Source organism: Vitis riparia, chromosome 2, assembly GCF_004353265.1.
Source record: "Vitis riparia cultivar Riparia Gloire de Montpellier isolate 1030 chromosome 2, EGFV_Vit.rip_1.0, whole genome shotgun sequence".
Lineage (NCBI taxonomy): Eukaryota > Viridiplantae > Streptophyta > Magnoliopsida > Vitales > Vitaceae > Vitis > Vitis riparia.
This window is the reverse complement of record NC_048432.1, coordinates 9,805,695-9,877,783: the sequence shown is the minus strand read 5'-3', so window position 1 is coordinate 9,877,783 and position 72,089 is coordinate 9,805,695. Positions and strand designations below refer to the sequence as shown.

The 72,089-nt window shown below is 39.3% G+C and overlaps 1 non-coding gene and 2 pseudogenes across 1 annotated transcript; 1 reads left to right on the top strand and 2 right to left on the bottom strand.

Moving 5' to 3' along the window:
• Nucleotides 1–26,981: 26,981 nt before the first annotated feature.
• On the bottom strand, nt 26,982–31,783 carry LOC117930283 (annotated as a pseudogene).
• A 3,173-nt stretch (nt 31,784–34,956) lies between these two features.
• Nucleotides 34,957–51,274, top strand: LOC117930277 (annotated as a pseudogene).
• LOC117908201 lies at nt 43,631–43,737 on the bottom strand. Its single transcript, XR_004650171.1, has one exon. It is a non-coding gene; the product is annotated as a small nucleolar RNA R71 (small nucleolar RNA).
• Nucleotides 51,275–72,089: the final 20,815 nt, after the last annotated feature.

Here is a 72,089-nt window from a genome sequence, read left to right as displayed (position 1 = left end):
GTTTATTGCTTAATATCAATGAAAATAAATATTAGATAAAATTATAATAACAAACATTAATTATAACTAATAAGAATAAATATGTTAATTTGATAACTTAAAATAAATTTTAAATTAATTTTATTAAACAACATTAATACAAAAAAAAAAAGTAACAAGGTTTAAGTTAACAACTAAAAAATAATTTAACTTAAAATTAATTTAAGCTATTCAATAATAAGTAATAAGTTTTATTAAAAAGAGATTATGCTTTAAGAGTTGATGAGATTGGTAAGAAGGAAATGTAATAGTAAGGGACAAAAATAACACTTTAAAGTGGAGTCGGAGATTCAAGAGAAATTTGGATAGAGAGAGTGACTAGTTCAATATTAAATAGTGACATGTGTATTTATTTTTGAAATTAATTTATACATAAACAATTGTAATTCTAATTATTCACACATGCGTTTTTCTTCATTTTTTTTTATCACGATTGTTCTTTTTCATTAGAAAAAAATAAAAATAAATAAATAAATAAATTTAGGTTAATTATAATTTTTAATATATCTTTTATTTATTTATTTTATTGTTGAATAAAATTTTTATTTTTTTTCTTAACTAAAAAAACTAAAATAAATAAAATAAATAAATGTGAGGTAATTTCTATTTTCTAACTTATTTTATATTTATTTTTTTTATGATTAAATAATTTTTTTATTCTTTTTTCTTCAAAATAGAAAATAAAATGGAATAAATGAATGAATTTGGACTAAAATTTATTTCTAGCATATCTTTTGTTTATATTTTTTATAATTCCATTTCAATCTTTAGTGTGGGGGCCTTCCACGTGTCAGTCCACTTGTTAGCCCACATGTCACTCCCCTTAGCATTGTCCGGATAATTGCAATAGAGCTCAGAGCCTTGTATCCGGACCACACAAGCATGCGACAAATGACACTAGACTCCCTAAGCGGGCAACGTCTTCCAACCAACCTTCAAGTCCCCCCGCTGCATATAATCATTCCTTTGTGACATAGATGTGGCTGATGGGACCTTCCCTAGTCTTTACGTCCATATTAGTGGATTATCACACACTGCCCCATATCTCTAGTAGATTGAAACGACGGGCAGCTGCATCATGATGCACTATCTAATGACATTTGCCAGCTGCCCTAAACTGTGATGATTGCCCTGCCACCTACAGGAAAGCCATCATTACAGTAAAGGTCAACGTGCCTACTCAAGACTATAGTAACTTCCTCCTGAGCACTATAAAAAGCCCTCTTGAGCACTATAAAAAACCCTCCTGAAGCATAACTCAGGTATGTGCGCTTAAGCTAACCTGTTCATTTTCTTCTTTAAAGGTTTTAACCTATCCGTGTCTAACTTAACCTTCAGAGGGGCGTGCCCGGATCATCTGTCTGGACATCCTTCGTGCAGGAAAGAAGCTTACTCAGTCTCCCATTACTTGGTAGAAACTCTCAATGGCACAACTTGAGGAGGATCAGACTTCAGTTGACCTCATGTCAACATTGGCATCGTCTGTGGGAAAGTTTAAAGACGTCAATGTCCTTAAGGAGCCGATCGTCAGCCATGGGTAGTGAAGGCTACTTTGACTGGCGTGAAAACATGGAAAGACACCAGCAAGAGAGTGAACGACAAGTACAGGCCTTGCTTCGCGAGACAAGGAGACTTAGAGAAGAGAATGACATGTTGTGTATCCAGGTATCCTCATTAGGCCCCTTTCACAGCCGTTAGCCAAAAAGCCAGCAAACAAACTTTAAACAAAATGAAGAGGTGTCATTTCCTAAGAGCACAAAGTTCTCCTCTAGTAGCCAGGAAGTGCAGCATGATGAGAAGTTTTCACCAGCCCACCAAACTTTGCTAGACAAGAACTCTAACTCCACTTGCATCTCAATAAAAAAGTGATGCGACAGAGGGTCGCAGCTATCTGAAGCAATGTGGGCCCGGTTAGGGCCTTAGACACCTGGCATGGAGGGAAGACCATGTGTAGCAACGACCCAGGAGGCCTGCCCTGGTCTCTCGGCTGCAATGGTCATGCTAGAATGACCTCCCCATCCATCAGCACAACAACAAGTAGGGACTCTGATAGATCGAGGTTCGGCCGGCTCTGTCAGCAAGTGGCTGGATGACATGCTCTCCACGCCCTTTTACCCTTACATCATCAACTACGAGCCCCCAAGAGGGTTCATGGTATCGAAATTCACCACATATGATAGAATAAGTGATATGTTTGATCACATCATGCATTACAGGCAGCTCATGACCTTTGACATAGGGAATAACATGCTGTTATGCAAAGTCTTTCCAGCCAGCCTGCACAGCCAGACTCTTTCGTGGTTCCACAACCTCCTAAGGAATTCCGTGAATAATTTTCGAGATTTGTCAAAAGCCTCTGTGAGACATTACCTATGTTCAACATGACACAAGTAGAACATAAGTACCAAACTTTAAAATGCAGGAAAATGAATCATTAAAAGAGTTTGTGAAACGGTTCGGATAGATCGTGCTCCAAGTAGAGTTTTGTAGCATGGACGCTATCTTAAAAATATTCAAAAGAAGCATCTGTCCGGGAACACCGTTCTTCGAGTCTCTCGCTAAGAAGCCGTCAGTACTAATGGATGACCTGTTCAAATGGGCAAACAAGTACTCCATGCTCGAAGACGACGTCTGCGCGACTACAGAGTAGGTCCTGATCACCAGTCGACTTTCCAGAAACGACCATGCTGGAAGTTTTAAACCCTCAGTTCAATTGAGGCAAGCAGACAAGGGGTGGAATGGCCAACAACAACCAAGCCAAGTCGACCTAACCCCCCTCAACATCTCGTACGACAAATTCCTCCCCATGATCCTTGATCTGTTTGATTTCAGGTGGCCGGAGCCGATTAAGACAAATCCAATGAAACGGGACCGAAGCTGGAAGTGTGCCTATCACAAAGATCATGGCCACACCACGGAACAGTGCAAAAGTCTCCACTACTTAGTGGAAAGACTAATCAAGATTGGGCACTTAAAATAGTACGTCCGCACACCCGGAGGTCAATGGGAAACGACCCGAGATTTGGTCACCCAAGCCCTCATAACTTCCGCAGCTCCCAAAGTTGTCATCAACTACATTCACGGAAGCCCCATTGATGAGAAATACAGTTCCAAACGAAAGAGACAAAGACTACTACGAGCAACCTCTATGAGGGAGTAGGTCAACGCCATCCAACACAACTTGCTGAGTAGGGGTGCATGCCCAGTGGACAGGATTATCACCTTCCCTCCAATAGACCCTAACCGGGTCTTACAACCACACGAAGATGCCCTGATCCTAACACTAAGGATAAATAGTTTCGATATAAGAAGAGTTTTGATCGATCCGGGCAACTTAGCTAATCTTTTGCAAATGTCGGCATACAATCAAATGAGACTCCTACCATTCTCCTTGGAGAACCCCAGGTGGATACTATTTGGATTCAATGGAGTCTTGACAACTTCCTTGGGAGACGTCGTATTACCCGTATAGGCTGGTCCGATCACCCAGAATGTGTAATTCTCGGTAGTAGAGGATTTGTCCATTTTCAACGGTATCATGGGACGCACATGGCTTCACAGTATGAAGGCCATTCCCTTTACATATCATCAAGTGGTTAACTACTTCACCGAGGATGGGCATATCGACCTTTTTGGAAGTCAACTGGTTGCGCGTAGTGTTATCAAGTGGTGTTGGAGTCCGGACTCCCAAGCAGCGGTGAGCCACGCTCGGAACCATAGAATACAAAGAGACAATAACAATTACAAAGCCCGACGAAAAAAAATCCGTCGGTAGCTGACCCACTCCAATCCTTGCATCTTTCAGATAGTAGTGATCGTGTTACCTCTGCCAGTTCCCTCCTAGCACCAAAAGAGTTAAAAGTACTTGAAGGCGTGCTTCAGCAGAACAAAGACATCTTCGCATGGACTCACTTTGGTATGCCCGAAATCCATCCATCTATAGCCTCATATCGGCTCAACATCATACCTTCGTCACAACCCGTCCGCCAGAAGGTTCGACGCTTCCACCCAGACAGACAAAGGATCATCCAGTTCGAGGTGGATACATTTCTAACAGCATAGTTTATCAGGGAAGTGGAATATCTGGATTGGTTGGTGTACGTAGTGGTTGTTCCAAAGAAAGGAGGAAAGTGACGAGTTTGTGTTGATTACACCAATTTGAACGATGTTTATCTGAAGGATAGCTTCTCGCTGGCCCGAATAGATTAGATAGTTGACTCCACTACTGGGCATGGAATGCTCTCTTTCATAAACTTGTTATCCGGGTATCACCAAATTCCCATGTTCTAACCAGACGAAGAGAAGACAACCTTCGTGATGCCACATGGACTGTATTGCTACGAGGTCATGCTGTTTGGGCTCAAGAATACTGGCGCTACTTACCAAAAGTTGATGACAAAGATCTTCAAACCCTTGATGGGCAAGACCGTGGAGGTCTACATTGACGATATTGTGGTAAAAAGCAAAACTTGGGGCGAACACTCCCAACACTTAGAAGAAGCATTTCGCTTGTCGAGGGCGTACAACATGAAGCTTAACTCAACCAAATGCGCCTTTGGTGTCAGCGCATGCAAATTTATGGGGTTTATAGTAACACAAAGGGGAATTGAAGTCAACCTAGACCAAATAAGAGCCGTCCTGGAGATGCTTGCCCCGAGTAGCAATAAAGAATTGTAGCGCCTCATGGGCTTCCTAGCTGCACTGGAACGCTTCATAGCCCGTTGCACAGACAAACCAAGGCCATTTTTTCTCACATTAAGGGGGACAAATGTGAATGATTGGACGGATGAATGCGGATGGGCACTCGACGAGGTCAAACATTACCTTACCCAGCCACCCATTCTGAGTAACCTGCAAACTGGCAAACAACTCTACATGTATTTAGTCGTGTCGGACTGTGTGATTAGTGTTGTTCTGTTTCACCACAAAAAAGATAAAGAACAGAGGTATGTTTACCATGTAAGCAAAACGATGGTTGATGCAAAAACTTGGTACTCCAAGATGGAACAAACCACCTTAGCCTTGAAAAACGTTTCCCAAAAGTTTCGCCCATACTTTCAAGCCTATCAGGTGACTATACTTACGAATCAACCACTCAAAAAAATCTTGCATAAACCAAACCTATCTGGAAGAATGTTAAAGTGGGCCATAGAGTTGAGTGAGTACGAAATCAATTATCAGCCAAGATTGGACTTGAAGGGGCAAGTCATGGCTGATTTCATAGCTAAGCTCCCCCAAAATTCATCCCACCTAACAAACTCCCTTGAAGAACGGTGGTGAACGCTTCATGTGGATGGAGCATCTAGGGCCTTCGATTTCGGGGTAGGCCTAGTTTTACAATCATTAATCGGGAGCTGCTAGAACAGGCTATTTGGCTCGGGTTTCCTACTTTTAACAACGAAACTGAATATAAGGCAATTTTGGTCAAATTGGACCTTGCCATTGCCTTAGCAGCGGATAAATTGAGAATATACAATGATTCACAATTAGTCATCGGGCATATCTAGAAAGAATATGAAGCTAAGGATGAATGCATGGCTCGTTATCTCACACTAGTACAAACTGGCTTAGCAAAACTAAGTGAATGGGCCGTCGAGAGAGTGCCCCGAACAGAAAACTTAATGGCTAACGCACTAGTCAGAATTGCTGCTATTCTCTTTATAAAGGAAGCCATGCTACTACCTATCTACTTCTAGATCGCATCCTCTATTGCGACTATGTCAGTATGCAGTATTGTTGAGTCCTACGTTGACTGGATGCACGACATCGTGAGATATCTCCAGACGGGAGAACTACCCAAAGAAGAAAACCAGGTGCACAAGGTCTAGGTGTAGGCTGCTCGCTTCACTCTGATCGAAGATTGCCTTTACAGATGATCTTTTGGGGGACTGTACCTCAAGTGTTTGGGCGATTCGAAAGCATAATACGTCCTAGTCGAGCTCCATGACGGCGTATGCGATAATTATGCAGGTAGACGTACCTTAGAGCACCGCGCTCACACGTAGGGGTACTATTGGCCACCATGAAGAGGGACGTTGAAAACTATGTAAGAAAGTGTGATAGGTGCTAGAGGTACGCTCCCATTCCTTGTATGCCATCTGAAGTTCTCAATTTGATTACAAGTCCTTGGTTGTTTGCATTGTGGGGAATGGATATAGTTGGCCCCTTATCTATTGCAACCACGTAGAAATTTTTTTTGCTTGCAACCATTGATTACTTTAGCAAATGGGTAGAATGGGAGGCCTATGCATCAAAGACAAGGACATCTCCAAATTCGTTTGGAAAAACATCGTCTGCTGGTTCGAGATCCCACAGGCGATTATAACAGATAATGTGACACAATTTTACAGCATTACCGTTAGAACCTTTTGTTCAGAGTTGAAAATCAAGAATCTATACTCCATGCCCTGCTTTCCTTAGAGTAATGGACAAACAGAAGCAACAAACAAAACCTTACTTACTGCACTAAAGAAAAGGATGGAAGATGCCAAAGAAAAATGGGTGGATGAGCTGCCCGGGGTCCTGTGGGCTTACTAGAAAATCCCTGGACGACCTATTGGAACCTCTCCTTTCGCCCTTGCCTATGGGATGAAAGCAATCATTCCAATGGAAGTAGGCATGCCCACAGCTAGATCAGCCGTCCAAAGTCAAATGAATGGAAATCAAGAGCTTGAAAGACACTTATACTAGGCAGACGAAGTGAGAGGGAATGTAGCCATCCAGATGACATCCTATCAACAAAGGGCTATTGCCCATTGCAATAAAAAAGCCCGACCACGTGTGTTCAAAATTGGAACCTTAGTTCTTAGAATAATCTTTGAGAACACGGATGAAAAAGGGGTTGGGAAACTCCAAGCAAACCGAGAAGGACCCTATATCGTGACTAAGGTTGGGGACTCAGGGGCATATCATCTGCAAACATTAGACGGAGTGCCCTTGCTCCGCCCCTAGAATGTATCCAACTTAAAACAATACTATTAGTAGGTTTGGCTGAGTGCGAAAGAAAGAAATGAAAGAAACAAGTATATATTAGAATTAAAGTTGTTCATTACAAGGCATATTCGTCCAAGACAAATTAAATAAAAAATACAAAGTATCATGATTGCCCATCAGAGAGGTCAACTGTAGCAAGGTCTCCGTTTCCCTAGGTAGGGCTATCGACTGCTATATCCTCACCATCTGAAGGATAGAGGGGGATATCCTGAGTGATGCCATTCTTTTTCATGCAACACTGATAACTGAAGAAGAACACGTCGTTTACCTGCCTCTGATACTTCCCCTTCAGCTCCTCCTTTTGAGCAGCAAACCCCGCCTGGAGCTCCTCAATTTTCTTCTTTAGCTATTTGTTCTCCTACTTGACTTTCTTACATTTAGCCTCAACTGCATCACTCTCATCTCTCAGACAGCGTGCCTCAGCATTGGCCACCTCTCTTTCCTCCTTTGCCTTCCTTAGCGACTCGGCCTCGAAGACAGCAGCTTCCCGAGGGGCAACAACCTTTCAAGTGGCAGCAAGCTCATTCTCTGCCCGTTCTAACTTGGAATTGAGTTCTTCGCTTCCGTCCATTTACTGGGCGAGGAATGCCCTCATAGCCTTGGCAATTTCCAGCCGCTTGAAGAGTAGAGCACGTTGCCACATTAGATTGTGGACGCCGACCACCACTTAAAACGGCAGAAGGAAAGTGTTAAACGATAGAAGCTAGGACATCATAAACTAAAGGGAGACAAAACTTACCACTTTCATCATCTCAATAGCTGTGTAATCCTGCACACAAGAGATGAGGGGATTGTCGTCTAGATCCACCGTGACTTGCTTAGTGAGCGGGAAAAAGTCTCCCATATTGGTTACAGGAGGCTCGACCTTGGTGAAGTAGGGAACTTTCTTCAGCAATTTAACCATCTCCTCCCAACTAGGAGCGCGAGGTGCTTGAGGGTGTGGAGAAGTAGAGACGTCTTTTCCATCAAGATCATTGCTAACTGGGGCTAAACCAATGGAAGCCCTGTCTCGCTCAGGGTGGGCATATTTCCTAATAAGAGACCTCACAGTTGGCACATGATCGGGCCTTGCAGCATCAGCATAGGGCCTTGGTGGTGGAGGAATGTTCGAAACAGGCGCTGCGTGAGGTACCTCCACACAAGACTTCTTGGCAGGGGAAGAAGCAACTGTAGTGGATTTAGAGGCTCTTGCGCTGCTTCTCTTTGAAGCCGACTCGTAGGTTCATCGCCATGTCTTCCTCTTCCTCTACCTCACAGATGATACGAGGCACCATAGGTTCAACCTCTGTCTCTGGTGTAGATCCTCTATTTTGTCATCTTAGCAGATGTGACACTAGGTGTCTTCCCATACTTCTTTCTTAACTTGTTGTCATCCCTTGATGGCCCATTGACACTTATATTAGTTTCAATTTCTAAGCCACCTTCAAGGACTCTCTGTTGAGGGACTCATTTGAACCCACATTGTGACCTTGACCACCTTTCCGTCCTTATGTTAGATCCCACTTAAGTTCACCTAGACCCACTCTGGTTCACATAGGCCTTTTTAGGCTCACTTAGACACACCTAGCCCATTAGGCACACTTGGCCCATTTAGGCATGCCTGACCCATTTAAATACGCCTAGTCCTTTAAGGTTTGCTCCAACACCCCTAAGTCATTTTCATGGCTTGCATGACTTACGTGGCTTGCATGAATATGCATCACGTACTTATATCTATTTATCTTTTTATTTATTTATTGATTTATTTCTTATTCACCTTTTATATACGGTCATTGTATATTTTTGTTATCATTATTTTTATTATTATCTTTATTATTCTTATCATTATATTATATTTTTGATTATTTTATCATTATTATTATCATTTATTTTATGTTTTTATTATTTTTATTTTTATTTTATTTTATTTTTATTGTTTTAAATGTTTATTTTATTTTATTTACTTAAAAAAAAAAACCTATGGCCTGTATGGGAAAAAAAGGTTTTTTGAAAAAAAGGAGTGGTGAAGAAAATAATGCTTAAGAAAAGAAGAAATGCCAAGTTTCTAAGGGGTTTCAACATAAAGGGAATTTTCGAGAAAAACAGAGAAGAGGTTCTTTAAAAAGAAGAAGAAGATGCAAGGTATTTAGCCGAGAGATTGGGAGAAAATGTGAGAAAAGGAAACAAAGAAGGAGGACGGAAAAAAGAAAAAAGAAAAAAGAAAATAGAGAGCTAAGAGGAGAATTCCAGGAAGATAATACAATTTACTTAAAGCCAAGCCGACACTACTTGAGAGGAGTTATTTCAGGTATGGTTGTCGCAAGTTTTCGATTCATTTCAACTATCATGCTTTACTTCTATTTTTTCTACTGGTTTTTGGACGTTGTTTGTTGTTTGTTGTGGACATCAAGGGCCACATGATGGTTTTGTTGAATTTGATTATATACATGCATGCTTTGTTTTGGTTTCATTTTGGTATTTTTGATTCTTCTTGCAAATATTTGATGCTTTGCCCCATCATTGAATTTGATTATCAAAGATCATGCTCTTACTCTCTTTTGATTCCACCTATATCACCCATTGATCTTTATGCAATGGAGCTAGGTTTCACAATATTATTTTCGTCTGTGCATGCTCTGTTTTTCTTCACTTTCTCCTTTGTTTCTAGTGTATTTGGAGTGTTGAGTGTCCTATTTGGGCGCTTTTGAGAAAGTTTCATATGAGCCACTGAGCTAGTAAACAGAAGCATAGAAAGAAAAATAGGAGAGATGTGGAGAGCGGAGAATCTTCTTCCCAAGTGGGTAGTCAGCAGATATTGGGTTTACACAGGTTTGGATACAGGATTCAAGATTTCAAAGATGCTTGTGGGTTAAGAGGATAGATGATGAGGAGAAGATATTCGGTTCTAAACAGAGGTTGAAGCAGATAGACTTCAGATTTGATTCAAATGATGTTGGGTCTTCTAGGTTTGCATCTAAGTTGAGGATACAGTCAAACCCACTCCTTTGGTGACTGCTTTAAGGAACTCCAAAAGTTAGCCATAAAGTTTTTTATTTTATTTATTTTTATTTTTATTTTTTATGCTAGTGGAAATATTGTTGCATAGTATGGAATGATAGAATCATGCTCCAATATCAAAGACACAATCAAATACGGTGTGGTCAGGAAGCAGAGGAAAATTCAGGAGTTAATGAAGTAAAGTATATGGTTGGTGGTGTAAAACATACCATGAGAAACTTCCAATAGCTGGAATTTCTAACAGTGCTTTTGAAGCCTCCTTTATGATGGCTAAGTGCAACTCCCACCATGGTAAGAACATGGCATGATCCCTAAAGTACTGAGGTGATGAGGTGCCCAAGGACGCAAATGCAGATGTAACCATTATCTCCCTCACCTTTGCATTACCATGCAGTCCACGACCACCCTCACACCTCACCCATGGCCTCCACACCACCCCCATGCAGCCCGTACCTCACCACATGCACCTCACGACCATCCCACAACTCCTATGTAGCCTACACCTCACCACATGTGGCTCACCCATAGCCACCACACCTCACCACATGCCTTACTTACAACCCACACCCCACCACATGCAACTCACCCATGGCCACCACACCACCACCATGCAGCCCACACCTCACCACATAACTCACCTACACCCCCTCATGATCACCACATGGCTCACCCATGACCACCACACCACCACCATGCAGCCTACACCTCACCACATAACTTACCTACAACCCACACCTCACCACATGTAGCTCACGACCATCCCATAATCCCCATGCAACCTGCACCTCACCACATGCAGCTCACGACCATCCCATAACCCCCATGCAACCCACACTTCACCACATGCAGCTCACGTCCATCCCACAACCACCATGCAACCTGCACCTCACCACATGCAGCTCATGACCATCCCACAACCCCTATGTAGCCCGCACTTCACCACACAACTCACTTACAGTCCACAGCTCACCCACGACCACCATATGACCATCCCATAGCTCCTACACAGCCCTCATGGCCACCACAACCACCCTACAACTCGCACTGCCCACAAATTCCCCACATGACCACCATATTCACCACCTATAGGTCCACTCATTATCTAACCCTCCAAACCTATTTCTCTCACTACCTTACCCTCTTATTACACCACTTAAATCCACATTCCAACTACAGAGAACATCCACAATGGCAACTTTCAAACAGGATGCTAATAACAAATGAGATAAGTGACACAAATCTTAAAGATGGTGTTCCATGCTTTGCACTTTCAGTGGGAAAGTCTCCATATTCAACATGATGACCTTTAAGACCATGACAATATTTATGCTCCCATCACCAGCAGCAACGCTTTTTGGCACCTCTTCTCCCCTTGAAAATGGTGATGGTCCCAATTTGACCTCTGGTGTAGCCGATTTAGATCAACCCCAAAGGTGACAACTTTTTGTGTGTGCACTTTCACCATGAACCTTGAGAATGTGTGTTTCTTTTATTTTGGTCTATTGCACCCCATACCCTATTTCTGCATGGCAATCTGACCACCCTCCAATGCACCACACAAGAGCCACATGTCATCCTATTAATTTTTTCTTCTTTTAATGTTAAAAATTTATTTATTGATTTAATTCTCAAATAATTTTTCAAAATTCCAATTTCCAAATTTAATTCCATTCTCAAATAATTCTCAAATTTAATTTTCCAAATTTCCATTTTCAAATAATTTTCCAAAATCTCAAGTCTCAAATTTAATTTTCAAAGCATCCATTTTCAAAATAATTTTCCAAAATTTAATTTTAAATTTAGTTTACAAAAATTTAATCCAATTTTCCAAAATTCTAATTTCCAAATTTAATTTTTATTCTCCATTTTTCAAACAATTCTCAAATAATTTTCCGAAATTCCAAAATTCCAAATTTAATTCTTAAAATACCATTTTCAAATAATTTTCCGAAATTTCAAAATTCAAAATTTAAATTTTAAAATACCATTTTCAAATAATTTTTTTAAATTCCAAAATTCCAAAATTAATTTTAAAATACCAATTTCAAAGTAATTTTCCGAAATTTCAAAATTTCAAATTTAATTTTTTAGAATACCGTTCTTAAATAATTTTCCAAAATTAAAATTTTTAAATTTAATTTTCAAATCTCCCATTTTCAATATATTTTTTAAATATAAAAATGAATAAGTTTTTATAATTCCAAAATAATAGAATTTATGAGAATTAATTCATAGCAAAATCAATTGAACTTTGGTGGAGACCCTATATATGAGTTTTCTCTTCTGATTGTCAACCGCTATACTTAATGAATATTGCTTGATCTTTATCTTGCTCTTTGTTATGCATGTAATATATTTTGTATTCATTATTGTGTACTAACTCTGTTTTCATGATAGTGTTTTGTTACCTGTTACCAAAGTACGCTCTCTCACTTTGTTTATTATTTTGTTATCATGACTTGTTTTTTAACTATGATTATTTTGGTTCCATTGATTTCCTAGTTAATTGTCATGTCTGCTTCACCTTATTTCGTAAAGACCAATTTTTAGGGGCTTATAGGAGTGCTACGGTCTTTATCGTACCTTCCCAATAAGTAACCTAACTCCCGAACTCAAGTTTGGTTTTTCACAAACCATTTTTTCCAAATAAGGAGTTACACTTAGGGTTTTCTTTCTTATTTTGTTTTCCCTTAAAATAATAATAATAATAATAATAATAATAATAATAAAGTGGCGACTCTAAGTCTTTTCTAAAAATTATATATTTTCACCTAATAAACAAAACGAGTTGGGCCATTGAGTGGGAACACATCGAGCTAAAAAACGGGGTCCACATTCGGCTCGGCCCCTGTAGAATGCAACTCAACCGCTAAGTCCTACTCGGTGCCGACCGTAGAAGTGATGCAAAGGTTAAAGTAGACGAAGACACGAGAGTAAGAGTCAATGTCTTCTTTACGGGTTGAGCAGTAGGTTTCTTCTTCTTAGTTGAGGGGCAGGCGGTAGAGCTAGTGGTTGGACGGTTTCCGCTTGGAGCTTACCTTATTGTCTCTTCCTGACACTTCTTCTCTTTTCCCCAGTCTTGGCGTGCCTTTACATCTGCCTTCCGTGCGACCTCGTAGAAATGAAGGTCCTTTAGCACGTGGTGCTTACCAAGCACTAGTATCTTAGGGGTCGGGTGAGGAATGATGGGGAGGACATACCAGACCACTGCTAGTAGATTCCGGTTTGTCAAAATGGTCTAATGATTCTGCTCATTGGTAGATATCACAAACAACTTATCAAGGCAATCGAAAAAGCCCTTCTCCACTCACTCCACGAGCCGATCTCTCCGCTCCTTGCCTACGCCATGCGAAACAAAACCGTTCATAACAAGTTTACACTCAATAAGCTACAGAAGACAAGCAGAAGAAGTCGTAGCCTATTCTACCTGGGATATGCAACGTGCGACGTGGGACAAAGTCCTGGTTCGGATGCTCAAGTAAGCCACACCACAAACCCCAAACAAGGATGTGTCCCTTAGCCTCGCACTTATTGGAGTCTAGAAGCCCAGTCACCAATTGGAGAGAGGGGATGTGAGTTGACAGGCTGAATATTCCCTTCTGACTCATCTTGATCGTATAAACGAAGAGGACCTCTAATAGGGAGAGGTCTAGGTGGAAAATCATATCTAAGATGTTGTACCCCATTAGCAGCCTGACTGCATTCAGATGAAGGAAGACTGGGGGGATCTTGGTGAAGTGAAGAAATTGTTTGAAAAGTGAAGGAAGAGGGAAACATAGCTCAACATTGAACTGCTCCTTACTGAAGTAAATGATATTGTTAGACTGCTTCTCAGTAGTCATGGGATCATCGTCTACCAAGAGTATAGTAACACTGTTTGGAATGCAAAAACGTTCCCGGAACTCCCGTTCAGAAAGGAGTTCGGTGAGATGCTCTGCCCAAGTACGTCTGAAGCCCGCACCCATCTGACCACCTTTCTTGTCTTTACCAGCCACACTAGTGGAAGTAATATCCCCTCTTGCTGACATACTAAAGCACGGGGCCATGTGAGACCTACACAACACAACGTCGATTGTTAGAAACAATCACCCGACCTCTCTACCAATAGGTAGTGCCATAGATATACAACAATCAACCTACACAAATCTAAAGCCCACACTTGGGCAAACTACCTAACCCAATTTGCAAGGCAAGCCCTAGCTAAGAACCCCCCATCACACCACCATAATGACTGTGGTACAAAATGCCTATGAGTATCTGATAAAACAAAGGCTATAAATAATTAAGGAAAATACCCAAAAGGGGAGGGGAGGGGGAGAGGGGGGGGGGGGGGGGGGGGGGGGTGAATTGGGTTTTTCAAAATCTTTTTCCACACAATAATATATGCACAAAATAAATAAAGGAAAGAGATAAAGTTAGAGAATTCAAACTTGAGTTTATAGTGGTTCGACACTCCCCTGCCTACGTCCACTCTCCTCAATCTCCTAACCGAGTGAGGGTTCCACTAACTTGAAGCTTCAATCAAGCTTTCAATCTTCTTATACTTGGATTCCGGCTCCAATGGGCTCTTACACAATCTCTTCAAGATTTGAACCACTTGAAGGATTTCACACTCAGTTTACACAAAGATGAAACTCTCAACCTAGCTTAAGGATGACTCAAGTACAAGAGAAAGCTAGGATGATTTACAAGAGTACACTAAGAATATGCAAGTGATGGTTTAATCACTAAGAAAGAAATGAGAGCTTTTTGATCAAGAACAGGTAGGTAGGTTTTGAATGCAATTGTTCTCTTGTCAATAAATGAAGTGGAGCTCTCAATTTATAGGTTTCTAAGCTCAGGAGTCAAAAACAGCAAAAGACAACCTCGTCCGGTCGAGCTAAGGGTCGACCGGTTCACTAGCTGTTGGAGCATTTAATGCATGACAGGTTACCGTTGCCTCAACCGGACCTCGACCGGGAAGAGAAGGCTATTGGAAGAGAGAGAAGGTTTTTAACCTTCCTCGATCGGTCCTCGACCGGACGACCTCAACCGGTCCTCGACCGGATGACCTCAACCGATCGACCGGTTGGCCTTAGCCTCGACTGGTTGAGCCTTTTTGGCCCCGAAAAACCTATTTTTTGATTCCTTTCTTTTCTAACACTTAGGCAAGGTCTTTAGGTAAATTATTAAGCCAATTTTGAAACATTTTGCCTAAGGTAAATTAGTTAAAAACTCGGGTTTTAATGAAGTCGACGTTTTAAAGAATAAACCGAGTTTTCTAAGATGCATGAAAACATATGAAAACCCTAAGTGCACTCATGCATTCATCTTACATTAGTTTCCTATGATCTCAAGTCTTCCAAGAGTCTCGATCTTGTATCCATTTGGTCATTTGATGAATTTTCGAGTTTATACTTGAGATTCTTAAACATTAAACCAATTAGTTACTTAACCATGGTTTGTTATCATCAAAACTCGATTAGGAGAACCCTTGGGCTAACAATCTCCCCCTTTTTGATGATGACAAACCTTAGTTATCTAGGAGAGAAAGAAATCTCCCCTTTAAACCAATCATGGATCAATCAAACGATAAGCAATGTAAAACACGAAAAATCAATGGATAAAAGTATCATATCATATATATATGGAAATCTCACATGTACAATAAGATAGATATGACAATGATAACAATGACATGCATGAGAGACTCCTAGATCCTATAGATCCTAGATCCTATAAATATCTCCCCCTTTGGCAACATAAAAAAGAAACGAAGGGGGATGTCTAAAAAGCCTCAAGGCTGAGGGGGTGGAGGAGGAAACACGGAGCGAAGATATGCCATTATCTCCTCATGCTGACTCGCCTGACGGCTCTCAATACGATCCATGCGCTGCTCAAGATGGTCGAAGGTAGCCTACTGCTGATCCATACGCTTCTCTATGCGCTCAAATCGCTGCTGGAAGTGATCAAACCGAGAGGTGACTCCAGTCTGATACTGATCGAGATGCTCCTCTACAGAGTAGAAGCGGGAGTCATGGACTAGGGCAAGCTCCTCCATACGAGTCCCAAGAGAGCTAATCTGCGCGGAGAGATCCATCCAAGGCGCATGATCAGGAACATGAGGGGCCTGAGATGGTAGCTCGGTGAATGATGGCTGAGATGAAGGGCCTGCTGTGAAGGACGACTCAATCATCATAGGCTCGGAGAAGGTAGCCTCAACATGAATGCCCTCTGACTGATGTGGAGGCGGAATGTCAAGCTCGGGCCCTCTCTGCTCAAAGTCCCTCTGAGGGTCCAACCCATTCTCCATCTCTTTGATCTCAGCCTCCTCATCTACTCTGGGGTGTATCTGATCATGTTCCCGGGCCTATCGCTCGGCTTTCCTAACCCAGGAGCCATCAGGTGCCTTCTCGAACTTCATGCACCCCAGAGACTGCTCATCATACGTGTCATAAGTGGTGGGGGCCTCAAAATCTGTCTCTCTACTCAAATCGATCCCGACATCCTTGAAAACACGGGTAAGGAAGCGGCCGTAAGGGAGTACTCGTGTCGAGCTCTCAACATAGGAGATCATATGCATCATCATAAGGTAGCCAACATGAATTCGTCTCCCGGTGAGGATCGAGTCAACAATGAAAGCCTCGAGGTAGGAGACCTTGTCTCGATGTCCTCCACATGGCAAGAGAATCGAACAAATCATATGGTGAGGGACTCGGCTAGTCACTGTCAAGCTGTGAGCCGATGGTTTGCCCATCCTCTAAGGATCGGCAAGTCCGCACAATCTCTAAAAAGCCTCTCTAGGCTCAAATCCCGGCACAGTGGGCCACGCCTTGGCCTCATAAACACGGAGTCCAACTGAAGGAATGTCGAGAATGCGATAGATGCTCTCGGGACTCAAACAGATCTCAACGCCTCTCACAGTGGATAATACGGGTCCTCCAAGCCCGTAGGTCGCCCGAGAATAGAAAGCCCGCACCAGAGTCGGGAAGACCGGCTCAGAGATCGTCACTACGGGCAGTCATCCCATCCGTCCGAACAACTCCTCAAAGCCAAAGTGCTGAAGTTGGGAGAAATTGACACTTCTCCCTGGGACGACTTTCCTCTGAGCAAATTTTTGCTTGTAGAGCTGATAGTCCTCATTCGAACTGAAGAGTGCCGTGTTAAACCTCGCCGTTCGGCGAGTCTCCGTCTGCTCGGGCTGAGATGGCTCAACAGGGCGCTTGCCCTGAGCCCTGGAAGTGCCCGTCTTTCTCCGTGGTGCCATCAATGAAGCGAAAGAGGTGAAGAAGGAGTCCAAACAGAGAATGAAAGCAGAGAGGAAGATGCAACCACAAACCTGAAACCCTAGACGCTTGGAGATGGAGCTGAACAACCCTGAGATACTCGGTGCAGAGAGGAGACGCCCTCAAGAGGTGAAACCCTGGGTTTCAAACCAAAACCCTAGCCCAAATCCGTCCAAAAATCAAGTCCTCAACCTGCAATCGGTCCGAAATCTGGCCAAAAACTCTTCAGGAAGCAGGGATGTGAAAGGGCGGCAAACTCTGGAGGCGAAAATGGGAGAAATGAAGTGCGCGGGGGGCGTTTTAAATTCTCAGCCCTGACGAACCAGTCGACCGGTTCCTCAACCGGTCGATCGCCTGGTCAACGGTCAAATTTTCCAAATTTTCTTGCATTTTCTTGTCTCGTGATCCTCCCCCTGCCCTTTTCAGTTGAAATCCCCAATTTTTGAAGTCCAATGCCAAGGGAATTTTGAATTTTGGTCAAAATTTGACCTATTTCCTAAGGGATTGCTATATGATGCGTATGAGATGAAATTTATGCAATCATAATTCATTTCCAACAAGAATTCATTATACAAACATCAGATCAAAGAGAAATAACCCCTAGTTGTCTTCTAATATCAGAAAATTGTTCTTCACTTAGAGGTTTTGTAAAAATATCGGCAAGTTGATCTTTTGTGCTTACAAATTCAAGTGTAATGTCACCTTTTTGTGCATGATCTCTAAGAAAATGATGTCTAATTTCTATATGCTTGGTCCTAGAGTGTTGCACGGGATTTTTTGAAATATTTATGGCACTAGTGTTATCACATTTGATAGGAACATGTTCAGAAGACAAGTTAAAATCACTAAGTGTTTGTTTCATCCAAAGGATTTGTGCACAACACAAATCGGCTGCTATGTATTTGGCTTCCGCCGTTGACAAAACTACCGAATTTTGCTTCTTACTATGCCATGAGACAAGTGAGTGTCCTAGGAAATGACAAGTGCCACTAGTGCTCTTTCTTTCAACTCTACAACCGGCAAAATCGGCATCCGAGAAACTAATCAATTCAAAGTTATCACCCTTAGGATACCACAAACCAATATTCATTGTCCCTTTCAAATATCTAAGAATTCTTTTAATGGCACTTAAGTGAGATTCTTTAGGACAAGATTGAAATCTAGAACACAAGCATACACTATACATGATATCGGGTCTACTAGTGGTCAAATAAAGCAAGGATCTTATCATGCCCCTATACATAGTTGAGTCAATAGATTTACCTTTTTCATCCATGTCAAGCTTGATGGATGAGCTCATTGGAGTTTTCATCACCTTGGCTTCTTCCATGTTGAACCTCTTGAGAAGATCCTTTATATACTTTGCTTGATTGATGAAGGTTCCTTCCTTTAGTTGCTTGATTTGAAGTCCAAGGAAGAAATTGAGTTCTCCCATCATGCTCATTTCAAACTCACTATGCATACACTTAGAGAAATCTTCACAAAGAGAGTCATTAGTAGCTCCAAAAATGATATCATCAACATATATTTGAACTAGGAGCATATCCTTTTCTTTGGTTTTTATGAAAAAAGTTGTGTCAATTTTTCCCATTTTAAAACCCTTTTTCAAAAGAAATTTACTTAGTCTTTCATACCAAGCTCTAGGTGCTTGTTTCAAACCATAAAGTGCATTTTTAAGTTTAAAAACATGGTTTGGAAAGTTAAAGCTTTGAAAACCGAGTGGTTGTTCAACATATACTTCCTCATTTATGAAGTCATTTAGAAAAACACTTTTCACATCCATTTGATATAGAATAAAGTCTTTGAAGCATGCAAAAGCAAGCAACATTCTAATTGCTTCCAATCTAGCTACGGGGGCAAAAGTCTCTTCATAGTCTATTCTTTCTTCTTGATTATACCCTTGGGCTACCAATCTTACCTTATTTCTTACTATGATGTCATTTTCATCCATTTTGTTTCTAAAGACCCATTTGGTTCCAATAACACTTTGATTTGAAGGTCTTGGTACTAGTTCCCATACTTCACTTCTTTCAAATTGATTTAATTTTTCTTGCATAACAATCATCCAATTTTCATCAACTATAGCATCTTTTACGTTTTTAGGTTCAATTTGAGAGATGAATGCAAGATTATTACAAATATTTCTAAGGAATGATCTAGTTCTTACCCCACTTGATGGATTACCAATGATTTGATCTTGTGGATGGTTAATAACAAACTTCCAATCTTTTGGAAGGTCTTGGCTTGATTCACCTTGCACTTGTTGAGGAGGAGGTAGTGCCAAAGGTGATTCTTCTTTCTTGGGATCCTCTCCACTTTCTTCTTGTTGTCTTTTGTCTTCAATTTGCAATTTTCCCATGGAGGTCTCCAATCCTAAATCATCATCAAAACTTTCTCTTTCTTGAAGAAAATTGTTAGATTCATAAAAAATGACACGGATGGACTCTTCTACAACCATGGTTCTTTTGTTGAAAACTCTAAAAGCTTTACTTGAAGTTGAGTAGTCAAGAAAAATTCCAACATCGGATTTTGCATCAAATTTTCCAAGATTATCTTTGGTGTTTAATATAAAACATTTGCACCCAAAGACTTTGAAATAGCTAATGTTGGGTTTCTTGTTTTTCCAAAGCTCATAGGGAGTTTTCTTAAGAATGGGCCTCAACAATATTCTATTTAAAACATAGCAAGAAGTGTTTACCGCTTCAGCCCAAAAATACTTTGGCAAATTGTTTTCATTTAGCATGGTTCTAGCCATTTCTTGAAGAGTTTTATTTTTCCTTTCAACTACCCCATTTTGTTGAGGAGTTCTAGGAGCCGAAAAATTGTGATTGATACCATGCTTATTGCAATATTCCTCAAAGTCAAAATTCTCAAATTCTCTCCCATGACCATGATTACTTCTAATGCAAGTGATTGTAAAGCCTTTTTCATTTTGAACCTTGTTACAAAATTTTGAAAACTCATAAAAAGCTTCACTCTTTTGACTTAAAAACAAGACCCATGTGTATCTAGAGAAATCATCCACAATGACATAAGCATAAGATTTTCCTCCTAGACTAGGTGTCCTAGAAGGATTAAATAAATCCATGTGTAGCAATTCAAGAGGTCTAGATGTTGAAATGAAATTTTTGTTTTTAAAAGAGTTTTTGATTTGCTTTCCCATTTGACAATCTTCACAAACTTTGTCTTTTTGAAAATTAATTTTGGGAAGGCCTCTAACGAGTTCATCTTTGTTGAGTTGGGAAATGAGGTCCATGTTAGCATGTCCCAGCCTCCTATGCCACTACCAACTTTGATTATGCATGCTTGAAAAACATCTATCATGGCCATCATATTTTGAAATATTTATAGCATATACATTTTCACATCTATGGCCTATGAAGATGGTTTTTTCATTTTGAATATCCTTGATGATACAATGAGATGCTTCAAAAATTACTTTAAAACCTTTGTCACAAAGTTGACTAATGCTCAAAAGATTGTGTTTTAAACCATCTACTAATAAAACACTTTCAATGAGGGAGGATGTACCATTACCTATGTTACCTTGACCAATGATTCTTCCTTTTGCATTGTCTCCAAAGGTGACATATCCTCCTTTTCTCTTTGTAAGGAAGGAAAACTTGGATTCATCCCCGGTCATGTGTCTTGAGCACCCACTATCCAAGAACCACTTATCCTCCTTTGAGCCCTACAAAATAGAATTCAAGTTGGTTTAGGTACCCATGTCTTTTTGGGTCCTTGAGGGTTAGTGACTTTGGATTTTTCAATCCAAACCTTTTTAACCTTAGCATTTGAATTCTTTTGAGCACCATTTCTTAAGGGACATGTACTACTAATGTGCCCTCCTCTTCCACAAAAGTTACAAATAGTGGAAGGACATTCACTTGAGGATTCTTTTACAAAATAGTTTTTAAAATACTTTTGGTTCTTTGAAGATTTGAATCCTAGTCCTTGTTTGTCAAAAACACATTTTTGGCTTGCTAAGATCATTTCAAAGGACTTTTGTCCACAAGAGAAAATTGAAAGAGAGGAGGTCAACCATTTATTTTTCTTTTTCAAAATTTCATTTTCATTTCTTAAAATCTCATTCTCTTTTTCAAGATGAGTTTTAGAGATTTCATCAATTGAAAACTTTTCTTTCACTTCCTCAAGTTCTTTTTCAAGTTCTTGAATTCTCTTTTTAAGAGAATTATTTTTAAAACTAAGTTTTTCAAAATCCTCATATAGTTCTTCAAAAATAACATGCATATCTTCATCACTAGAGTTAGAGTTTACCTCATCAAGATCATCTATTGCCATGAAGCACATGTTTGCCACTTATTTCTCCTTTTCTTCCTCGGAAGATTCTTCACTCTCACTCCAAGTGGCCATCATTGCCTTCTTCATTCTTCTCTTGACTTCAATTTTGTAGAGAGGATAATCATATTTAATGTGTCTTGGCTTTTTGCATTTGAAGCATATCAAATCTCCTTTCTCTTCCCATTTTTCCTTGTCACCATGTGATGAGGATTCCCTTCTTGAGGGATTTCTTCTAGAGGTAAACTTTTTCCCTCTAAACCTTTCACCTCTCATGTACTTGTTGAGCTTTCTTGTGATGAGAGCTAAATCATCATCTTCTTCACTTGGTTTTTCTTCTTCAACATCTTCTTCTTCCTTGGTTGTAGCTTTGAGAGCTATGCTTTTCTTCTTTTTGTCTTCACTCTCTTGTAGTTGCTTTGTCAAACTGATTTCATAAGTCATTAATGACCTTAAGAGTTCTTCCATAGGTAGCTTGGTCAAATCTTTAGCTTCTTGAATAGCGGTGACCTTTGTATGTCACTTTTGAGGGGAGAGACCTCAATATCTTCATCACCTTTTCGGATTCATTTATGACCCTTCCCAATGCTTCAAGGCCATTGACAATTTCAGTGAACCTAGTGATCATCTCAACAATAGATTCAGTTTCTTTCATTGAAAACAATTCATAGTTATGGACAAGTATATTAATTTTTGACTCTTTTGCTTGATTAGTTCCTTCATGAGTTATTTCAAGCAATCTCCAAATTTCCTTAGCAGATTTACATTGGCATATTCTATTATATTCATTCCTATCCATAGCACATTGCAAAGTAAAAATGGCTTTAGCATTTAATTGAAAATTTCTTCTATCAAGCTCATTCCATTCTTACTTGGGTTTTGGAACCAAAACTCCATCAACTAATTTAGTGGGAAAAGTTGGGTCATCTTCAATGACATCCCATACATCTAAATCAGTTGATTGTAAGTACCAAGTCATTCTAGCTTTCCAATAGGGATAGTCGGTTCCCATAAAGAATGGAGCTCTATGTTTTGAACAATTTTCAGTTTGAGATGAGCTTGATGGAACAACCATTTTCCTCTTAGACGATTAAGTCTTAAGCAAGAGGTCTAGCTTTGATACCAATTGATAAAACAAAGGTTATGAATAATTAAGGAAAATACCCAAAAGGGGGGGGGGGGGGGTGAATTGGGTTTTTCAAAATCTTTTTCCACACAATAATATATGCACAAAATAAATAAAGGAAAGAGATAAAGTTAGAGAATTCAAACTCGGGTTTATAGTGGTTCGGCACTCCCCTGCCTACGTCCACTCTCCTCAATCTCCTAACAGAGTGAGGGTTCCACTAACTTGAAGCTTCAATCAAGCTTTCAATCTTCTTACACTTGGATTCCGGCTCCAATGGGCTCTTACACAATCTCTTCAAGATTTGAACCACTTGAAGGCTTTCACACTTAGTTTACACAAAGATGAAACTCTCAACCTAGCTTAAGGATGGCTCAAGTATAAGAGAAAGCTAGGATGATTTACAAGAGTGCACTAAGAAAGAAATGAGAGCTTTTTGATCAAGAACAGGTAGGTAGGTTTTGAATGCAATTGTTTTCTTGCCAATAAATGAAGTGGAACTCTCAATTTATAGGTTTCTAAGCTCGGGAGTCAAAAACAGCAAAAGGCAACTTCGTCCAGTCGAGCTAGGGGTCGACCGGTTCACTAGCCTTTGGAGCATTTAATGCATGACAGGTTACCGTTGCCTCAACCGGACCTCAACCGGTCCTTGACCGGACCTCGATCGGTAAAGGAATCACCTCGACCGGGAAGAGAAGGCTACCGAGAGAGAGAGAGAAGGTTTTTAACCTTCCTCGACCGGTCCTCGACCGGACGACCTCAACCGGTCGACCGGTTCCTCAACCGGTTGACCGGTTGGCCTTAGTCTCGACCGGTTGAGCCTTTTTGGCCCCGAAAAACCTATTATTTGATTCCTTTCTTTTCTAACACTTAGGCAAGGTCTTTAGGTAAATTATTAAGCCAATTTTGAAACATTTTGCCTAAGGTAAATTAGTTAAAAACTTGGGTTTTAATGAAATCGACGTTTTAAAGAATAAACCGAGTTTTCTAAGATGCATGAAAACATATGAAAATCCTAAGTGCACTCATGCATTCATCTTACATTAGTTTCCTATGATCACAAGTTTTCCAAGCGTCTCGATCTTGTATCCATTTGGTCATTTGATGAATTTTCGAGTTTATACCTGAGATTCTTAAACATTAAACCAATTAGTTACTTAACCATGGTTTGTTATCATCAAAACTCGATTAGGAGAACCCTTGGGCTAACAGTATCCTTTAGGGTACCACCAGAAAAGAAGTAGAAAGAGGAAGACGCAACAAGCCCTAACTCTAGCAAATACAATTGATCTTCCCCCCACCAACAATAGTCTTCCCTAGGAAGAACACCAAAACCCCACATTTTGGACCTCACAACGTCCATTTTGTACCAAAAAAACCACAAACTCTAAAAACAGTCCTAATACAACAAGCAAACAACAAAGAAAGAAAACGAGGGGCAAAAATGTAGAGAAAAGATAACTCACCAAAATTGGCAAGAATAACCCTTAGCAAAGGAAGAGTTCGCCTGAAGAAGGCCTAAGAAGTAGCAATAGCGACATGACGGAGGGAAGACAGCGACTGGAGTTGCAATAGAGAAAACGCAGAAGGATAGAAGAAGAAGAAGAACTCCAAAAGTGAGAATATCCAAAAAGTAACCCAAATGGTCTGGAATCCCCTATTTATAAGGGACTTTGCCCTAGGGATCCTAAAAGACAGGCCACCTGGAAGTGCACCTTGAAGCGACGTGTTGCCTGACAACGACCTCGGTGAAAGTGACCCTTATTAAAATCCCCAAGCGACACGTGTCCCACAAACATTGAGGTAATTCGAAGAGACATTTTTATCTTGTCTACCTTTGTTTGGACAGAGGTACATGGGTTTAAGAGGGCATTCTAGAAGTCCTCCACGTGTCAGTCCACGTGTCACCCCCCTCAGCACTGTCCGGATATCTGCAACAAACCCCGGAGCCTTCTATTTGGACCACACAAGCATGGGACAAATGATACTAGACTCCTTAAGCGGGCAACGTCTTCTAGCCAGCCTTCAAGTCCCCCTTGCTGCATATAATTATTCCCTTTGGACATAGATATGGCCAATGGGACCTTCCCCAGTCCTTACGTCCATATCAGTGGATTATCACACATTGCCCATACTTCCAGCAGATTGAAATGACGGGCAACTGCATCATGATGCACCATTTGACGACACTTGCCAGCCGCCCTAAACTATGGTGATTGCTTTACCACCTACAAGAAAGCCATCATTACAGTAAAGGGCAAAGTGCCTACTCAACATTACAATAACTTCCTCCTGAGCATTATAAAAAACCTTCCTGAAACATAACCCAGGTACGCGTGCTTAATCTGGTTTGTTCATTATCCTCTTTAAAGGTTTTAACCTATCTATGTCTGACTTAACCTTCAGAGGGGTGTGCCCAAACCATCTATTCGGACATCCTTCATGCAGGGAAGAAGCTCACCCAATCTCCCATTGCTGGGTAGAAGCTCTCAGTGGCACAACTTGAGGAGGATCAAACTCCAATTGACCTCGCGTCAACATTTAGGCCATTTTGTAATTAGTTTCCGTATAATTGAACAATTTACCTTTTAAAATGATTTAATAGTATAACTTAATTTTTGTAAAAAAAAAAAATATATAAAATATAAAATAAAAGAATATTTCATTGTTTTAATTCTTTTAAATGTCAAACAATTAGAAACATGGTTTACACACTTCCTTAAATATAATTTATACATGCATATGGAATTTGCACTATTGGATAATGGGATTACACTAATTTTACAAAGCAGATATATTAATTGTATAAGAGGCGTATAAAACTATTCTTTGTAAAAGATTTCAATCAATTTTGAACAATTATTATTTTTTGTTGTCATCTAAGGATGGGATACTCTCATGTCATACATTCCTTCATTACACATTCATCTTTATATATTTTAGTTAATTCACATATGACAATTCAAATACTTATCTTATTAATGATATTTAGGAAAAAAATTTGGTTTTACATCTTCCACCATTTTCTTAATTAAACTGTCTGAAATAAGACACTCAAGCAATCACCTAAGCACGCCACATTCTGCCACGGCCATATATCATATCAGACCTCGTGTCACTATTCGCTTAAAGGTGAGCCATTTTGCCACTACACAACTTGGGAGTGCTTTTATGACCAAAGCCTTGGTTTGATTGTACCTATCCTTCAACATTCTATAATTTTTTCCAGACAAAATAATCCCATATGAAAGCTACGAAAAATTCCCCCTTCCAAAACTCAAGCGAGTGAGAGACAGTTAACCAAGCCAGAGTCCCCTATAGCCTTTGAGATGAACTAAAGGCCTCTTTAGTTAATCCCAAACTAGAAAAAATACTTTTGATACCTGATGGAAAGAGAGAGTAACAACATGGAAAGCAAACATGGATCAAAGGGATTGCCCCCAGAATGATCTCCCATCACGATGCCCGACCATCTCAACAACTGGATCTCAAAATTACATTGAACGTCTCTGAAGAAAGTTCTAGGTTCCTAAAGAGGCCCTTCCCACTTTCACGAATTACAATATCAGCCAGCGGTTCACAAGGCTTCCCTCATAGCTTTTACCCTTACAATACCTGTATCACTTCTGGCATACCTTTTGCAGACACTGGGATTAAAAGCAGCACCTCTGATATGGTATTCCTATAATGATTTCCAGCCTCTGTTTTCAATGTCAGATGATTTAAAACACCGGAGGTTCTTTCTAAAGAATTCATGTCTTGGATAGGAAAGTTATATGAGATACAAGCAGTAATCAACGTAGTGGAAAACAACTTGAAACTTCTCACCCTTTTGCGATGCAAGTGATTTCTGACCAGTACTAGAAAGAACCAATTCGGGTATTCCTATTGACAGCTTAATAGTAGCCAAGATGCTCTTCAAGGGGAATTGTCTCCAAATGCTTGCCATGTTTTGCATCCCCAATTAGGAAAATCTTTCCTTAGGAAGATTGGAAAACTTCTGCCCTGCGCACAAAGAACATGTAGCACCATAATTCTTGATATTGGAAGCCACTATTATATCTTGTCTTCTTACCAAGAAATTGACTGACATCCCTTCCACAAGACAGAAAAGAGACCATCACAAAGATCCCAAAAAGTGATATTCCTCACAAAAGGTAAAAAGACAGCACTTCCGCAAGTAACTTTAATGGAATACCTCTGATACTTCCAGAATAGGCCACCTTAGCCTTTTCCAATAATAAGTTCTGCACTGCTGCTAGTTATCAATTTAACAGTTGGGGAATCTATATAATATTCAGCACAAAGCTAAATGCAGGATCATTCTTCCATGTACTTGATTGCAAAACACTGATCCACAAAAGGATTGGTAGCTTTAATGATCCATAAAATTATTTGAAGATTGAAATTAGGATACACACACTAGGTTAGACACAGAATGATGAACACTGAACTTAACTATTCTCTCGTTCTTCATGTATAGATAGGGATGAACTAATACAGATAGGAACAAACTAACCCAGGTTCAGCGGCTGCCTCATCAAAGAGAATTATGGATCAAGGAGACACAAGAAGTTCCTGTTCTTATACAGGAGCAGGCTCTGCAATTCGCTTGGCTTCAAGAGTCTTCTCATACTCTTCAATGGATTTGAAAAGTTCTGAAAAGTTGCCTTTCCCAAACCCTCCACACCCAGCCTTCTAGGATACCACCTTCCCTTCATCATCCTTCACCATACACCCTAACCTCTGAGTTATCTCAATAAATATTGTGGGCCTACACAAAAGATACAAGCAAAACCAATTAATCCAGCAATACAATGCAACTCGAGAAATATGAGTTTTTTTTCTCCAATTCCTGCCATAGCTATCTTCAAAATGGGGAAGACAGCCTCAAAACACTAGGTATCCAAAAGGGGTGATCAATTAGCAACTTAAGATTAGTTCTAAAAAAACAAAATGACAGAGATAAAAAAGACAAAAGATCAACTTTTTAGGGTCTCCCTTGTGCATTAGATTTAGATTCCTTTCCTCCTGAATGATGTTACTGTATCAGTTTAGAGGCTCCTCTCCCATCCTCTGTTTCTACCCATTTATTCCATTTCATCTCTCTGTTGTTGCCCCTTTTATTTGAACAAAAAAAAAAAAAAAATGAAAAAGAAGAAAGGGGAAAATGGTAAAGCCTAGATCCCCTGGATCACCACTCTTCCAACACAAGGATTTAATCATAATTTCCTGAAACAATAAATATCATTTAATTGGAAAAAAGAAAAAAAAGAAAAAAAAAGGTGAATAACAACATATATGGGTTACGGGCATACCTACCATCCAAAGGCTTGGTTAAAATCTGGAGCAAGGTACCTTGATCATCCTTATCCACCAAAATCCCCAAGTCCTCACACTCTTTAATTTGATCATCCGTCAGCACATTCCCAGCCCTCTTCTTCATATTACAGTAGTAAGTTGGTGGTGGCGAGGGCATGAACTCGAAGTGCCCAACCCCCCTGCGCCGCCTCATCTCCCGCAGTGTCCTGCAAATATCGTCGCTCATCAGCACCAAATGCTCACTCCAGCCCCCTCATTGTGCTCCAAATAAGTCTGTATCCGCCTCTTTCTCTTTGCTCCAAACACCGGCTCATTCAATGGCAGCAACACCATCTCATTGTTGCTGGCTAACACCACCCAGTTCAGCCTACTCTCGCTAGTTCCCACGTCCTTCGCCGCGAATTCTGCCAACTCGTGAAATCCATTTAATTGCTTCAAGTACGCGACCACCGGCGTTAGCTCCGGCACGTTACCCACGGTGTGGTCCACCCGCCGGAGCCCCAAGTCCATGGGAAACGACGATCCTTCGTCCACCCATAGAGATGGACCTCGGAGATCACGAAGGAGCCACCCATCGTGACCGGAGGCGACATCGGCCTCGTGCTGTCCGTGATGCTAGTATGGAATGCGCCCTCAGCGTCTTTGACCTCGATGGCCTCGGCGTTTTCTAGATCTCCAGCGATGGATGGAGAATAAGGTGCAGTAAAGAGGAAGTTAAGGTCGTCGGAGTGAGTAAGATAGGAAGCATAGATAACGTTTCCAGTGGAGTTGTTGGACTTGACAACAATGGGCATGCCCAGACCCTAGGAGAAGCGACGGGCTAGATTGGTGGCATCGGTGGACCAGAACTCGATATGGTGGAACTGCTTGACACCGAAATGATCGGACATGGGGTTGGTGGGCACGAAGTTGGAGAAGCCCACCAGCTTGAACCTGCGCCGTTGTCGCTTGCTTTTCCCATTTCACTAGCAAAGAAAGCAGTCGCGCGTTGGTCGAAGGCAAGTGCGGACCTGTGGTGTAAAGAGTATTATAGGAATGAAGGAGTCCAGGGAAAGAAGGGAACTTCTGGGCACGTGTTATCACTGGACTGGTTTAGCTTGTTTGATGTTTCAATAGCTTATGCTTTTCTAATGACGATGATTTAACTTTTAAGTACATAACAATTCTCTGCTGTCAAAAATACAAAACATATTGTTTTTGAAAACATATTTTAATTTCCTAAAAATTATTGTAAAATATTTTCAGAATTTTTTTGAAACGAAAATTGTTTTGTGAAAAATTGACAAAAAAGAAGAAGAAGCAAATGGTATAAAATAGCTTAATAAATATTATAAATATAAAAATACTAATATAAGTAAAATATTATCATTTATATCTTTAAAATGAAATATGATGAAGGATGTAATGACTCACACCCAACCACTAATCAACCATGTAGATATTGTTAGCTCGGTTCAAAGGTTTTAAACTGCGTGTCTACATAATTAAGAACCTGCACCCACCAATCAACTATGTAGATATTGTTAACTTGGTTCAAAGACTTTAAATCGTGTGTCTACATAATCAAGGACTTGCACCCAATAGTGTAAATATTGTCCAGGCCAAAAGGGTCCTTATGACTTTAAAACTCATCTACTTTAGTTAAGAAGAGTTTATACTAATATAGTGTTAAGAACTTTCTCCCCTATCTGATGTGAGGCATCACAAACATCCACTATGTAGACATAATGTCTTTGTTGCTTTCCTTGGGTTTTAAGGTGTGACATAGGAAGTATGATCTACATATTTTGTTTATTTATTAAACTATAAATTATTATAAATGGATATATTTTTATATTAAAATAAATTTAATTAATTATAAGCATATTAGATTATTTTATTAGATAATTTTAAAATAAAAAATGAACAAATGCATTTCAAGTATAATATATATAAAATATAGTATAAATATAATTTTGATTATATTTTTTTATTAAATTTTTATAGTAGTGAAAACTCAAAATCAAATAAGGTTTTACATTTTATTTTTAAAGTTTTCATTTTTCTTAATCACAAGCATTTAAAAAAAAATAAAAATAAAAATTGTTTAAAAAAAATATAATTATCCAAGTTCATATAATGATGAACTAAACATAACTAAAAGAAAATTCATCTTTACAAAAATAAGAACAAGACTTAAAAATTTATTCTCATATTCACTTTTATCAATATTTTAATTCATCTTTTTGGAATATATTATGTTTCACTACTAATCCGATCATGTTTTCATTTCTTTTATAATGTACTAATATAAGCTGGGTTTGGTTACCTCAATAGGATGAGTTGGGATAAAACAAGATAAGATATGAATATATTAGGAATTATATGTCATTAGATAGTGTATTCATATCCAATGATATCATTTTTAATTGAATATTTGGATATTATATTAGTGTATATATATATTTCCTATAATATCATTTTCAATTGAATATGATATCTTTGAATATTATATTAGTATGTGTATTTCCTATAATATCATTTTTAATTGAATATGATATCTTTAAATATAATATATGGAGGAATGATTTTAGAAAGTAATATATTCAATGAGATATATTATGTCATATTTATGTTTAGTTTATAAAAAGGAAAAAAAAGGGAATGAAAAACTTATTTATGATTAAAATATTGGAGTTTATAAATAAAAATATTATATTATATTGTTAATTATAATATTTGTATTTTTAAATAAAAAATTTAATTTTTTGAATTAAAATTTTTTGTTTCACAAAATGATAATTAATATAGGAAATTATAAAAGATGAACAAAATATGCAAAAAGAGTGAAGTTATGATTCATGAAATATGTATGCCTTGTATCTTAATATAGGATTATTATATCTCATATTAATATAAGATGATTATATCTCATATATGGGTGCAAGGGCAGGTTGACTCTACATAGCTCAACATTTGGGCAAGTTTAGACAGTTATTTCTACATAGCTCAACATTTGGGCAAGTTTAGGTAGTTATTTTCAATGTTATGATTGAGTTGGGTCATGGTTCACATAGTTTGAACCTAACCTAACCCAAACTTGAGTTAATATTTTTATAACATTTATAATGTATATTATTCTATATAATAATATTTTTTTTTTTAGTTTTTTTAAAAATATCAAATTAATTGTATCATATATTTTTATTTTTATTTTTTAGAACAATATATAATTTTTTTTTGTTGTTGTCTTGAAAAAAATTCCATAATTACTATTTAAATTTTGGTATAAATATAAATATATTTTTTTTCTTTTTTAAATATTATGGATAGTATACAACCCAATTAACTTAAGTCTAACCCAATCAACTTAAGTCTAATCTCACAATCTGAACTCTATCTGAACTTAGAAAAATAAGGAGTCGAGTTAGAAGTCAAGTTGGATAGGAGTCGAGTTGATTGCTTTTTAAGTTGGATTGAGTTTGAATTAGCTATCAATTCGACCAACCTCCCTAAGTTACAACCCTAATCCCATAAGAGATATAAAAAATACTATTTATTTTATCTCATTTCAACCATAGGCAAGACATATTATCTCATATTATACATGAGATATAACATAAATCACATGCTATATCCAACTAGTGAGACATGTTAGAAATAGAAGAAAAATGATCTCATCTCATTAATGGGACAATAAAGTAATACATTATAGAGGAAAAAGATAGTAGACATCAAACCAAATAAACACATTCGGAACCATCTTCCACTAAGCAAGTTGTCTAATAAGAAAGTTGTAATTTAAGTAATAATCCTTATAAAAAGATTTTATAAATATTCTTCTATTTTTATTTTTATTTTAGGATTTTATCTTATTAGATACTAATAATCCTTATAAAAAGAGTCAAACTTGGTATAAAAACAAGTTGATGGAGTAATTGCATATGAATATCTAATATATGGAAAAATTATTAATTAAGAATAAGAAATTTATTTTATTTTCTATTATTTTTAGATTGTTTTTAAAATAAGAATAAAATTTAAAATTGATTTTCATGAAAACCACAATTCACTTTTATCAAGATTTTAACCCTTTTTGATATAGTTATGATTCACCGCTAATCCAATCATATTTTCTATTATAGTGTGTACTAAATACACCTAAAAGAATTAGAAAATGCATAATAAAGAAGATTTGGAGGAAGAAAAATAGTCTCTATTAATTTGACTAATAGTGTAATAATAGTAATGTATTGTGGCGGAAGAAACATCTATGGAAAGGAAAAGTGGTCCTCTAAGGGTGTTGCTAAACATGCCCATCTTTTCCTTTAATAAAAATGGAGAGAAAGGGTGCTCAATGATGAAAATATTGATATATATATATATATATATATATATATATAAAACCAGAAAGTTAATTTATTATATTAATGAAAATTTTAATAAATATTAAAAATAAAAATCATTAAAATTTAAAAATTTCAAATTTTATATGCATCTTTAAGAAATGATAAAACAATTAATAATGTAACCATGAAATTAATTTTGTATAAAAATATTTGTAGACCCCCCTCGGATAGAGGGGTCAGATTTTATTTTATTTTATTTTATTTTATTATTATTATTTTTCTGGCCACCTTGAGAAGGAGCCGTTCTTGGGCAGCCAAATAAGACGGAAGGTGAAGGAAGAACAACTGGTGGGTGAGCTGTTCTGGGCGGTTAGATGGGATGGGAAGAAGAGAGGGCAAAGAGCTAGTTGGGGCTATAGAGAGGACGACGACTAAAGTAAGGGGGGTACCAACATTGCATAAAAAGAAAGATATTTTTTTGGGCTGTGACAAGGGGATAGATATAGCTTGGAGGACAAGCTAGCGGGAGAGGAGGAGATTTTTCCTTTGGCTGTTGGAGAGAAACCAGAGAGAGTTTTTGGGTTACAGGGAAGAGGGCGTGTTGGTGGTTGGTTATAGAGGAGCGCGTTCGACAAATTGAGGAAAAAGAGAGAACCTTTACAAAAGCAAAACCAAGAGGAGTTATTTCAGGTATGATTGGCGTATGTTTCGGGTTCTTTTCTGCTTTCATGCTTTTGTTTCTATCTTTTCTACTGGTCTTTGGATGTTGTTGGTTGTTTATTGTTTGCTGTGGACATTAAAGGGCCACAGGGTTATCTTGCCGAATCTGATTATATATATGGATGTTCCGTTTCACTTCCATTTTCAGTGTTTTTGATTTCTTTCGTAAGTATCTGATGTTTTGGCCCATCACTGAATGTGATCTTCAAAGATCATGTTTTTACTCTTTTTTTATTACACCCATATTTTGCCCATTGATCTTCATGAAATGGAGCTGGATTTAATAGTGTTATCTTTTCTTGCACCTGCACTGTTTTTCTTCACTTTCACCTCTCTCTCTCTCTTCTCTGTTTTCTCTTCCATGAATTTCCTTTTTTGCTCACTCTCTCTCATCTATTCTCTCATCTCTATCGTCTCATTCTCTTCTAATTCTTAGAGCCTTTTTTTATATTTTTGGGATTATTATGAGAAAACCGGAGGCAAAGTTTTCAAGCATGGAGTTAGTGTTTTCCGGTAACTGATTTTTTTCCTCTTTTCTCATTTTTTTAAACTTTTTTTTGGTCTTTTTTTTGGGGGGTGATGAACAAAGGTGATGTCTTGCCTTGTTTATAATGCGCTCTTCACAATGCCTGTTTGATTGAAGTCGGGTGCACATGGGTTAACTTTTTATGATATTTTTTGTGGCTTTATTTTGCTATTTTTAGACCTATTTATTGCTTTGCTGTTGAGAAATGAGAATGCATGTGGGGCAGTGTTTGGATGAGAAATATGTTTCTGGTTTTTGTGTTTTATCAGGGTAAAAAAAATTGTTCTTTATTTTGTCATGTATGTGTGTTGTGTTGTGTTGCTTTCAGTTTGGGTTGTTTACTTACGGGTTTTGTTTTGTTCACTTCTTTTATTGTGTTAATATGTTGTTGGGTTCCTCAACAAATCTATTAATAAACTGTAGACCCCCATATGGGGCTTGTTTTGATGCAGCATATTTGGCCACGTGTCACTCTCGGGTTGGCTATTAGTGGAATCAAATAGTGGATTTGGAGGACGAATAGGAGAGCGACACCTGTAAAGATGAGGAAGATTCTAGAAGAAGGAGCATGCTTTCTGTTATGGAAGGATGGCCAGCTGCATGCAGAGGGGAAAAGGGATACCTGTTTTTTCTGCCAGCTGCAGGGTGGTGGAGGCAGAGGGTGCCGTTGGAAGATATTTTTTTGGGAGAGAGTAGAGAAAGGGGTTTTTTTTTTTTTTTTTGGGCGGCCGTTTTTCAGAGAGTTCAGCTGAGGGAGGTGACTCTCGAAGAGCTTAGAGAGAGACATTCTTGAGAAAAGCTGGGAGAACCAGAGAGCTTTAGAGGGAGAAGGGAAACAGAGAGTGTTTGGAAGGAGGAACGGAGAATAACTTGAGGGAGAGAGCTTTAGGAAGAGGAAAAACAGAGTAGAGAGGATTGGAACGAAGAGCATTTTTAGAGAGCAGGGCCTTGAGGAGGAAGAACATCTGGAAACGGATTGGAGAGGAGCAGAGCAGAGGAGCCTTAGCTTCTAGAGAGGGCTGTTGGGTCCTCCAGGTATGGTCTCTGTGGGTTTCACCTTTATTTATTCATGCTGTTCTCTTCTTTTCTTCAGAGAGCTCAAAAATCACTTTGCTATTTAGATGTGAGTATCAGAGAAAGCATCTGAACCTGATTGATTTTCTTTATGGTTGTTCACGAGCTTGGTGTGGCTTATTTATCCCTTTCTCCTTTGGTCTAGCTTGAAAATAATCTGATTATCTTTTTCTTTTTAACTACATTGTGCCTTGGAAGATTACATCTCTGTTTTTTCATTCATAAATCTGGGTTTAGCTTCTTCCCTCTCTATTCATAAGCACAGGAATGACTCATGACAGATACTTGGTTAAGAAGACTTCTTTGTTTGTGAGTCTGTTTTGCTAATCGTGCTTTTGATATTTTCTCTATACTATTGGAGTTTGGTTTGGGCTCATTTTGACTCCCCAAGAGGAATTCTACTGGTGCCCTCCCTGTGTTATGAGGTGAGTAATGATATTCCTAAGGATTTCAAAAGAGAAAGAACAGGGGAAGGAGTGTCTCATCAACTTTGCTGATTTCCCGGACCTGTGAACTTCTCATTTGAGACTGCCATTGCGTTCTGTATGATTAACGACATCCCTGCCATGGTGGAAATCTCGTCTTCATCCTATACAAGATGTATCTTCCGTGTAGTCACCATCTTTGGAACCCGTTGCTGAAGCTTTCACTAAGTCAAATTGTGCTCGGTTTCACTTTTTGTTGCTACTGACTTTGCATGGAACAATATATGGCCAAGAAAGCTCTCAGGATTTCCACAGCCCGTTCCCTTCCTCGGAGATTTATAGGACATTTCCAATTAGGGAAGAACTTTTGCGGGCACTGTTGAATTCTGATTTAATCGGGTTCCATACCTTTGATTATGCCCGACATTTCTTATCCTGCTGTAGCCGGATGCTGGGTCTTTCTTATGAATCAAAGCGTGGCTATATAGGCCTTGAGTATTACGGTTGAACTGTCAGCATCAAAATTCTTCCCGTTGGTATACACATGGGTCAGCTTCAGTCAGTGTTGAGCCTTCCAGAGACTGAGGAAAAGGTTGCAGTGCTTATTAAGCAGTTTTGTGATCAGGATAGGATAATGTTGCTTGGGGTGGATGATATGGACATATTTAAGGGCATAAGTTTGAAGCTATTGGCAATGGAACAGCTGCTTGTGCAGCACCCGAAGTGGCAGGGGAAAGGTTGTGTTGGTGCAGATAGCCAATCCAGCAAGGGGCCGAGGGAAAGATGTGAAAGAAGTTCAGACCGAGACTTTCTCGACTGTGAAGCGGATTAATGAGACATTTGGGAAACCAGGGTATGATCCTGTTGTTTTGATTGATGAACCACTCAAGTTTTATGAAAGAATTGCTTATTATGTGGTCGCTGAGTGTTGCTTGGTCACAGCAGTGAGGGATGGGATGAATCTCATACCATACGAATATATAATTAGCCAGCAGGGAAATGAGAAATTGGATAAGGTTTTGGGTTTAGAATCATCAATTCCCAAGAAGAGCATGTTAGTTGTCTCGGAGTTTATTGGCTGCTCCCCATCGTTGAGTGGAGCAATTCGAGTGAACCCATGGAATATTGATGCAGTGGCAGATGCAATGGACTCCGCCTTGGAGATGCTGGAGCCAGAAAAACAGCTACGACATGAGAAGCATTATAGGTATGTCAGTACCCATGATGTTGGTTATTGGGCTCATAGTTTTCTACAGGATTTGGAGAGAACTTGTAGGAATCATGTGCGAAGGAGGTGCTGGGGAATTGGGTTTGGATTAAGTTTCAGGGTTGTAGCTCTTGTTCCAAACTTCATGAAGCTCTCAATGGAGCATATAGTGTCGGCATACAAAAGGACCACAACTAGGGCAATCCTTCTAGATTATGATGGTACTTTGATGCCTCAAGCTTCTATTGATAAGGGTCCAACTCCTAAGTCCATTGAAATGCTCAAAACACTCTGCAGGGATGAGAACAATATGGTTTTAATTGTCAGTGCTAGAAGCCGGAAGAAACTTGAAGACTGGTTTTCTCATTGTGAGAATCTGGGAATTGCTGCAGAGCATGTTTATTTTCTAAGGCCCAAGGGGGATGTGGAATGGGAAACATGTGTACCAGTGGCAGGCTGTAGCTGGAAGCAAATTGCAGAGCCAGTGATGAAGCTTTACACGGAAATTAGACTCGCAAGGGCAAGCTATCGCACCTGCCATCATCACTCCACCTGGACTCACCCCCACATGCTTCCAGTTGCATGGTCACCTTTTGGCATGCAACATTTGGATCCTATGGTCACCCTATTTTTTATTTTATTCTTTAATTTTGAAAATAATTTTCCCTAATCCCACTCCTCCAATAATTTTGTCCAGAGTTCAGTTTTTTCTTTAAAAATAATTTCAATTCTTCCACTTCCCATCCTTATAATGTTTAGGTTCCAAAAATCCGTTCTTCAATAAAAATTGGTTGCCACTTTCCTTCTGGCAAGCCATTTTCACACCTCCTCTATTTTTTTAAAACCGTTTTAAAATAAATATGAATTTAAATTCCGTAATTCCAAGTGATGGAATTTACGAAATTAATTCATACAAAAATGAATCGGGCTGTGGTGGGGGCCCCACATAGGTGATTTCATGACTGATTGCCTGATTGATTGATTTATTTGACATGCATGATTAATTTACTCTATTCCTTGATATGCGTTTAATTATATCTGTTCATTGTTCACTAACCATGTTTCATGATAGCGCGTTCGTGATTGCCGCCCAGGTACGCATCTATTCATATTTCGCTCATTCTTTATACATGCTTTGCTTCTCATATTGTGCATGATCAATTTAAGTATTCATCGATTTTCTTGTTGATTGCCACGATTACTTCATTTTATTAGTAGAGACCCGACTTTAGGGACTTAGAGGGGTGCTACGGTCTTTACCGTACCTTCCCGATAAGTAACCTGACCCCCGAACCCGATCCGATTTTTCACATACCACCTTTTCCAAAATAAGGAGTCACACTTAGGGTTTTCTTTCTTATTTTGTTTACCCTTTAAAAATAAAACAAAAATAAGTGGCGACTCCAAGTCATTTTTCAAACAATAAATAAAATCAATTTTTCAAATAAAAATCGAGCTCGCCATCGAGTGGGAAACGCATTGAGCCGAAATGCGGGGTCTAACTAATTAGAAGTGAGATTTTCTGGTCATGTTTCTACCTTATGTTAATTAGGTTATTGTAGGGGTTCATTTTGTAGGATGGTGTTGGTTTTTGACTGACCCAAGCACATTCCCGGATCATACTTCAAGGGTGTGATTGTTTGATTGCCATCATTTTTTCATGATTTACATTTGATCTACTTCTGCCAATGGAATTGAGAGGGGTTTGCAATACAATGGCAGGGCAAACCATGATTAAAAAAAGTAGCTTTGGCAATGAAGAAACATATTAAAATCTTTGGAAAAAAATCATTGTATTCTCAAATAAATTTTCAAAATTCTGATTCTCAAATTTAATTTTTAAAACTTTGATTTTTAAATAATTCTTCGAGATTCCAATTTTCGAATTCAATTTCCAATTTCCAAAATTCAAAATTTCACATTTATTTATTTAATCATTATTATTTTATTTATTTATTTATTTATTTTTAAAAATTCCATCTTTAAATAATTCTTCAAAATTCCGATTTCCAAATTTAATTTCCAATTTCCAAAATTCCAATTTCCACATTTATTTATTTAATCATTATTATTTTCATTATTATTATTATTGTTTTATCTATTTATTTATTTTTAAAAATTCCATATTTAAATAATTCTTCAAAATTCCGATTTCCAAATTTAATTACCAATTTCAAAAATTCCAATTTTCACATTTATTTATTTAATTATTATTATTTTAGTTATTTATTTATTTATTTATTTATTTATTTATTTATTTTTAAAAATTCCATCTTTAAACAATTCTTCAAAATTCCAATTTCCAAATTTAATTTCCAATTTCCAAAATTCCAATTTTCACATTTATTTATTTAATCATTATTATTTTCGTTATTATTTTATTTATTTATTTATTTATTTTAAAAATTCCATTTTTAAATAATTATCCAAAATTCCGATTTCTAAATTTAATTCTCAACTTCAAAAATTCCAATTTTCCAATTTCCAATTTCCAAAATTCCAATTTTCACATTTATTTATTTATTTATTTATTATTATTATTATTATTATTATTTCCAAGATTCCAATTTTCATAGTTCCAATTCTCAAATAATTCGCTAATTTCTTTCAAATTTAATTTCCAAAGTTTCAATTTCTTAATTTAATTTTCAAAACTCCAATTCTCAAATAATTTTCAAAATTCTAATTTCTTTCAAATTTAATTTCTAAAATTCCAATTCTTAAATTTATTTTTCAAAACGCCAATTTTCAAGTAATTTTCAAGCTTTTAATTTTCGAATAAATTTCAAAACTTTAGTTTTCTTTCAAATAATTTTGATTTCACTCCAGTTTTCAAATATTTCTTTAATTCTACCACTCTTCATTTTTCCTTAAGGTTCAGGGTTACCAAAAATCCCGTTTTTAATAAACCTGTTGCCTTTTTCTTTCAGGCAAGCACTTTCATAAAGTTTTGTTTGATTTTAAAATAATTTTTATGTTTCTCTTGATTTTTAAATAAGCAAGAATGAATTTTTCATGATTCCAAAATAATGGAATTTGTGAGACAAATTCATGCAAGATAAATTGGGTTTTGGTGGGGACCCCACATATAAGTTTTCTCTTTTGATGGTCAATTGTCATACTTAATGAATATTGTTTGATCTTTGTCTTGCTCTTTGATATGCATGTGATAATTTTATACTTGAGCTAACCTTGTTTCCATAATAGCGCACTATTACTTGCTACTAAGGTATGATCTCACTCTCACTTTGCTTATTCTTATGCATGATTCGTTTTATTATTTGATCATTTCATTGATATCTATTAATTTCCTTATCAATTGCCACACTTCCTTCACCTAATTTAGTAGATACCGTATGTATACGAGCTTAGAGGGGTGCTACGGCTTACCACCGTACCTTCCCAATAGGTAACCTGACCCTTGAACCTAGACTCAGTTTTTCGAAGACCTGTTTTTTTCCTTCAGGAGTCACATTTAGGGTTTTCATTTCTTATTTTTTTTCTCTTAAAAAATAAAACAAAAATAAGTGGTGACTCAAAGTCTTTCTCTAAAAATCATAATTTTTCACAAAAAAAAAAAAAAAACGAGTTTCACCATCGAGTGGGAACACATTGAGCGAAATACGAGGTCCACAAAATGGCGACTCCACCGGGGAATCAGAGAGTCAAGCTTGAACTTAAGATGAAGCAAATGTGGCGTTTGATTAGGCGATTGATGGATACCATCTTTTTGTGCCTTCCTATGCTTGAGTGATCATAACACATTGAAACATTGACATGTTGATGATATTGATTGATTATCTTATTTGTCTTAGCATACTGATTCTGCTCTTGCCATGATTATTCTACTCACTTTGACATGAATGTTCATTTTGTTGTATACCCTATTTTTCTTAGTTTTGATTCTTCTTACTTGTATATTATTTTGATCAAATCATAGAGCATGTTGTCTTTGCTAAATATTCATCTCGATTATCATATTCTTGCCTATCTTGTGTGTAGATATGAGTGATATACATATGCTTTGCATGACTGTCTGTTGCATGACTTCTCTCATTCCGTGTGATTGCATGAGTTGCTTGTCTATGTGGGATACACACCTATCCCTTTATCTCCAAGTCCCTAGTCTTGGTCGACCTTATTTTCCTTGATCTCGTATTTGATATGAGACTTGTTGCTTTGTTTTCTCTTCGACAGAGCTAGTGATTATGAGTAGGTTCTAGTGATGGGCTATATCTATGCTTGAGAGCGTTTTGGAGGTGGCCGGCACATTGATGCTAATTGGAGTCTAACCTTTGAAGAATTGTATAACCCAGAGCTAGATTTTAAGGATATTTGTGTGTACAGTGTGATTCTTTTTCTGCTTTAGCTTCATAGGTTTTTCGGATGCACCCACACCACTCACTGTGCACTTTAGTTGACTACTGAGTGTTGAGATTTGCGAGAGCTTTCACTATAGGAAACCCCTTGGGATGTCGAGGTAGTGCATGTGTAGAGGTGATGAGCACCTTGAATGGAAGCGCCCCATTTTTTTGAAGGCGTGTAGAGGGTTGCGTACCGTCGGAGGTATGATATCTTTTGCTAGGGATCCTTTAAAGTCCACCCCTCTTCTTTTTAGAGCCACCTTGACTTTGTAGGTTAAGTCTTAAATCTTTAAATCAGGATTTTCTTACCTAACACGTGGGTGCATCTGTGGGCCTTCAGAGTCGGTTTAGTAGTGATAGGTTTAGTTACCTTCGTAGTAGTCTCTTATATATCTGCTCAAGATTGGATATCAGTTTGATTACTTCTGGGTTACCTTTCGACATATTTGATAGACATTCCTTGTGGAGTTTCCCTTATCCCGTATATTATATAGTATTTCCATTATTGTAGGAGTACTGATACGTTCGATCTGAGTCTAGCTTCTTGGATTAGAGTTAGGGGTAGATTGATCAGAGCATTAGACCAGTCAGACCAAAGATCAGATCAGAGGGATATGGATTCGCAGGTGGTTACCGTTGACCAGTTTGTTACGACCATGACTTCGATTCAGCAGACTATAGCTAACCTTGGCCAGAGGATAGATGGGCAGCAGACCCAGCATGTCCCGTCTCAGGATGGCTGATTACTACCCAAAAAGTGCTATTTTGCACCTTTAAGTCATTATGTTTTAAGCACTTTTGTGTAGTAGTTCTCCATTTTTATTCCAATTGGCATGTTAAGGACCTAGCAATGACTTCTAATCATATTTGTGGCTAGTTTTAGTGTTTTAACAACTTTTTGGATCATTAAGACAAGCCAAGCAAAGGAGAAAAGCAAAGAGAAGCAAAGAGGAAAAGCAAGCAAAGAGGAAAACAGAGGACAGAAGCTGCGGTCTTCTTTCGCACTTTTGGAGCACTTCCTGAAGTCCATTTTTTACATGCTATATACCATTTCAAATCTCAGGAAGTCAAGAATCCAACACTTCAAACCGTGTACGATTTGGAGCTGAAATGAGGAAGATATGGCCTTCGGAAGACAACTGCTCCAGGCTTGTGCGAAATTCGCACAACACCTTGAAATTCGCACAACACCTTCCAAATTCACACAGCCCATGCGTGGTGCGAATTTTCCTCTGTTTTTGCCGACTCCACTTTAGATATTTTCTTATGTATTTTTGATGTAATTTCCTTTCTTATCCTTGTAACAAGCCAATCACAAGCTTTGCTTTTGTAAAGACTATATAAGGGGTGGAAATCACCTCTCGAATAGAACTAGCATATATGTTATGTTTTACACTTAGTAAAATACAGAGCTCTCTCGTTTTCCTTTTCTCTTTACTATTTTATTTTTCTTGGAAGCCAAACAACCTCTGAGGATGTTTTCTCAGAGGATGAGAGGCTAAACTTTTGGTTTCTTGGAGTGAAGGAAGCTAGGTGAAAAGTCCAGATGCAAAAGTGGAAAACTCTCGTGCATTAAATACAGGTAGTTAGAGTTCATGAATGGCTTCTAAATCTAAAGTTTTGCTTTAAATCCCTTAGAATCACTTTAAATGGCCAATACATGGTAAGCTTCAGGTCTCTGTGGAAGCTTATTGCTAGATCCATATCAGTCCATTAGTTATCATATACGAGCCATTGGAAAGTGGTTCAAGGTGAAGACCCATAGTGTCTAAAGCCATTAATGGACCTTGACTACCATTTCTATTGACTTTTTATGGATTAAATCTTCATTGTTAAACCTATACCGGTTCGGGAAATAACTATAGGTTAAATCCCCAATGCGAGGAGAAAAATCCAGAATTTTCCACTTTGCATTCTGAACTTGATCCTAGCAATCCTTAGCTCCGGGAGACTTTCTTTCTTCCATTTTTAATTAGTTTATGTTAATTTAGTTTTAAACACTTTCAAAACAAATTTTATTTTCTTTTAGACTTTAAGTTTTTGATAAAGGAAATCATTAAATTCAATTTCTAATCATGAGTATATCACTGGTAGAATGAAAACCCATCCCAGAGTTCGACCCTAGAGCCACTATACTATAGTAGCTTTGCTACGCTAGTATGAGGTCATAGGTTTTATAAATGTTTTTGATTAAATGAGCCGACTGGATTTACACGCGAATCAAAATGACGCCGTTGCCGGGGATGGTGCCACAATACGGTGATACAACCTTTTAGAGGCTACTTGTGATTTTCATCACAAGTTTGGTGAATTCCTTTTTCACTAACTTCATTTCCTTTCTTTTAATTGTAGAATTTCTTTTGTTTTCTTTCTAACCTTAACTTTCTTCTAGTTTTCTTTTGTTTTTGTTGTCTTTGTTTTGTTTTCAGGTAAGTTGTAACTTGTGCATGCCCTATTGGATTCGGGACCAAGAGGGAAGATTAGTAAGGATTGAGAATCCTCAAGACACAAAGTTGGATATCTGTGTAAACATCATGGACTCTCCACAAGAGGATCAGAATTCTCAACACGGTCAAGGGGGTAATCCAAATGCATATCTATCCAGGAGGGATAGAATGCACCCACCAAGGATGAGTGCACCCTCATGCATCGTACCTCCTCTTGAGCAGCTGATTATAAGGCCCCATATTGTGCCCCTTCTACCAAATTTCCATGGAATGGAGAGTGAGAATCCATATGCCCACATCAAGGAGTTTGAGGAGGTGTGCAATACCTTTAGAGAGGGAGGGGCTTCAATAGACTTGATGAGACTCAAGCTATTTCCTTTTACTTTGAAGGACAAGGCAAAAATATGACTTAATTCTTTAAGGCCAAGGAGCATAAGGAATTGGGTTGATCTTCAGGCCGAATTTTTGAAGAAATTTTTCCCCACTCATAGGACCAATGGGTTGAAGAGACAAATCTCAAATTTTTCTGCAAAAGAAAATGAAAAGTTTCATGAATGTTGGGAAAGGTATATGGAGGCCATCAATGCTTGTCCTCATCATGGCTTTGATACATGGCTCTTGGTGAGCTATTTCTATGATGGGATGTCTTCTTCCATGAAGCAAATTCTTGAAACCATGTGTGGGGGAGATTTTATGAGTAAGAATCCGGAAGAAGCCATGGACTTTTTAAGTTATGTATCTGAGGTAACAAGAGGATGGGATGAGCCCAACTCAAGGGAAATGGGAAGGATGAAAGCTCTTGTAAATCCAAAGGGTGGAATGTACATGTTAAGTGAAGACATGGACATGAAAGCTAAGGTGGCAACAATAGCAAGGAGGTTGGAAGAACTTGAGTTGAAAAAGATGCATGAAGTCCAAGCCATTTCCGAGACCCAAGCCCATGTCATGCCATGCACCATTTGCCAATCATGTGATCATGTGGTAGATGAGTGCCCAACCATGCCAGCTGTGAGAGAGATGTTAGGTGATCAAGCCAATGTTGTGGGGCAATTTAGGCCTAACAACAATGCACCTTATGGAAACACCTATAATTCAAGCTGGAGAAACCATCCAAATTTTTCTTGGAAACCAAGACCACCTCCATACCAACCACAAGCCCAAACCCAAGCACCTCAACAAACCTCTTCAGTGGAGCAAGCCATTGCGAACCTAAGTAAAGTCATGAATGACTTTGTGGGTGAACAAAGGGCAATCAACTCCCAATTGCACCAAAAGATTGAGTATGTTGAGAGTTCTCTAAATAAGAGAATGGATGGGATGCAAAATGATCTATATCAGAAGATAGGAAATATTCAATACTCCATCTCTAGGCTTACCAACCTCAACACAGTGAATGAGAAAGGAAAGTTTCCCTCTCAACCAAGCCAAAATCCAAAGGGTGTTCATGAAGTTAAAACCCAAGAGGGGGAGTCTTCAAAGTTGAGGGAGGTCAAAGCTGTGATCACCTTGAGGAGTGGAAAGGAGGTTGATCAACCCTTGCCTAAGGTGAGGCAAGATGAAGAACTCATGTCAAAGAGAACCTTGGTTAAAGAGAGCAATAACCAAGAAGAGAAGAGTGGGAAAAATGAATCCAAATCAAGCAATGAAGAAGAGCCAAGGATAGTGATTAAAGAGGATATAATGAAGAAACATATGCCTCCCCCTTTTCCTCAAGCTTTACATGGAAAGAAGGAAATCAAGAATTCATCAGAAATTCTTGAAGTTTTGAGACAAGTGAAGGTGAATATACCTTTACTTGATATGATCAAGCAAGTTCCCACATATGCAAAGTTTCTAAAGGACTTGTGCACGGTCAAGAGAGGGTTACATGTGACAAAGAATGCATTCCTCACTGAGCAAGTAAGTGTTATCATTCAGAGTAAGTCTCCAGTTAAGTACAAAGATCCGGGATGTCCCACCATTTCAGTCAACATTGGAGGGACGCTTGTGGAGAAAGCTTTGCTAGACTTGGAGGCAAGTGTGAATTTGCTCCCATACTTTGTGTACAAGCAAGTGGGACTTGGAGGATTGAAGCCCACAACCATCACTCTCTCCTTAGCTGATAGGTCAGTCAAAATCCCAAGGGGGGTGATAGAGGATGTTCTAGTTCAAGTGGACAAATTCTACTATCCCGTGGATTTTGTGGTGCTTGATACTGATCTCACTGTTAAGGAAGCCAATTACGTGCCAATCATCCTTGGGAGACCTTTCCTAGCTACCTTCAATGCCATCATCAATTGTAGAAATGGGGTGATGCAACTCACATTTGGAAACATGACCTTGGAATTAAACATATTCCACCTATGCAAGAGGCATCTTCACCTAGAAGAGGAGGAAGGATTGGAGGAGGTGTGCTTGATCAACACCTTGGTTGAAGAGCATTGTGACAAGAATTTAGAAGAGAGCTTGAATGAAAGCCTTGAAGTGCTTGAAGAAGGGTTACCTGAACCCTCTGATGTGTTAGCCATCATGTCTCCTTGGAGGAGACGGGAAAAAATCTTACCATTGTTCAATAGGGAGGAAATCAAAGGAAAGAGAAAGGGGAAAAGTACAGAGAAAGATGACTACATAAATGAAGAACCACAGAGGATAGTCATCAAGGAAGAAATGATGAAGAATCACATCCCTCCACCTTTTCCCCAAGCTTTGTATGGCAAAATCATACAAACCAAGTCTCAAAAGAGGGATGCAAACTTCATATGGGATCCGGGCAAGCTAAATCAGGATCAAATTTTTTGATGAACTTAGTCTTTTCAAAGACTAAAAAGTTCATCATCTTTTTGTTTCTTTTTGTGTTTTTCTTGTGTTTATGCATGTTTTGATTTTTATTTTTGACTTTAATTTCATTCTAATGTAGTTTGAATTGGTTTTTTGTGTTAACATGTAGGTAGGAAAGCTTGAAAAATGAAGTCATGGTGAAAACAAGGGAAAGCAGGGGAGAAAAGTCAAGACTCAACAATTTTCGCACAACACCCCCCCTTGTGCGAAATTTTCGCACAACACCCTCCCCTGTGCGAATTTTCCAGCTTCTCCATCCATACCCTCCCCAATCCTAAGCTCTAAGCCTCATTTCATCGCTTCATCATGCCTAAGACCCGAGGAGGATATACCTCAGCTCCCCAGAGCAGTCAGAGAGCCGCCCCTGTGCGGGCCCCACTAGATGCACCCTCACATTTACCTGATTCTGCCCCTCAGAGCAGATACCATACGAGGAGAGCATCTGCCACGCCTGTGGCCCCTACTCAGATTCCACCTCGGAGTCCTCCTACAAAGAAAGCCAAGACTTCAGAGCCAGGAGAGTCCTCCAGAGCACCTCGAGATTCACAGTCTCAGCCTCCTTCCGCCAGGCGCCCTAGACCCAGCTCGCCCATTGAGGGCAACTTAGATTGCCAATCAAGAGCATTTCATGTCGAGGCATATTTTGATCACTCTCTTATGCGACAACAGCCTGAGTTGCGGGATTCATACCGCCTACTTGAGAGGTACCATCTTGTACCCTTTATGACTCTGCCCCAGTTCTTTTATCCTCGAGTAGCTTTAGACTTTTACCAGTCTATGACTACTCGTGGCGTCCCGGTGCCAGCCTCGATCCTTTTTACCATTGATGGACGCTAGGGTATTTTGGGGGCTAGACAAATTGCCGATGCTTTCCATATCCCTTATGCACCAGTAGATCCCACTGCATTTAGACGCTGGGCCCCACTTTCTGAGTGGGACATGGTTCGTATCCTATCTCGAGGGACATCTTCCCAGAGGACCATTTTGAGGAGGGAGCTTCCCCCATGGATGCTCCTAGTTGATGTGGTGCTTCGCGCCAATCTTTTTCCTCTTCAGCATAGAGTGCAGAGGCGTAGGGCCATTCTGGAGGCATTATTCCGTATCTCTAAGGGCTACTACTTTGGCCCCCATCATTTGATTATGGCCGCTCTCCTCCATTTTGAGGAGAAGGTGCATATGTGGCGTTTTGCGAGGGCAGACACTATTCATTTTCTTTTCCCTCGGCTGCTATGCCATGTTTTGGCGCATATGGGTTTTCCTGCAGACCCTCATTCTGAGCCCCGCCGCCATTGTCGAGAGACCTTCTCTCTTGACCACTGGAATCAGATATGGCTCCATCAGCATTCCCCAGAACTTCCCGAGCCAAGGGAAGCCCCTCCTGCTCCGTCCACTTCAGCTCCTCCATAGCCAGTACCAGAGGCAACATCATCTGATGCCCCACCTGCTGTTCCTCCTACCTCAGAGCCGCCCATTACTATTCCTGGTGCAGAGTATCATGCCTTGCTCGCTTCTTTCCAGACTCTGACCACTACTCAGACGGTCATTATGGAGCGGATGGACCACTTCCAGCTTCAGCAGGACCAACAGACTCTCATTCTCTGGGAGATTCAGCAACACCTCGGTCTTTTGCCACCAGCTCCACCTGTAGCGGTACCTTACACAGTTGCAGCGGAGGACCCCTCCTATCCACAAAAGGAGCCTACTACTTGATCATACGATCACTCATCTCCTTTTTTGTATCTATATTCTATGTTTTTGGATGTCTTATATATTTTGGACCACTTTTATACTGGGATTGGATGTATTCCATGTTTATCTTGTATATTGTACTATCTCAGTTTATATAGACATCTTCCTTTTAGTGTATTTTAGCTATTCCTTTTTATTTCCTCTAATCATCACTCTTATGATTTTTCTTTTCTTATGCAACATGTGGTTTCTCCTGTTCATTCAGAGTCCCTTACTATCAGGAGGTATCACTTCTTCCCTTTTATTATCTCTTGCTTTTGGAACATTAGGGACAATGTTCATCCTAGTTGGGGGGAGAGTTGAGGAAGTAATTTGTTGAATTTTTGGTTAAGTTAGTTAGCTAACAAATTTTTTGCAAACTCTCTTTGTTTTCTCAAAGATAAATTCTCAAAAGTAAATGGGATAAATTAAATTCTTATCTTATTGCCATAGTCTCAGAGTTTGTATTATGCTTATTAAAGTTGATAAATTGTTGAAGCTCCTTTTGATTTCAATCTTAAGTCTTCCACTCTAATATTTTCACACACTGAACACATTAGATTCCAGTTATAAGATGGAAAACTTTCTCACCCCCTAAACTTAGGAAATTTTCGACTTGGTGCCATTGACTTCATTCTATTAGTGTTGGGACACCTTATAAAAGGCCAATGTGTCTTATGAAATTTTTTTTTGCTTCACTTGCTTTGAAACCCGAGCAAGGTCCGAGGGGTATATGGTGAAAATCTTTAAAGCCTGGTGCCCTAAGCCTTTATTGGTTGGGAGTCACCGACCTCACTGCTCGTTACATGGGTGGATGGGTGGAGTATTTATATATATATATATATATATATATATAAAGAGGTGCGTTCTTAGCCTTTTATATATGAGTTAGTGTTGCTAAAGTTAGAGAAAAACCTTAGTTGGGGGGAGAATGTAGTTTGACATACTATAACTGGAAACTAAGCACCTTAACACTTAGATTTTTGTGGAAGATTAAGAGTTCCTTTGGGAGTGGAAATTATTTTGATACTCAAATTTGCATAATGCCCACTCTTTGTATGTTGTGATAGGTAAGTTATTTGATGACTCTTGTTGATGATTGAGTTTTATATCCTTGACTTGCCATGTGAGAGTTTGATCCAATCATGCCACTTGATTATTTTTTGGAGTGATCGGCATGATTTTGTAAAATATTATATTATCTATTTTTCTTTCTTTTTCTCTCCTTCATTGCTCAGGGACTAGCAATGTGTCAGTTGGGGGGAGTGATTACTACCCAAAAAGTGCTATTTTGCACCTTTAAGTCATTATGTTTTAAGCACTTTTGTGTAGTAGTTCTCCATTTTTATTCCAATTGGCATGTTAAGGACCTAGCAATGACTTCTAATCATATTTGTGGCTAGTTTTAGTGTTTTAACAGCTTTTTGGATCATTAAGACAAGCCAAGCAAAGGAGAGAAGCAAAGAGAAGCAAAGAGGAAAAGCAAGCAAAGAGGAAAACAAAGGACAGCAGCTGCGGTCTTCTTTAGCACTTTTGGAGCACTTTCCGAAGTCCATTTTTTACATGCTATATACCATTTAAAAGCTCAGGAAGTCAAGAATCTAACGCTTCAAACCGTGTACGATTTGGAGCTGAAATGAGGAAGATATGGCCTTTGGAAGACAACTGCTCCAGGCTTGTGCGAAATTCGCACAACACCTTCCAAATTCGCACAGCCCATGCGTGGTGTGAATTTTCCTCTGTTTTTGCCGACTCCACTTTAGATATTTTCTTATGTATTTTTGATGTAATTTCCTTTCTTATCCTTGTAACAAGCCAATCACAAGCTTTGCTTTTGTAAAGACTATATAAGGGGTGGAAATCACCTCTCGAACAGAACTAGCATATATGTTATGTTTTACACTTAGTAAAATACAGAGCTCTCTCGTTTTCCTTTTCTCTTTACTATTTTCTTTTTCTTGGAAGCCAAACAACCTCTGAGGATGTTTTCTCAGAGGATGAGAGGCTAAACTTTTGGTTTCTTGGAGTGAAGGAAGCTAGGTGAAAAGTCCAGATGCAAAAGTGGAAAACTCTCGTGCGTTAAATACAGGTAGTTGGAGTTCATGAATGGCTTCTAAATCTAAAGTTTTGCTTTAAATCCCTTAGAATCACTTTGAATGGCCAATACATGGTAAGCTTCAGGTCTCTGTGGATGCTTATTGCTAGATCCATATCAGTCCATTAGTTATCATATACGAGCCATTGGAAAGTGGTTCAAGGTGAAGATCCATAGTGTCTAAAGCCATTAATGGACCTTGACTACCATTTCTATTGACTTTTTATGGATTAAATCTTCATTGTTAAACCTATACCGGTTCGGGAAATAACTATAGGTTAAATCCCCAATGCGAGGAGAAAAATCCGAAATTTTCCACTTTGTATTCTGAACTTGATCCTAGCAATCCTTAGCTCCGGGAGACTTTCTTTCTTCCATTTTTAATTAGTTTATGTTAATTTAGTTTTAAACACTTTCAAAAAAATTTTATTTTCTTTTAAACTTTAAGTTTTTGATAAAGGAAATCATTAAATTCAATTTCTAATCATGAGTATATCACTGGTAGAATGAAAACCCATCCCAGAGTTCGACCCTAGAGCCACTATACTATAGTAGCTTTGCTATGCTAGTATAAGGTCATAGGTTTTATAAATGTTTTTGATTAAATGACCCGATTGGATTTACACGCGAATCAATGGCGCACAGTATGACCCTACAGTACCACCACCCCTTCCACCCAACCGTCAGCACCATAGGCTATACCTTTCACTCTACATAGTTAGACCGAGGTTGCCTCGCCTCTTGTCACCATGTCTACCCCGACCTCAGAGGATCCACATGCTCATATGGATAGACTTGAGCAGAGGTTGTGGTAGTTGAGGACTACAGACGAAGCTATTACTTGGAAGGATGTTGATGGAGCACCGGTGACCAGTTTACCAGCCAAGTTTAGGATGCCCGAGATTGAGAGATACACGGGCATTGCCTGTCCTCGCATCCATTTGAGGCTTTACAACACGGTCATGAGGGCTCTTGGACTGGATGAGGCCTAGATGGTTATGCTTTTCCCTATGTCCCTGAGTGGTGCGACACAACGTTAGTTTGCTTCATTGGATGTATCACACCACTAGACTTGGGATGATTTGGCCCAGGAGTTTTTGAGACAGTTTGCATTTAATACTACCATTGACGTCTCGAGGAGAGAGTTAGAGGCATTGAGACAGAGACCGGAGGAGTCGGTCACCTCATTTATCTCCCGCTGGAGGGAGAAGATTTCATAGGTTATTGATAGACCATCTAAGAGGGATCAGATCAGCATGATTATGAGGAGCTTGCAGCCTCGATTTGCTCGGCACTTGATGGGATTTCCTCATACGGATTTTGGATCTTTAGTACAGGCCTTATATGGTATAGAGGAGGACATAGTTGGAGGATTATGGTCTGAGTCTTCTTCTTCTGATTCGAAGGGGAAGAAACTCTTAGGAGGACAAAGATCAAGAGATGTGGGTGCTATCGATTCAACAGGGTTGAGGCCTCCTAGACGTTATCAGACAGTTGGGTAGACTTTTGGATTCTACTACCCACCATCGTCTCGTGTGTAGTATAGTCATCAGTCATATGATCAGGCCTACATGCCTCCTACATTAGCATTGCCTTACCACGCCGCACAGGGCACAAAGAGGCCTCTTGTTTCATATTCTGCCACAGGGCAGCCATGCTATGCAACATAGTTTGCTGTGAGACCTACAATATCCTATCCTAGACCAAGAGCTCCGTAGACCCTTGCTCCTTTTGCTTTGAGGACCCAGAGATAGTTTTCACAGTTGGGTATGCTGTTGAGCCAGGCTCTTTGGAAACTCACAGAGGCCAGATTGTTGACGGCTCTCATTCCCAGACCATTACCTCAGCCTACTCTGCCTCAATTCAGGATGGATCTACACTGTGCATATCATTAGGGGCTAGGGCATGAGATTGACAACTATATTGCTTTGAGATATGCTATCCAGGACCTAATTGATCAAGGTTTGGTTCACTTGGGTTAGTCAAGTGAAACCACAAACCCATTACCGGCTCACATTACACACGCGGCTCCCTCTCTGACCGATGACATACACTCCATTACTTCGTTGAGCTTGATGATCATATCCACATGCTGAGCTGGGATAAGTCAAAGCCATAGCCCATAGTATCAGACAAGATTTATGAGATAGGCAGAGTGACTTTGGGCCATCAAATGTCCACACCATTCAGGCTAGTCCATGAGGCGGCATCAGTACAAATGGCCATTGTTAAACCATTGAATTTCCCACATTATAGTGTTCAGACGCCGTTTGTTTTGATTCCGGATGTTGATGAGGTTCAAATTCCATATATTGATGATGTTCACACTTCCCATGTACAATATGTTATTCGCGGGGGTAGGATGGTAAGACAGCAGCCCCCCGCAGCCACTAGACCCTTAGAGGGGATGTCCGCTCATGAAGAGGTCAAGAGAGAGGATGATGAGATTTTGAGGTAGTTACAAAGCACCCAGACTCGTATTTATATTTGGAGCTTGGTGACATCTTCCAGTACTCATAGAGACACATTGATTCGAGCCTTGAGCCAGATTAGAGTCGAGACTACTACCACCCCGGAGGGATTGATTCACATGGTGACGCCTGGCAGAGCCATTTGCATAGTATTCTCTGATGATGACTTGCCACCCGATGGTCCGGACTATACACGTCCACTATATATCTCAGTCGGTTGTTCAGGTCGTTGAGTCTCATCTGTCCTTTTGGACAATGGCTTGGCCCTGAACGTCTACCCTCTAGCTATTGCCATCACCCTTGACTATGCACTCTTTGACTTTGGTCCCTCTACTCAGATAGTTCGAGCATATGATAGCATTAGGAGGGAGGTTCTGGGCACTTTGGAGATTGAGCTGTTGATAGGTTCGACTACTTTCCCCACTTTGTTCCAGGTTTTGAGGATTCCTACATCCTTTAACTTGTTATTGGGTTGACCTTGGATTCACAGAGCTGAAGCTATTTCTTTTGAGCTAGTACTTTAGATCAATCACAGTGATGATGACTTATTTCTGATTGGGTTCACATTCGATGAGGTGCAGACCCTAGAGATGGAGGATTTTTTCCGAGACTTCGTGGCTATGTCGTTTGACTAGCATGGCAGCACAGTGGTACTTGACATGATGAGGAGCATGTCTTATTTACCTGGCATGGGGTTGGGGTGACGTCAGCATGGGCCTAGTGAGTTTATGGCTATCCCAGATCATGATGTACCATTTGGACTCGGGTTCATCTCTATTGAGGCCGATTATCGATATATGGCGCGATTACGGAAGGAGAGGGTGAGGGCCCGACTGAGTCACACACCTTTTGATTATCCTATTCTCCTATACACCATGAGCTTGGCGAACTACTTTGTGAAGGCATCAAAGCTACAATCACATCCGAATGGGATCATTAAGGGACTCAGCACTATTTAGGAAGCCGAGTTTTAACATCTTGTCCATCAGCTACAGTTGAGTGATGGAACTCCTGGCACTTCGGCATCTACGTTGGCTGCCCCATCATCTCCAGATCGTGTGAGCCTTATGACACTCTATTTTCTGAATGAGGTCGATGAGCACGAGACATTTGTTAAGATTGGAGACATAGTGGATGGAGTTGTTCCACGTGACGAGTACATTGATGAGATGCTCGCGATGAGCATGAACTAGATTGATGGGATAGTTCAACCTCAGCTTGTTTCAGCATTCGATCTCTTCGGGGTGTTCGCCATTGAGGTTGCCGAGGAAGTCCAGACGGCTGATTACTACTCAAAAAGTGCTATTTTATAGCTTATAATTAACTCTTTTAAACACTTTTGAGTAGTAGTTATTACGTTTTAACTCAATTGGCATGTTAAGGACCCTTGCAATAATTTCTAATCAAATTGTGTTAAGTTTTGGTGTTTTTAATAGCTTTTTTATCACCAAAGCAATCTAAGATTGAGGGAGAGCTTTGTATAATCCATGGAAAAGAAAATGGAAGCTCATTTACAAGAAGAATACAAGCTTTGGAGCTTTGTAGTCCTTTGCCAAAAGCAAATCAAGAATGCAAGGAGGAAAAACAGAGAGAGGAATCTAACATGAAGAAATCCAAGAGGACAGCAATTGTAGGACACATTTCGAGCACTTCTTAGAGTCCATTTTATGCATACTATATGTCGTTTCGAAGCTTGGGAAGTCAGAAGTCCAACGATTCAAACGGTACATAAATCAGAGTTGAAATGAAGAAGTTATGGCTATTGGAAGACAATCGCACCAAGCTAAAAGACAATTTCGCAAGCTGCGAAATCACAAAGTGCAAGCTGCGAAATCAACCTTTTCTTGCTAAATGGACACTTTTAGCTTGCAAAATTTTCGCAGGTCATGTTGCAAGCTGCGAAATCCACCTGTCTGTTCCCAGATATTTACGACCGACTCTTTTAGATTTTTTTCTTTAGATATTTGTTGTTTAAATTCCCATTTTCTCCTTGTAATCCACCAATCATAGGATTCCTTAGTTAGGAAGTAAGAAGAAAGGGTGAATAACCTCCTATATATCATTTGTAATTTTCTTTCTATAGAGATATCTCAGGAGTTTGTTCTTAGAGACCAACTTTTTGTATAGTTTTGAAGAAAGTAATACACAGAGCTTTGCTCTGCCTTACCTACTCATTTTGATTGTATTTTTCTCACTAGCCAAACAAGCTTTGAGGATGTTTCCTCAGAGAATGAGTGGCTAGGCTTTTTCTCTCTTGGAGTTGAGGAAGCTGGGTAAGGTGCCGAATGCAAAAATCGGAAGTTTTGTTGTTTCAGCTTTTAATGAAGAGAAAGTGTGACCCGTTAATGGTTTCTATGTTTTTAGTTAACTTAAAACGGCTTAAAATCACTTGGGCCAACACTTGGTAAGGCAAGTGGTCTCCGTCCACTGAGATACACTAGTTTATCTCTTGCGAGCCTTTGAGAGGTGGTTTAAAGGTAGGATTTTCTAGAATAGCCAACACTTGGTAAGCTTTTGGACTCCAAGGAGACATCCATTAGTTATCTCTTACGAGCTTTTGACGGATAATCCAAGGTTAAGAATCACCTTGAATGACGAATACTAGGTGAGAGGTATGAACCATTGCAAGATGATTTAGTGACAGTGAATTAGTGTTTGAATCCATAAAAGGGAAACATTTGTACCACACCGGTTCGGGAAATAACTATATGTTAAATCCCCAATGCGAGGAAAAGATTCAAGTGATCGGAACTCTCTTTTTGTAATAGGAACCTGAGCCCAGTGATCCAAAAACTCCAAGAAACACTTTTCTTTGTAAGTAATTTCCGTTACTTTATCGGTTTCACTTTAAAACCAACCTTTTCAAACATCTTTATGTTTTCTTTTAAAGCTAATCTTGAAGTGAAAAAGCACCAATTCAGCTTTGAATTAATGTCAGTTGTAATTTGAAAACCCATCCTAGTGAACGATCCTAGAGCCACTATGCTATGCTAGTTGAGGCTATCCTAGTACATGGTGAAATAGGTTTATAAATTTTGTTGATTACTGCCATTTGAGGACCAAAATCAAGGTACACCAGTTGATTGAACACCAATCAACAGGACATACACCAACTGGGCATAGAATTAAATGGCGTCGTTGCTGGGGATGGTGCCAACTTTATAATGATATCATCTTTTCAGAGTACTTGTGATCTTCATCACAAGTTTGGTGATTTTTCTTTCATTTTACTAACTCTTTTTATTTATTTCTTTTTCTTTGTTCATATTTTAGTATACCTTTTATTTAGTTTTTAGTTTACCTTAATTTTTTTTCCCTAGAATTGTTTTTCTTTTGTGTTCTTTTGTTTCTTTGTTTTTGTTACAGTTGATACTAGTTGTGTATGCCAAATTGGATATGAGACAGTGGAGAAAGACTTGTGAAACTTGAAACACCTCATAAAACGGAGTTGGAATTGTGCTTGAACATCATGGAAGCTACACCTGAAGATCAACATAGTCACCATGGTCACCAGGACAATCCTAATGCATTCAGATCAATGAGGGACCGCATGCATCCACCTCGTATGAGTGCACCATCATGTATAGTGCCTCATACAGAGCAGCTAGTAATTAGACCGCATATTGTTCCGCTTCTACCTACTTTCCATGGGATGGAAAGTGAGAATCCCTATGCACATATCAAGGAATTTGAAGATGTTTGTAATACATTCCAAGAGGGAGGAGCTTCAATCGACTTGTTGAGACTAAAACTATTTCCTTTTACTTTGAAGGATAAGGCCAAGATTTGGCTTAATTCTTTAAGGCCAAGATTTGGCTTAATTCTTTAAGGCCAAGGAGTATCTGAACTTGGACTGATTTGCAAGTTGAATTCCTCAAGAAAATTTTCCCCACTCATAGGACAAATGGCTTGAAATTTCAAATTTCAAACTTCTCAGCTAAAGAGAATGAGAAATTCTATGAGTGTTGGGAGAGATACATGGAAGCCATCAATGCTTGTCCTCACCATGGTTTTGATACATGGCTATTAGTGAGTTACTTTTATGATGGAATGTCTTCCTTAATGAAGCAACTCCTCGAGACTGTGTGGAGGAGATTTCATGAGTAAGAATCTGGAGGAAGCCATGGACTTCTTGAGTTATGTGGTCGAAGTTTCAAGGGGATGGGATGAACCGAACAAAGGAGAAGTGGGGAAGACGAAGTCTCAACCAAATGCCTTTAATGCTAAGGCTGGAATGTATACCTTGAATGAAGATATTGACATGAAAGCAAAAGTTGCAGCTATGACAAGAAGATTGGAGGAGTTAGAACTGAAAAAGATACATGAAGTACAAGCTGTTGCTGAGACACCAGTGCAAGTCAAGCCATGTCCTATTTGTCAATCTTATGAGCACTTGGTGGAGGAGTGTCCTACAATTCCAACTGCTAGGGAAATGTTTGGAGATCAAGCAAATGTCATTGGACAATTCAAGCCCAACAACAATGCTTCATATGGTAATACCTACAACTCAAATTGGAGGAACCATCCAAATTTCTCCTAGAAGCCAAGAGCACCTCAGTATACACAGCCAGGTCAAGCATCTCAACAAGCTTCAAATCTTGAGCAAGCAATAGTGAATCTAAGCAAGGTCGTGAGAGATTTTTTTGGAGATCAGAAATCCATCAATACTCAACTCAGTTAAAGAATTGATAGTGTAGAGAATACATTGAATAAAAGGATGGATGGAATGCAAAATGATTTATCTCAGAAGATAGATAATCTCTAATACTCAATCTCAAGGCTCACTAACCTTAATATAGTGCAAGAGAAGGGGAGATTTCCTTCTCAACCTCACCAAAACCCCAAGGGTATCCATGCAGTGGAAGCTCATGAGGGAGAGTCTTCACAGGTGAGAGACGTCAAAGCCTTGATCACTCTAAGGAGTGGTAAAAAGGTTGAGCTGCCAACACCCAAGCCACATGCTGAGAAAGAGGAAGAAGAAGAAAAGACAGAGAAGAGGGAGAAAATCAAAGGAAAGAAGAAAGATAGCAGTGAAAGGAAAGAGGACCATGATTTAACAGTAAATGAAAATCCGGAGAAAGTAGTTATCAAGGGAGATGTGATGAAGAAAAACACACCTCCACCTTTTCCTCAAGCTTTGCATGGGAAAAAGGGAATCAGAAATGCATAAGAAATTCTTGAAGTATTGAGACAGGTGAAGGTCAACATCCCATTGCTAGATATGATTAAACAAGTGCCAACTTATGCAAAATTCCTAAAGGACTTGTGTACTATCAAAAGAGGGTTGAATGTGAATAAGAAAGCCTTCTTGACTGGGCAAGTAAGTGCTATCATACAGTGCAAGTCTCCATTGAAGTACAAAGATCCGGGTTGTCCTACCATCTCAGTTATGATTGGAGGATTTATAGTGAACAAAGCTTTGTTAGACTTGGGAGCAAGTGTGAATTTGCTACCATACTCTGTCTACAAGCAATTGGGACTTGGTGAATTGAAACCAACATCAATCACTTTATCTCTAGTAGATAGATCAGTGAAAATTCCAAGAGGGATAATTGAAGATGTCTTAGTTCAAGTTGATAATTTCTACTATCTAGTAGACTTTGTTGTTCTTGACACAGACCCAATTTTCAAGGAAACTAATTATGTTCCTATCATACTTGGAAGGCCATTCCTAGCTACATCAAATGCAATCATAAATTGTAGGAATGAGCTCATGCAACTCACGTTTGGCAACATGACATTGGAGCTTAATATCTTCTATATGTCCAAGAAGCCAATCAATCCGGAAGAAGAAGAAGGTCCAAAAGAAGTGTGCATCATTGACACTCTAGCGGAGGAGCATTGTAATAAAAAAATGCAAGAGAAGTTGAATGAAAGTCTTGGGGATCTTGAAGAAGGGTTGCCTAACCCCTCAGATTTGCTTGCCACTCTACAAGGTTGGAGGAGGATAGAAGAAATTCTACATTTGTTCAAAAAAGAGGAGGCACAAGAAGCTGCTAAAGAGGAGACCCCAAAGCTCAATCTGAAGCCCTTGCCCATAGAGTTGAAGTATACATACCTAGAAGAGAATAAAAAGTGCCCTGTTGTTATATCTTCATCTCTTACTACTCCTCAGGAGGTGTGTTTACTTGAAGTTCTCAAGATGTGTAAGAAAACAATAGGATGACAAATATTTGACTTGAAAGGCATTAGTCCTTTGGTCTGTACACATCATATATATATGGAGGAAGAAGCTAAACCAATTCGTCAACCTCAAAGAAGATTGAATCCTCATATGCAAGAGGTGGTGCGAGCTGAGGTTCTTAAGCTACTTCAAGCAGGTATTATCTACCCCATATCAGATAGCCCATGGGTGAGTCCTACTCAAGTGGTACCAAAGAAGTCAGGGATCATGGTGGTGCAAAATGAAAAGGGAGAAGAAGTTGCTACATGTCTCACTTCAGGTTGGAGGGTGTGTATTGATTATAGAAAATTGAATGTTGTGACAACGAATGATCATTTTCCATTGCCATTTATTGATCAAGTGTTGGAAAGAGTCTCAGGCCATCATTTCTATTGTTTCTTAGACGGCTACTCCGAGTATTTTCAAATAGAAATCGATGTTGAAGATCAGGAGAAGACTACTTTCACATGTCTATTTGGAACATATGCCTATAGAAGAATGCCTTTTGGTTTATGTAATGCACCTGCAACATTCCAATGATGCATGTTAAGTATCTTCAGTGATATGGTGGAGCAAATTATGGAGGTTTTCATGGATGACATCACCATATATGGAAGTACATTTGAGGAATGCTTAGTTAACTTAGAAGCGGTTCTGAACAGATGCATTGAAAAGGACTTGGTGCTTAATTGGGAGAAATGTCATTTTATGGTACAGCAAGGAATTGTTCTTGGCCACATCATCTCCGAGAAAGACATTGAAGTTGATAAAGCAAATGTGGAACTTATTGTCAAATTGCCATCCCCAACAACTATAAAAGAAGTAAGGCAATTGCTTGGCCATGCAGGGTTCTACAAGAGGTTTATAAAAGATTTCTCTAAGCTTTCAAAGCCTCTTTGTGAACTATTGGGTAAGGACACTAAATTTGTATGGGATGAGAGATGTCAAAGGAGTTTTGAGCAACTGAAGCAATTCTTGACAACCGTTCCAATAGTAAGGGCTCCTAACTGGCAACTACCTTTTGAAGTAATGTATGATGCCAGTGACTTTGCTATAGGAGCTGTTCTTGGCCAAAGAGAAGATGGAAAGCCCTATGTGATCTACTATGTGAGCAAAACATTGAAAAAAGTGCAAAGGAACTACACAACCACAGAGAAAGAATTGTTAGTTGTAGTGTTTGCCTTAGACAAGTTTCGTGCTTATCTAGTAAGGTCTTTCATCATGGTTTTCACTGACCATTCAGCCTTGAAGTATTTATTGACAAAGCAAGATGCAAAAGCAAGGTTGATTAGATGGATTCTCTTACTACAAGAGTTCAATCTCCAAATCAGAGATAAGAAAGGAGTAGAGAATGTGGTAGCTGACCACCTTTCAAGGTTGGCTATAGCACACAATTCCCATGTTTTACCTATTAATGATGACTTTCTAGAGGAATCACTCATGTTGCTAGAAAATGCTCCTTGGTATGCTCATATTGCTAACTATCTAGTTACTGGTGAAGTTCCAAGTGAGTGGAAAGCACAAGATAGGAAGCACTTCTTTGCAAAGATTCATGCCTACTATTGGGAAAAACCTTTTCTTTTCAAGTATTGTGCAGATCAAATAATAACGAAGTGTGTCCCTAAAGAAGAGCAACAAGGAATCCTCAGTCATTGCCATGAAAGTGCATGTGGAGGCCACTTTGCCTCTCAAAAAACAGCCATGAAGGTGTTGCAATTAGGTTTTAGTTGGCCATCACTTTTCAAAGATGCCCACACCATGTGTAGGAGCTGTGATAGATGGCAAAGGCTTGTGAAGCTGACACGAAGGAATTAAATACCTATGAACCCCATTTTAATAGTTGATCTCTTTGATGTTTGGGGCATTGACTTCATGGGACCTTTCCCAATGTCTTTTGGTAACTCTTACTTTTTGGTGGGGATAGACTATGTTTCTAAATGGGTTTTGGCAATCCCATGTAAACACAATGATCACAGAGTTGTTCTCAAGTTTTTCAAAGAGAACATCTTCTCAAGATTTGGGGTGCCCAAGGCCATAATCAGTGATGGGGGTACTCATTTTTGCAACAAGCCTTTTGAAACTCTTTTAGCCAAGTATGGGGTGAAGCATAAGGTAGCTACACCTTATCACCCTTAGACTTTCGGGCAAGTTGAGTTAGCAAATAGGGAAATCAAGAATATATTGATGAAGGTGGTAAACACGAGCAGAAGAGATTGGTTTGTTAAGCTCCATGATTCACTATGGGCATATAGAACAGCTTACAAGACTATTCTTGACATGTCTCCTTATCGCCTAGTCTATGGCAAAACATGCCATCTCCCTATGGAAGTTGAATATAAGGCTTGGTGGGCAATTAAGAAGGTAAACATGGACTTAACCAAAGCCGGGATAAAGAGGTGCTTAGACCTTAATGAGATGGAGGAATTAAGAAATGATGCCTATATCAATTCTAAAGTTGCAAAACAGAGGATGAAGAGGTGACATGATCAGTTAATCTCCAACAAATAATTTCGGAAGGGACAAAGAGTCTTACTCTATGACTCTAGGCTCCATATCTTTCCTGGAAAGCTAAAGTCAAGGTGGATAGGCCCTTTCATTATTCACCAAGTGCATCTCAATGGAGTGGTGGAACTACTAAATTCCAACAGCACAGACACTTTCAAAGTCAATAGCCATCGTCTCAAACCATTCATGGAGCCATTCAATCAAGACAAGGAGGAAGTCAGCCTCCTTGAGCCACAAAAATCCTGACCAAAAAGGGGTTAGATGGACTTAGTCTTTTTGAAGACTAACCAAAGTCCATGTTTTATGTTTTAATTTTGTTAATTTAAAAGCTTTATTAATTGTTTTAATTTTGATCTTATCTTTGATTCATTTTATTTTGATATAACTTAGACTTTTTGAATTATCAAAATCAGGAGGAATTTCAAAAGAAGTGGAGGAAAGCCACAGAGAGCCAAAGAATGACAAAAACAGAGGAATTTATTTTGCTTGCGAAAATTTCACAAGGTAAAAAATCATCATGCGAAAATAGGGTCTTCTTGCGAAAAAATTTCGCAACCAAAAAGCTCCCAACTGCGAAAATTTTCGCAACTGCGAAACCACATCTAGGCACACGTGTGCCATTTCGTAGCCCCAAAGCCCATTTCACAACTACGAAATGAGCTGTAAAATCCCCAAGGCATAGCTTTGCAAGCAAAAGGCCTCATCCTGCGAAAATTTTCACAGCTGTGAAACCACATCCAGGCACACGTGTGCCATTTTGCAGCCTCCATAGCCCATTTCACAGCTGCAAAATGAGTTGCGAAACCACCTGCGAAATCCCCCATCTAGCTGTGAAATTCCCATCACGTTGCGAAAAGGCCCTCCAGCTGTGAAAATGCCAACCGTCATTTGAATATATTTTTAAGCCTCTAAATTCCAAAATTTTCATTTCGCAAAGCTATTTTAACCTGCGAAAAGTCTCTTTAGGTTGCGAAACTAAGGAACATTAGAGGGCCATCTCCAAGGGAAGTCCAACGGGCGTGCATCTGAAGAACACCCTGCGCACCTCCGCCTACCCTTTGGAGCCTTTTCACTTCAGCCATGGCCAAAACGAGAGGAGCCAAGACCCATCTCCATCAGCCCACAGCAGTAGACCAAGAGCCTTACCTGTGCAATACTCCATGAATGAGCCTCCATAGCCACCCGCCATGCCACTTTCCGAAGATGGAGCGCCGCCTAGTCCTCCTCAGTGAAGATATCAGACCAAGAGACCACCCACTACACCAGGGGCAAGCTCTTCACGCCCTAAGAAGTTAGTTAGTCGCCCTATTGCGAAGAAAGCCAGAGTCTCAGGTCCAGTAGAGCCATTAAAGCCTCCACAGCCTTAGCCGCCTACTATAGAGTCTTAGATTCCTTCTAGGATGACTCCGAAAGTGATTATCAGGCGACCTATGGTTACTCAGTCACCCATAGAGGGAAATTTGGATTGCCGGGCTAGGCTATTCCACTCTGAGCTATGTTTTAATAGAGATACTTTCAGACACCAGCTAGAGCTTAGAGATTCATTCCACTTACTGCAGAGGTACCATTTGGAGCACCTGATGACTCTAAGGGATTTCTTCTATCCCCGAGTAGTGTTAGAATTTTATCAGTCCATGACTACGCATCGCGTCCGGGATCCTACTGTCATCCACTTCACTATTGATGGACGTCATGGTATCTTAGGAGCCAGACACATTGCAGAGGCCCTGCGCATTCCATATGAGCCAGTGTGTCCAACAGATTATAGAGAGTGGACTCATCCTTCCCAGAGTAATATGGTCCGTATATTGTCCAGGGGGACATCCACACGCTTGTTTCTTTTAAGGAAGGAGCTTCCACCCAATATGTTTCTTCTGGATGCGCTCCTACGCCACAACATATTTCCACTTCAGCATATGGTGTAGAGAAGGGGAGTTATACTTGAGGCCTTGTTCAGGATATCAGAGGGTTTTTACTTTGGCCCTCATCATTTGACCATGACCGTTCTTCTTTACTTTGAAGAGAAGGTCCATAGGAAGAAGCTATAGAGAGCAGATGCCATTCCACTGCTTTTCTCTAGGTTGTTCTGTCAGATATTAGAGCATTTGGGCTATCCTTCTGAGCCTTAGCTTGAGCGTAGACGCATTTGACGAGAGATATTCACTCTCGACAAATGGACTAGCATGACGGCTTATGTTGCATATCTAGGAGCCCCAGCTGAACTAGAGCATCTAGAGATACCACAAAACGAGCAGCCAGAGCAGGCTGAGATACCTACAGAGATCATAGCATCTGCCCCTACAGTGCCTTCTATAGTACTCACGCTTGAGGCCACATTTTTTGCTCCTCCTACCACTCCTGAGACTCCACCAGTTGTACCAGCTACATCCGCGCCTCATCCATCTGAGTCTAATATCGCCATATCTATTTCAGAGTTTAGAGGCCTATGTCATACTTTGCAGACATTGACCGCTACTCAGAGCGTCCTTGCCCAACAGATGGCAGCCGTACATGCACATCAGGATCAGCTTATCGCCACCCAAACCCAACATACTACCATCTTTAGGCAGATACAATAGCATTTAGGTATTTTATCGCCATCTGAGTATGATATGCCTGGCCCATCAGAGCCTACAGATCCATCCCAGGACACTCCTCTAGCAGAGCAGACTGTGCCCCATGAGGAGACTATTATAGGAGAGATTGAGTTATCGATCCCAAGCACTCAGACTTCCACACTAGAGCCATCGTCTCCACATGATCCTCCCACCACCACTTGATCATCTATCTATTTTTTTTTTGTATTTACTTATTATAGTAGAACTCGTAATCCCATGTTTTTTATGTTTTATATATTGGGATTGGATGTATTACTTGTTCTTAGTTCATAGTGTACTTTCTTAAAGTAATACATATCCATCAATTTTTAGTATACTTGGCATAATATCATTTTATTTCCTCTACTCATAATTTTTTGTTGTTTTTGAATCATGTGGTTTCTCTTAGACGACTCAGACTTCATGTCACTCAGGAGGTACCACTTTCTTCCTATATTTTTTATTACTACTCAAAAAGTGCTATTTGATAGCTTGTAATTAACTCTTTTAAACACTTTTGAGTAGTAGTTATCACCTTTTAACCCAATTAACATATTAAGGACCCTTGCAATCAATTCTAATCAAATTGTGTTAAGTTTTGGTGTTTTGATAGCTTTTTGATCACCAAAGCAATCCGAGATTGAGGAGAGTTCTTTGGAATCCATGGCAAAGATGTCCGGATAGGGCGTCCGGACACACCATCGGAGGGCGGCGGAACATGGGCTGTGGCAGGCTTTCGGAATGAAGTAGCAAGGCTTGCTCACTTTAGTCAATGATCCGGACAACATATCTGGATAGGATATGCTAACGTCTGTGGTGTGATGTTCACGAGTGTCATGTGCTTTTTCCTGAGGGAGTCCGGATAGGGTAGTGGACCATGTGTCCTCTTAGGGAATCCGGATGGAGTTGATCCGGATAACGATGCGCGCTCCGTGTCATCAGGGGGAGGGGTCCCTACACCTTGCACATGCAGACGGTCCCCCTTGCGACGGGCGGCATAACTCATTCCACCCGAGGAAGAATTATGTCCGGCCGACATTCCACCTTCTCCGGATATTTCACATCCGGTACCTGACGCCGGATGGGAGAGGAGGGCGTTTCAACTTCCCCGGTCAGACATGTCCGAATCCTCTGATCGGATATTTCACATCCGGCACCTGACGCCGGATGAGAGAAGAGGGAGTTTCAACTTCCCCGGTCAGACATATCCGGATCCTCTGATATCGCTTACCCGGAGAGCATCCGCGACCGACAATTCAAATTCCCCGGACAGCTTGGCTCATCAAATACTTGCGATTCGCCGGATCCATTCCCGCCCACAATAAAAAAGCAAACTCTGATAATACTGACGACCAAGTCTCCATTTTGCATAGTGCAACGGATTTTCTCCTGAAGCTTCCTGATATTTCCGACCAACTTTTTGAGATATTTTGCTTTAGATATTTGATGTCTAAATCCCTAAACTCTCCTTGTAACCCACCTATCATAGGATTCCTTAGTCTTTAAGTAAGAAAAAAGGGTGAATAACCTCTGATATAAAGTTTGTAATTTTCTTTAAGAAAGGGAGTCGGGAGCTTGTTCTCAGAAGCATCCTTTGTACAATTTTGCAAGAAATATATTTTACAGAGCACTTGCTCTGTTTTTCCTATATATTTTTGTTTTCTCATTCTTTTTCTTACTAGCCAAACAAGCTCTGAGGAAGTTTCCTCAGAGAATGAGTGCCTAGACTTTTAGTTTCTTGGAGCTAAGGTTGTCGGGAAAGGTTCCAAGTGCAAGAATTTATAGCTTTGTGGTTTCAGTCATTAAAGAAGAGAAAGTGTGATCCTTTAATGATTTCTATGTTTTTAGTTAACTTAAAACACCTTCAATTCACTTGAGTGAACACTTGGTAAGGCAAGTGATCTCCATCCATTGAGATGCACTAGTTTACCTCTTGCGAGCTTTTGGGAAGTGACTTGAAGGTAGGATTTTCTAGAATTGCCAACACTTGGTAAGCTTTTAGACTCCAAGGAGACATCCATTAGTTATCTCGTGCGAGCTTGAGAAGGGAAGTCCAAAGTTAAAGCTCACCTTGAATGGAAAATGCTAGGTGAGAGGCACGAGCCATTGCAAGTTGCATCAGTGAGAGAGAATTAGAGCTGAAATCCATTTAAAGGATATATCTGTACAACACCGGTTAGAGAATTGACTATATGTTAATTCTCTAATGCGAGGAAATGAACCAAATGACTAGAGCTCTGTTTTTGCATCAGGAACCTCCCATGTGAACCCAAACCTCCAAGGAATGTTTTTCTTCATAAGTAATTTCCATTACTTTCTTTTTAGTTAGCTTGAAACAAAACCTCGTTTAACCAAAGTTTGTGTTTTATTTCTTAAGCTAACCTTGAAATGAAAAAGCACCAATTTAACTTTGAATTGGTATCAGTTGTGAGTTGAAAACCCTTCCCAGAGAACGATCTTAGAGCCACTATGCTATATTAGCTAAAGCTATCCTAATGCATGGTGATATAGGTTATAAATTTTGTTGATTACTCCCTCAATCAAAGAGCACCAGCTGGACATGAATCAGTTGAGACACCAATTGGGAACGAATCAATTTTCAATCGCTCTTACCACATTGAGGGCAATGTTCAGCTTGGTTGGAGAGAAGAGAGTTGAGAAAGGAAGTTTTGTTTTTAATGCTAAGTTATTTTGGTAATTTAGTTGTTTTTGCTTAATTTTTAATTTTTTTTAAAGTTTTTATTCTACTCTCCATGGTTATTAAGGAAAAATTTTCAAAATGAAAAAGAAGAAATTGAATTTGTCTTTTTACGTGATTTGGAGTTTGTATTATGCTTACTAAAGTTGATGAATTGTTGAAACTTCTATTGAATTCAACCTTAGTTCTTCCACTTTAAGCTATTCACACACTGTGCACACTAGGTTCCAATTATAAGATGAAAAACTATTTCACCTCCTGAACTTAGGAAAATTTAGACTTAACCTTATTTTAATAGTGTTAGGACACCTTATAAAAGGCCAATGAGCCTTTGAAAAAAAAGAAAGAAAGAAAAAAATGTTTTACTTGCCTTAAAACCCGAGCAAGGTCTGAGGGGTATATGGTGAAAATCTTTAAAACCTGGTGCCTTAAGCCTTCATTGGTTGGGAGTCACCAACCTCAATGCTCGTTACAAGGGTGAATAGGTGGAGTTTAACATACTGTAGGTGCTTGGGTATTGAATTCCATTCTCAAAAGTCCGGTGTAAAATCCGAGGAGTTAGTGGTTGAAAGATCCTTAAAGCTTGATGCCCTAAACCTTAATTGGTTGGGAGTCATCGATGGACCTCCGTTACATGGAAAATTTAGAAAACAATACCTTTAGCTTTGTACTCCTATAAGAAAAAAAAAGTTTGAAATAAAAGAGGTGCGTTCTTAGCCTATTGAAGGTTGATTAGTTTGCTAAGATTTGAAAAAAAACTAGGTTGGGGGGAGAGATTAGTTCAACATACTATATTCATAAACTAATAAGTAACACATAGATTTTTGTGGAAGAGTTAGGATTGACCCTTTGGGAGTGGAAACTCTTTTAAAGCTTAAATTTGCATACTGTCTTCTCTTTATGAATTGTGATTAGACAAGTTATTTGATAACTCCTGTTGAAGTTTGAGTTTTATTTCTTTAATGTTCTGTGTGAGAGTTTGATCATCATGCCACTTAAAATTTTTTAAAGTGATTAGCATGATTTTGTAAATTATATTACTGTTTATTTTTCTTTTTCTCTCCTTTATTGCTAAGGAACTAGCAATATGTCGGTTGGGGGGAGTGATTACTACTCAAATAGTGCTATTTTATAGTTTGTAATTAACTCTTTTAAACACTTTTGAGTAGTAGTTATTACCTTTTAACTCAATTGGCATGTTAAGGACCCTTGCAATCATTTCTAATCAAATTGTGTTAAGTTTTGGTGTTTTTAATAGCTTTTTTATCACCAAAGCAATCTAAGATTGAGAGAGAGCTCTATATAATCCATGGCAAAGCAAATGGAAGCTCATTTACAAGAAGAATACAAGCTTTGGAGCTTTGTAGTCCTTTTCCAAAAGCAAATCAAGAATGCAAGGAGGAAAAACAGAGAGAGGAATCTAACACGAAGAAATCCAAGAGGATAGCAACTGTAGGACACATTTTGAGCACTTTTTGGAGTCCATTTTATGCATACTATATGTCGTTTCGAAGCTCGAGAAGTGTGGAGTCCAACACTTCAAACGGTGCACAAATCAGAGCTGAAATGAAGAAGTTATGGCCATTGGAAGACAATCGCACCAAGCTAAAAGACAATTTCGCAAGCTGCGAAATCACAAAGTGCAAGCTGCGAAATCAACCTTTTCTTGCAAAATTTTCACAGGTCATGTTGCAAGCTGCGAAATCCACTTGTGTGCTCCTGGATATTTGCGACCGACTCTTTTAGATTTTTTTCTTTAGATATTTGTTGTTTAAATCCCCATTTTCTCTTTGTAATCCACCAATCATGGGATTCCTTAGTTAGGAAGTAAGAAGAAACAATGAATAACCTCCTATATATCATTTTTAATTTTCTCTCTACAAAGATATCTCAGGATTTTGTTCTCAGAGACCAACTTGTTGTATAGTTTTTAAGAAAGTAATACACAGAGCTTTGCTCTGTCTTACCTACTCATTTTGATTGTATTTTTCTCACTAGCCAAACAAGCTCTAAGGATGTTTCCTCAGAGAATGAGTGGCTAGTCTTTTTGTCTCTTGGAGTTAAGGAAGCTGGGTAAGGTGCCGAATGCAAAAATTGGAAGTTTTGTTGTTTCAGCTTTTAATGAAGAGAAAGTGTGACCCGTTAATGGTTTCTATGTTTTTAGTTAACTTAAAACGCCTTAAAATCACCTGGGCCAACACTTGGAACGGCAAGTGGTCTCCGTCCATTGAGATACACTAATTTATCTCTTGCGAGCCTTTGGGAGGTGGTTTAAAGGTAGGATTTTCTAGAATAGCCAACACTTGGTAAGCTTTTGGACTCCAAGGAGACATCCATTAGTTATCTCTTGCGAGCTTTTGACGGATAATCCAAGGTTAAGAATCACCTTGAATGGCGAATACTAGGTGAGAGGTATGAACCATTGCAAGATGATTCAGTGACAGAGAATTAGTGTTTGAATCCATAAAAGGGAAGCATCTGTACCACACCGGTTCGGGAAATAACTATATGTTAAATCCCCAATGCGAGGAAAAGATTCAAGTGATCAGAACTCTATTTTTGTAATAGGAACCTAAGCCTAGTGATCCAAAAACTCCAAGAAACACTTTTCTTTGTAAGTAATTTTCGTTACTTTATCGGTTTCACTTTAAAACCAACATTTTCAAACATCTTTATGTTTTCTTTTAAAGCTAATCTTGAAGTGAAAAAACACCAATTCAGCTTTGAATTAATATCAATTGTAATTTGAAAACCCATCCCAATGAACGATCCTAGAGCCACTATGCTATGCTAGTTGAGGCTATCCTAGTACATGGTGAAATAGGTTTATAAATTTTGTTGATTACTCCTATTTGAGGACCGAAATCAAGGTACACTAGTTGATTGAACACCAATCAACAGGACATACACCAACTGGGCACGGAATCAACTGCTCTAGCTTCAGTGTTTTCAGATGATGTTATACTTGTTGATGATTTGTTTGATGGCCCAGTTGGCCTAGTTGAGGGAGCGTCCTACTTTGTGGACCCACCTCTTTCATTTGATGTTTTATCAGGATTTGTCTCCCGTTCTGACGATGTTCATGATTCTTCCATTATGGATTTGAGCATTTACGAGTATCTGCCTATCTCTTGTGATATCACTTTATCTACACCCTCTTTACCCACATCACAGATATTTGATATAGATGATGAGATTGTACAACACAATTCAGGTGATGACTCTTCTTCGGTTTCTGATTCGAGTCTTGGTGATTAGAGAGTTTCATCTACCAGAGAAGATGTCGAGATTATTGATTTTGGTACAGCAGACCAGCCGAGGGAGTTGAGGATTGGATTAGATTTGTCTACATATGAGAAGAATGGCCTCGCCTAGTTGCTCAGATCGTATTTGGATGTTTTTACATGGTCCTATGAGGACATGCCGGGCTTTGACCCATCCATCGTCCAACATCGTTTACCATTTCTACCCTATGCCAGACCGGTTAAGCAGAAGTTGAGATGATTGCACCCTCGTTGGAGCTTGTAGGTGAAAGAGGAGATTCAGAAGTAGCTTAGTGTGAGATTTTTATCAGTGGTCGAGTATCTCGAGTGGCTAGCCAATGTCGTCCTTGTTCCCAAGAAGGACGACAAGGTAAGAGTTTGTGTTGATTTTTGAGATCTCAACAAGGCCAGTCCTAAAGATGATTTCCCTCTCCCACACATTGACATGCTGGTTGATAGTACAACAGGTCATTCAATGTTGTTCTTTATGGATGGATGGATTTTTCGGGTATAGTTAGATCCTGATGGCTCTAGAGGACATGGAAAAGACATCATTCATTACCGAATGGGGTACTTACTACTACAGAGTGATGTCGTTTGGTTTGAAGAATGCAAGAGCTACTTATCAAAGAGTAGCAACTACTCTATTCCATGACATGATGCATCAGGATGTTGAGGTTTATGTAGATGACATGATAGTGAAATCCCGAGATAGATCAGACCACCTAGCAGCTTTGGAGAGGCTTTTTAAGAGCATTAAGCAGTTCAAATTGAGACTGAATCCCAAGAAGTGCACTTTTGGAGTGACTTCTAGGAAACTCCTAGGATATATGGTCAGTGAGAGAGGCATAGAGGCAGATCCGGATAAGATCAGAGCCATCCTTGAATGCCTGTGCCGATGACCGAGAGAAAGATTAGAGGCTTCTTAGGTAGACTTCAGTACATCAGTAGATTCATTGCCAGATTGACAGACATTTGTGAGCCCATTTTTCAACTCTTGAGGAAGAGTCAACCTGCTGTTTGGGATGATCAGTGTTAGCGTGCATTTGAGAGGATCAGAGAGTACTTGTTGTCACCTCCAGTCTTGATGCCTCTTACACCAAGCCGTCTCTTACTCCTATACCTGTCGATATCAAACGTAGTTTTGAGTTGCATGTTGGCTCAACTCGATGATTCAAACAAAGAGCGAGCTATTTATTATTTGAGTAAGAGAATGTTGGATTATGAGACGAGATATGTCATGATTGAGCACTACTGCTTGGCATTGGTTTGGGCTTGATTACTACCAAAAAGTGCTATTTTGTAGACCTAATTATAATGGTTTTAAGCACCTTTGTGTAGTAATCATATTCATTTAACCCAATTAATTCATTAAGGTCCTTAGTAATTGGTTTTAACCATTTTGTGGCAAGTTTACATGTTTTTATCAGCTTATGAATCAATTCAAGCATGCCAAATGATGGAGGAGCTAATTGGACAAGTTAAAGCAAGGATTTTGGAAGTTTACAGGCTTGAATTTCAAGTGGAAACACGAGCACAAGCAAAGAGAATGCAAAGAGGAAAAACAAGCAAAGTGAAGAAAACAGAGGACAATAGCTGCAGTCTTCTTTCGCACTTTTGGGGCACTTCCCGAAGTCAATTTTCTACATACTATATACCATTTCAAAGCTCAGGAAGTTAAGAATCCAACACTTCAAACCGTGTACAATTTGGAGCTGAAATGAGGAAGATATGGCCTTTGGAAGACAACTGCATCAAACCTTACGGGAATTTCGCAAGGTGAATTTCTCCTTGCGAAATTTCGCAAGGGGATTTTCCTCACGATGCGAAATTTTGCCATTTCGCAACATTGCGAAATTTTCGCAAGGAGAAATTCACATTGCGAAAATGCCAAATCTCCTCTGTTTCTCCACGCACGCACCACCGACTTCCCAGATATTTTTAGCTTGATATTTTCTCATGTAAATTCCTTTTGTAACCTTGTATTCAGCCATCATAAGGCTTTATCTTGTAATTTTGCTATATATAGAGGTGCACAACACCTCCAAACGAAAGGGGATTGGAATGGACGGATGGGGTGATCGATCCTCTGTAGATTAAATTAGAATTATATAAAGCTCTGTTTTTCTTCTTTTCTCTTTTCTTTCTCATTTTCTTAGTAGCCAAACAGCCTCTGAGGACTTTTCCTCAGAGGATGGTTGGCTAAAACCTTTAAGTTTCTCAAAGTATGGATGTTATGTGATGGCTTGGATGCAATCCCATGGAAATTTCTCGCACCCGGAAGGTAAGGTAGTCGTTTTTCATTAATGGTTCATTAATGTAAATTTTGGTTTTTATTTCCTTTGGACAACTTCCAACGGCCAATACTTGATAAGCTTTTGGATTTCTATCCATTAGTTATCTCCTACGAGCTATTGGAAGGTGAGGTTTTCAATTCCAAGTTTTGTATTAATCCGTTAGAACCAATTTCAATGGCCATTGAAAGGTGAGTTTATCACCTGGAATGACTTTGAATTGCCAATATTTGGTAAGCTTTTGGCTTTAGACCATTAGTTATCTCTTACTTGCCATTCAAAGGAAGTCTAAGGTGAATAACCATTGATAAAATCCACTACCATCT